Source organism: Silurus meridionalis, chromosome 6 (genome assembly GCF_014805685.1).
Source record: "Silurus meridionalis isolate SWU-2019-XX chromosome 6, ASM1480568v1, whole genome shotgun sequence".
NCBI lineage: Eukaryota > Metazoa > Chordata > Actinopteri > Siluriformes > Siluridae > Silurus > Silurus meridionalis.
Window position 1 is genome coordinate 21237176 of NC_060889.1, and position 72089 is coordinate 21309264.

The window sequence follows — 72089 nt, forward strand, 5'->3', positions numbered from 1 at the left end:
TTCAAAAACTACAAACTCCTGGTACATGTAGATGAACCTCACCTCACACCTCCACAGACCCCAATCCGAAGATCAAGTTACTATCTGGGGAGCGTTTCACATGTCCTCCAAGTGTCTATGGATTTTATTCTGGTTCTCTGGTTTCCTTCTGCTGGTAATTGGATTTGTGACTGTAAATTGACTCCATGTGTGTGTGTGTGTGTGTGTGTGTGTGTGTGTGTGTGTGTGTGTGTGTGATTGCTACATACCAGTTTTCTGTGTTAGCACTGTATTCTGTGTAATGTTAATGTTTAGAGAGGCAAATCATAGATGATGGTGGTTCCTTGGTATAATTGATGAGGTCAGTTGCAGACTGTTTCTGTGCCATGAGGTTTTGTTCCTGATGGAGTGGAGTGACTCGAAAAGTTTGTGTTTAGAGTGAGATGGGTCAGCCACAATCCTAGCTGCCTTCTTCAGTGTCCTGGAAGTGTCCCGGTTTTCTAAAGGTGGAGGATTGCAGCCAATCACCTTCTCAACAGAGTGGATGACATGCTGCAGTCTGCCTTAGTCAGCATACCAAATGGTAATGGAGGAGGTATGTATGAATTCAAAGATGGAGGTGTAGAAGTGCATTATAGTTGAACTTCTTCAGCTGTTAAAAAAAGGACAGCCTCTGGTGTGCTTTTTTAGTCAGCTGATGTTCAGCTTTCACTTAAGGTCCTGAGTGATGATGGTTCCCAGCAAGCTGAAGGAGTCTACAGTGTCCACAGTGGAGTCACACAGTACAACAGGGGAGGGTGGGGCAGAGTTCTTCCTGAAGTCTATCACCATCTGGACTGTTTTGACAGCATTAAACACCAGATTGTTCTGACTGCAGCAGGCCAGCAGATGTTTAATTTCCCACCTGTAGGCAGACTTATCCCCTTCAGAGATGAGCCCAATGAGGATGATGCCATCTTCAAACTTTAGTTGCTTTATAGATTGGTGACTACAGATGCAGCAGTGAGAAGAGTAAAGGAGAAAAGAACACAGAATTGTAGGGAGCCAGTGCTGATGGTCCAGGAGTCTTTCTATTTTCATGTGCTGTCTCCTGCCAGACAGGAAGCCTGTGATCCACCTGTAGTGAGCGTGTCCTGTAGCACAGTGGGGATGATTGTGTTAAAGGCAGATTTTGACAAATAGGATCCTAGCATAGGTTCCTGTGGAGTCCAGGTGCTAGAGGGTGAAGTGTAGGGATGTTAACTGCATCATCTACAGAACTGTTTGCTCTGCAGGAACACTGTAGAGGGTCCAGGAGTGGGTCTGTGATTAATTATATGTACGGCAGCACAAGGCGCTTAAAGGACTTCATTAATACAAATGTTCAAGCGACAGGTTTGTAGTAGTCCTGTAATCCTGGGCTTTTGGGAACAGGGATGATGCTGGAGGGTTTGAAGCAGGACTACACATGGCATATCTTTAGTGAAGTGTCTGTCTATAAACACTGGAGAAAGCTGATCAGCACAGTACTTTGGGGTAGATAGAAAGGATAGAAAGAGTAATTCTTGTGATGGGGAAGTAGGAGAGGTGGGTATTGAGGTATAGCTGTGCAGAAGCCCCAGTCCCTGCAGTGGTAGGAGTGGTGAAGCTGATGGCCTGTATCTGTTGTGTGATGTTTTGGGGGATGTTGCTGCTGCTGCTGCTGATGATGATGATCATCATAATCATCTTCATATCACTCCATCCTCTACATCTGCCTCTTTCATACCAACTACCTGCATGTCTTCCCTCTCCACATCCATAAAACTATTCCTTGGTCTTCCTCTTTTTTCCTTCTTCCTGGTGGCTCCATCTTCAGCATTCCTCTATCGATATACCCCATGTCCCTCCTCTGCACATGTCCAAACCATCTCAATCTCGCCTCTCTCACCTTGTCTCCAAAACGTCCTCTATCCTCTGTCCCTCTAATAAACTCATTTAAAATCCTTGTCACTCGCAATGAAATTATTATTATCGTCGTTGATAATTACCATTATGTAAAACACTTTGTAATATCCTCATATCTGTCCAACTAACTACATACAGTTTTGATTCATCTGTCTTTCCCAGTGCCCTATATTACAACTACAGGGCCTTTTATCCTGTAATTCAAAATATAGTCCAATACCACCACCTACCGTATTTTTTAAAATATAGCTTTAAACATATTTATATATAATTTTTCCCCTGAAATATACAGTTCAGTAGCATCAGCCTGCTCGTCTTGTGCTCCCCAATGTACAGCTGGGTGGTGGTCTGGCGCTTCAGTGCTGCGCATGCGCGAAGCAGTGTGCTCGGCTCGGGCAGAAGAGTCGACGCTGCCAAGGAAACACACACGCAGATAGACTCAGCATCACACACACACACACACACACACACTGTCAAATGCCTGCTATTCACATCAGCTTAATGCGAAAACCGTGCAGTCTTGGACTACAGGAAGCGATGTGAGGAAGAAGAAGAAGAAGAAGGAGAAGAAGAAGAAGAAGAAGAAGAAGGCGTAGTGAGAGATCGGTCAGTATAAAGTCTGCAGCGGGAAGGTAAATAAAAATGGCCATTTATTCGCTTTTATTTCTTTTCGGCTAAGCAGCTAATGCTAACCTCATACTCTACATGCTCCTCATGCCTGTCGAAATGTGTCTGCTATTTCCTTTCACTCCAAATGATCGCTATTATTATAGATTATTCTGCATTACTCTATAATTGAGCATTGCATTGATCAAGCATAAGGCGTAAGAACGTTACCTTTTTATTTGCTTATCATTCAAACAGTCCACTGACCTTAGATCCGGGTTTCAATATACGCCCTGATTATTCGTTCTGATGTATTTGAATTACATAAACATATTTATTTATTTTCTTTCGAAAGCTCCGGTGAACGCGCGTGATCGCTCCGCTTTTCTACTGTACGCCGAGCCGCTGTATCGCGCGCGCACGCACGCACGCACCCCCCGCGCGCACGCGCGCCCGTAGTAAATATTGTCACCTGCGCGCGCGATCGCAGCTCGTGAGCGCGCGGCGGCGGCTCCTGCTTCCTCAGCTGCTGAAGCCAAGGTGTGGACTGCGTCTTCGAGTCACATCCACACATCCACAAATCATACACACTTTATGTACTGTGCAAAAGCTTTGAAGGCAGTTGTGGGGAAAATGCTGATAAGTGAGAATGCTTTCAAAAAACAATTCATTCATTTTGATCCGTTAACAAACATGGGAAAATAATAAAAAATGCAAACCCAAATCTAATCAATATGTGCCGTTGCTTTCAGCTTTAGCTTTCATTTCTTACCTTTGCACCCAAAGTCAGGAGTTTTGTAGGATAGGGGTGTATGATTAATGAATGATACCAAGCAGGTGATAATTGTCATCAATTTTATATAAAGGGTTTACATTTACAGTTCAACAGTTGACAGACCCTCATCCAGAGCGACACATTTATTTCACTCATAGCAGCTATGTGGTTAAGGCCCTGCACAGGAGTGGCATCTTGGGATTTGAGATGTGTGGCTGGTATTTCACCTCGCAACCTTCAGATCCAAAGTCTAAATGCCTTAACCACTAAGTTACAACCTCCCCAGATGGTTGAAACATTTCCTGAAACAGAAACAGCTGTGTAGGAGGGTTAAACCTGCGTGAAGAACAGCCAAACTCTGCTACTAAGGTGAGGTTGAGGAAGACAGTTTCATGTCCCATGTCCCAGGTCATTGCATCAGCAAGGTCTCTCCCAAGCAAAGATTTCGAAGCAGACTTTGTGTTTAAGATGTTCTGAAAGAACAATGGGAGATGAGATGAAAGACACATCATGCTTACTTCCCTTCAACCTCGGCAGATGTCCAGCAGTGACATCAGCAAAAAACTGGCGGAAACCAGTGAAACTCAAGTACACTCATCTACTGTCTGGAGAAGTCTGGCCAGACGTGGACTTTACTGTAAGAATTGCAGCCAAAAAAAACATTCGCTTGACATGGAAACAATGCTCAGTGACTCAAATATCATTGAAAACATAGGAACTGGTGAGCAGAAAGATGGCAGCAGGTGCTCTTGTTTGCCGAAGAACTGAAAAGCGGTACAATAATGAGTGTAGGCAACAGTGAAGCATGGTGGAGGTTTCTTGCAAGTTTGGGGCTAAATTTCTGCTAATGGAGTTGGTCAGGATTAATGGTGTCCTCAATGCTGAGAAATACAAGAAAATTCATTGTGCAGTACCAACAGGGAGGCGTCTGATTGGCCTCACTGCAGCCTGACAATGATCTCAAACATACAGCAAATGCCAATTTGAACTATCTTTAGCGTTGAGAAAACAGAGTCCTGGAAGTATTAGTTCCAGGAAGTATGATTCGAAGAGACAGAAGGATTTGAAGCAGCCCACATCCAAAGAGGTTTGCTGAGTTCCTTCAAAAACTGTGTACCTAGAAGAATCGATGCTGTTTTGCAGGCAAAGGGTGGTCACACCAATATTGATCTGATTTCGATTTTTCTTCTGTTTAATATGTTCACTGCTAAAAATAAACTATTAACACTTTTCTTTTAGAAAACATTCTCATTATGTTACAGCTCATGAATGATTTGTTACGCATTGCAATTGAACCTTGTCCTTGTCCAAATCCTTGCTCTTCACTTAACATGAAATACTTTGTCCATTGGGACTTAATCAGGACAAGAGGACCTTTCGACTACTTTCTTAAAGCGTTTTAAAACCGAGATGTTTTAATAGAAAGGAAGGCCATATGGTACAACTATCATCTCACAGTATCATGTTTGAATTGTTTAAACGGTTTAACAGTGTATGTGGGCAGCACCTGTCAATTACATATTTCAGTATTTGAAAAATGGATGGGTTGAAATAAAAGATATTATGTTATAACTAGATGTGAAGATCAGAAAGGTGAAATTTGAATCTATCTGTTTTTGAGCGTGTCTCAGTCAGCTGTTAACTAGTTCGGTAGTCAGGATACTGATCAGGAAATCGGATGTTGTAAGAGCTGTTTCAATCACAAAACTCCTTGTGTTTAATTATTTAAAAACAAAAATCTATTACTAGCCTATAAGTTTGAAATTAGAAGTTAGTTAGTCATGCTGGGAGAAACTTCTTTAGGTCTTTAGGGTCCCATTGTGTACTAAACCAGGCTCCTTACCAATGCCTGAACTCGTGTACTCTGTATGATTATTCATGACCTAGAGAGATGATTCAATCTCACCTATATTCATTTTTTGATCTGTAACTGGAATCTTTGTATAGCAGAAACAAAATGAGCTGACCTTGCTGTTCCAATACTTTCTAATAGGAAAGTATGTGCTTGTTTAGAAGTGAAAAAAAAAAATTGTACAGTTCATTGTAAAAGTATTCATACCCCTTGAATATTTTTACATTTTGTGAAACACAAAGTATCGCATAATTGTGAAGTGGAAGGAAAATGATACATGGTGTTAAAGTTTTTTTTTTACAAATAAAAATCGGAAAAGTTCGGTGTGCGTATGTATTCATTCCCTTTTTTCTCTGATACCCCTAAATTAAAATCCAGTGCAATCAACTGCCTTCAGAAGTCACCTAATTAGTAATTAGAGTCTACCTGTGTGTACTTAAATCCCAGCATAATTACAGCTGTTCTGTGAAGGCCTCAGAGGTTTGTTAGGGAACATTAGTAAGCAAACTGCATCATGAAGACTAAAAAACACACCAGACAAGTCAGGGATAAAGTTGTGGAGACGTTTAAAGTAGGGTTAAGTTATAAAAATGTATCCCAAGCTTTGAACATCTCACGTAGCACTGTTCAATCCATCATCGGAAAATGGAGAGTATGGCACAACTCCTAACCTACAAAGACATGGCCGTCCACCTTAACCGTCATGCTAGTCAAGGCGATCATTGATCCAAGAAGCAGCCAGAAGCCCCATGGTAACTCTGGAGGAGCTGCAGAGATCCACAGTTCAGGTCTTTCCACAGGACAACGATTAGTCGTGCTGCACTCCACCAATCTGGCTATTATGGAAGAGTGGCAAGAAGAAAGCCATTGTTGCCAAAAAAAATAAATAAGAAGTCCCATGCCATGTAGGGGACACAGCAAACATGTGGAAGAAGGTGCTGTGGTCAGATGAGACCAAAATTTTACTTTTTGGCCAAAACGTTATGTGTGGCAGAAACCTAACACATGATCCACATCGTTAAACATGGTGGTGGCAGCGTTCTGCTGTGGGGATGCTTTTCTTCAGCAGGGACATGGAAGCTGGTCAGAGTTAATAGGAAGATGGATGAAGCCAAATACAGGGCAATCCTGGAGAAAAAACCTATTAGAGGCTGCAAAAGATTTGAGACTCTGGCAGAGGTTCACCTTTCAGCAGGACAATGACCCTAAACATACAGCCAAAGCTACAATGGAATGGTTGAGATCAAAGCATATTCATGTGTTAGAATAGTCCAAGTCCAGACCTAAATCCTATTAAGAATCTTTGGTAAGATTTGAAAATTGCTGTTCACAGATGTTCTCTATCCAATCTGATTCAACCGGAGCTGTTTTGAAAAGAAGAATGGGTTTTGCAGTAGATGTGCAAAGCTGGTAGAGACATACCCAAAAAGACTGGTGGTTCGACAAAAAATTGACTTTTATCTAGAACAATTATTTTTCTTCCACTTCACAATTATGCGATACGTTGTGTTGGTCTCTAACATAAAATCCCAATAAAATACATTCAAGTTTGTGGTTATACCGTGAATCTATGTGAATCTATTCAAGGGGTATAAACACTTCTGCAATGCAATGTATATATGCATATCGAGGTACAATTGATGAACTTTTGAGAAACAAGGAAAGGGTTTAGTTTAATTTAGCGAGTGTAACGATGGGATAATGATAATGATGATGATGATGCTGATGATGATGATGATGATGGCATCATATTGCTGCTCCAATGTCTGTTTCTCTTGAGAAATTTTGAACCAGGATGACTGTGTTTTCTGGAGTGTTGCTTTGGGGGGGCATCTCTGGAAAAATGATCTAGTGCTCATTTATATGACAGGAAGAGAAAGCAGCATGTGGATCTTTCCAGGAATTCTGTTTTGTCCTTTGAGAGAATGTTACTGAGAACTGGTCTTCTTTCTGAGCCTTACATTCTTATAAAATAGGTCAATGTAGAACTCCGGCGTTTTCATTTGTCAACCCAAGCTTGTAATTTCACAGCATGTGATAAAGGGCAAAAACATGCCTAATTTTGGCTCATCAAACGTCCTTAATTTTTTACCCATTTTTTTTTTTATTGCCGTTTGAGCACCAGACGCTGTTATTAATGTGCCTTTGACCACCTCTGCCCCATATTGTCATCGCATGTGGCTGTACGGTGACACAACCTGCTGTCTCTGTATGAGATAAACAGCATTGTCTTTTAGCTTTTGCGTTTGCTGTGAGCAGCCTAAAAAGCAACGTGCTACAGTGAAATAACATGGTGTCGAGTCAGCATGGTGCAGAACAGGAATATCCCATTGTTATCCCTTAACTAGCTGTTTGTCTTTCACCCACAGATGCACATACACTGTTTTCACAGTGTCATGAGGATTATAACATCCTCCAAAAATCACTATTAGTTCATGAAACAGAGAGTTTGCTACTAGAATGAAGGTGTGCATATAGGGATTGTAATGTCACAGGGTTTTTTTTTTTGTAGGTTGCTGGTTTTTGGATGCTTTTCTTGTTTATTTCTTACATACCCACACATTCATTTATATCCAGGCATGCTGAGTCAGCAACCCTGGGCAGCAGCACGTGATCAATACCACTTTGCCGTGGGAAGGAGTCTAAGCACTAGATCATTGGTGATCATGGATGGTGTCAGTCGACCGATTCATGTCGTCAGTTTCGGCTCAGAGCTTGTAACAATTCCATCTGTGCTTGAACACTTAACAGACCAAAAAAAAAAAGTTAAGTTTGACAGCTGACCCGTTCTTCTGCCTCAGCTATTAATTATAGACGTGTGGGTTTGGGATGATTAACGCCACAGCCACGTGTGAAGCTTTTTCAGAGTTTATAATTAGGTCAGGTTTATGCAGAGGCTTGTGATTTTAGCACATCCATGTGGCTCTCACACCACTGACATAAACTGTGCTGTACTTGGGGACAACATGAGCAGTCGGAGAAATAAAAGTTCTTTTTCCTATTTTTGCTTTTCATAGGATTTAAGGTATTCATACAGATTTTGCTTGATCAGGTACAACAGTTAGAGGCCTGAAGTGTATCTATTATTAGATATATCTTTTTATTTAAACACTTTTATTTCAATTGGCTTACAAATGAGCAATATCACATGAACAAGAGTGAGATTGTGGCGAATATCAGCACAGCTGTGTTTCAACCGTGATTCTGATTCCTGTAGAAGCGTAGATGATTTGGCCCAGCACTCATTATGGCATAACATGATGACTTTCTAACATTATGAACGGAGAAGTGAAAAACACTGATTATCTCTTCATCATGGCACCTGTTTTTGTTGGGATTTATTAAGCAGCAAGTTAACATTCTGTCCTCAAAGTCGATATGTTTAATGGTGAAGTTTAACTGATTCACTGTCTCATATATCTACAGTATATATGGGGATATAAATCAAGTGAACATTTTGTCCTCAAAACTGATGTGTTCGAAGCAGGAAAAATGGGTAAGAATTTGAGTTTGACCAGGGCCAAATTGTGATTGCTAGAGTCAGAGCATCTCCAAAACTGCAGTTCTTTTGTGATGTTCCTGGTCTGCAGTGCTCAGTATCTATCAAAAGTGGTCCAAGGAAGGAACATTGATGAACCGGTGCGATGGGCGGCCGAGGCTCATTGATACACGTTTGGAGCGAAGGAATGTAATTTTTTAAATAGTTGTTTTATTTTATTCTTCTGTAACTATGTTGTGAACTATACATGCATATATATACACATGTGATACATCTTCAGGAGACAAATGAAGTAACAGCATAAATTACATGATGATGTAAAAGGAAGTGCTGGATGGAGGTTTGCAAGCTCCTACACTGCTGTGTATGAAACTAAGTGGCAAGGTATCGCCTCTGCATCCGGCTGTGTTGGTGATTATTTGCTCATGATTTAACCAAAGATCTGAGAGAATGCCAAAGCTGTGTGAACCTTTCGGTATTTCTATGATAATGAAGTGGTCTGAGAGAAAGAGTTATCTGAGGCAAGACAGCTACTTCCCTTGCTTTGTTCTCCTTTAGAGGGACCCCCCACCACCACCTCCCCCAAAATGTGTATGGAACCACAATACTAAGTTCTTAAAGTTGGACTTAATGACTGCAGATCCAACAGATGAGCTACTGTAGCTCAAATTGCTGAAGAAGTTCATGCTGGTAATGATGGGTAACGAATGGTCAGGACTGTTTGGGCAGGACAAACACGATATTAGGCAGATGGTCATAATGTTATGCCTGATCGGTGGCTGTAACGTTGCGTCAGATCGGTGTATATCAGGTTTGTACGATCATTCACGCCTAAATTCATTTTGACATTGAAATATCCACATGATGTTATTTTTTGAGAGAAAACAAGGCACCCAGGACACAAGGGGGAAAAAATCCACACGGACAGCATGCTGAGGTCAGCACTGATAATGATGAACATTAAATAAAGAGTTGTTAAGACCAAACATATGAGTCCAAAGCCACAGACCTGGTCTGTATTACTGAAAAGAGAGCAGGCATGGATTCATCCTTGTTTGGTCTTAGTGTCATTTTTGGCTTGTCTGTGTCTTTCACTGTCCTCAGCCGTGCCCTCATTTCTGTTTTTCCCCCCTTTTATCAGATCTACTTTCCACCCAGGCTTCTCTTTTCCATCACTCTGATGCAATACTGCTGGAAGACATATGATTCTGTCATGCAGGAAAGCGAATTGATGTTGATGTTCCTTTTCCTAGTGACAACAGTGGTTTTGTATTTTAGCAGATATTGCATTGCTCATTTGAGCTGATCCAGGATCAGGCTTAGCCACTGTCCCACTGACCTCAGGGGAGTTATGGCACTGTAAACCGTGTCATGTGAGGCAGGTGTGATCCTGATTAACCGGAGTGAAAAATCGAAACTAAGAAAATGGCATCGTTTGTAATGCTTACTCATATATCCAACTATTTTACCAGACTGATTTTAATATTACAGCTAAATCCAGTACAAGCAAATATAGTCCATACTGGTGAGTATTGCGTTTTGCCATTGCTAAACTAAATTTTATGTAGGATTGATTTCAGAACACTGTGTATTTGTAAGCACGTATAAATCATGCACATACTTTTTCTCTGACACTGCTGAAAGCCCTGCAGGGTAAAGTGGATGTAGATGCAGATCTGACTCTAAGCTGGAGCTCAACCAGGACGGTGCACAGAGGGGAATGGGGACATCGGCGCTCACGTGGGCCTCTGCTAGCTTGGAATTGTGCTGAGGCCACCACATTTGATTGTGTTTGACAGGAGGGCAAAGGAGTAGGAGGGATAGAGGGAATGTTAGTTTTATAGCAATGTTTAGATGTTTTTGTGTTGTATAGAAGTTCAACTCATAGTTATATGAGTCAAAATGAGATGAAATCATAGGTAAAATCATATGAATAACGTTCCAATACATACAATAACACAATATTATGCCAAATATACTTGGGCTGCAGCTATTGGTTCTTTTAGTAATCGAGTATTCTACTGATTATTCCATCGATTTATGGAGTAATCGGACAAGAAGTACTTTTTCTTTATTAAACACCAGTACTAAATATATGAGAGCCTTGTCTTTCCTTTTTAGAAAAAAAAAACAAATAAAAATATAAAAATCAATTCCAAATTACTTTAAAAGAAAGGGTAAACACACTGTATGTATTTTAGTTTGAAATGATCCAAAACCTTGGAGACTTTCTGCCCTTTGGCCCTGAATCGTCTCTGCTGTTTCTCCCCATTTCTCCATTTTTCATTCTGCAGTGTTTTCTGTGTTTACCTGTCCAGAGCGCCCTAGAATTTAGCAGGTGGTGCATCAGTAATAAATGTCCGTGGAGAAACACAATGCTCTGTGCGTAGTTAAACGAACTAAACGAAGCAACAAGGCAAAATAATTGTTTTATATATAAATATATATTATATATATTGAATTAATGGAGCTCCTCAAGGAATCGTTCCAAGCCCCAAAATATATATTTCAACCCTCTGATTAATTTGAAAACATGCAGTAAAAGGTGACAATCCAGTAAGAGGCCATTTGCAATCCTTTGTTCACAAAAGAAAGACTAGGTAAGACAAGGCAAGTTGTGTTTTAGAGATTTAGTTAATCTCTTATGAGCTTGTAATGACTGCTGTTGTTTTCACTTGTGAAAGTATACTGTTCTGTTCTGCAGTGAGAAATTAAAGTAGACATGATAGTATAGCCTACTGCTCTTTATATGATTTATACACACCATTGTTTTAGTTATACTGTATATTAAATAGGGTTGTCAAAATTAACGTGTTAATAGCACGTTAACGCAAATTAATTAGCACGCATTTCTGTTTGATCATTTTTATAATTTATATAATATATAATATATTTGTTGGACTGACGTCTCAAATCAAGCACCAAAATCTGCCATGGTGTACATATGCGCCAATTAAAACCGTCCGTGTGGAAACATAGTTTCATAGTTCTGTTTGGTGTCGATTTGTGTCATTTAAAACACCATAATTACTTAAAAACATTTACAAGAGTATTTAATCTATAAATGTTAACAGGCCTGTCTGTTTGAGCAACTGGCTTATCGCAAAGAAAAGAGAAGTAATGGGAACCTGGTATTTCTGTGTTTTTTTAAGTGTCTAATAGATATTCACAAGTTCTTCGAAAAACATCTATGATCTTTGAAACATGTCTAGTCTTCAGGCTCTATGTTGAGTCTGGTTCCACTAATAATAAACATACATTTGCATGAAGCATCCATACTTGTCCATGGGCATGTTGATCAGAGTATTAAAAACTTGAAAAGTATTCATTTGAGGTTCATTTAGAACAGATAAAGATCTGCGATTAATTTGTGATTAATCATGATTTAATTAATGACAATCATGCAAACAATTGCAATTAAATATTTTAAATGATTGACAGCCCTAATACTGAAGATTTAATGTTAGAATTCATGCTTAGTTCATTGGCAGATTAACAAAGCAAACTAACCAGATGTTCCAGAGATCCCTGCTGTTTCCAGGGCTGCAACAACTAATCAATAAAATCATGCATAATAAAATTCATTGTCAATAAATGCCATTATCGATTAGTTGGGCTGCTCAAATTATGGGAAGATTACATAGCCACTTGCGAAAATGGCAGACAGTACAGGGTCAACTGGCAGCAGGAATAAGTGTGCGTCCCAAGTCATCCAAGGCATGAGCGCATTTTATATTAAACGCAACAAAGAAAACTGTAACCTGGAAGTTATGCAAAGCGGCGCTCGAGTGGCATTGAAGTACCACACTGGTGTCCCGGATGAAGGTGAAACATCAGCACGGTGAGCAAAAACCTGTATAATCCTCATCATGTGAAAATGGTACAGTTTAATGAAGTGCGATTGTGTAAACTGTTTGTTTGTTAACTTCTGGACAGTCGCACTGGATCTGTTCTGTTGTGACTCGCAAGCATCAGGTTGCATCAGCTCACTCGTGACATTCAATTAAACCGGTGCGAACAAACATTAAATCTGAAAGCAGCAAATAACTGCAGCAGTAAACGATTACATTTTTAGTCACTGTTGTGGTTTTCAGAGAATAATTATGCATTTGTACACCAATGCACATTTTGTTCTTTTAAAAAAAAAATTAATCAAGCCTTTTCGCTTGCTGCGTTTCCATTCTATTCTCTTTTATAGCATTTTCTGCTACAACAGTAATTTATCTGTTTTCAAACATGATTAACTGCAGCTTTACTACATTCAAACGCTGGTTTTCAATGTTTGTATATTTAACTTGTGCATTTATCATTTAATTATTATACAACATTTTAATTAATTTAAATGCTTATATCTTCACAACTGAACAAATTGTCTGTATTTTTTTCACAAACATTTTCAAACTTGTTGTATTATATTTTATATTAATTATTTTAAGCCTGGTTGTCAACTTGCCATCTGCAAAATACAATACAAATGTTGATTTACACAAATTGTTTTACATTGCTTATGCAAATGCTTATGCAAATTATTTATATATTTTTTTCAGAAAGAAACAAGCATGAGTGAATTTGTTAAAGGAGAAATCCCTCTTGCATCCCTCAACAAGCAGCTACTATAAGCTTTAAAATGTCTACATTAAAGATGGTTAAACTCAATATGTCGTTTTTTCTATTTTTTTAAGTACACTTTTATACATGAATACCTTGAATTTGGGTTTTATATAGTTATAATTAAAACATCTCATAAAAAATCGTCCGATTTATCAAAATAATCGTTAGTTGCAGCCCTAGCTGTTTCTTTCCCAGCTTTATTTCTTTGTTGTGTTTGTACAGTCAGGAACTAAAGAAACCACAGGTTGAACCACACGTTCCACAGGAGCAGCCTGATTCGTATTTGCCACTTTATTGCATTATAACTTATTTGTGAAGAATTGATAAAATCGTAATTTATGTCACTGTTGATAGCTAGTCTGCCACTAGTTAGTGTGAACGTAGCTTAAGACAAACTGAATATGACATATTAATACACAGATGCTCTATGCTCAAATAGATTCATTGACCTTAGTGATTGTGTCTGCCAGTGAGTCTTTATTCAGAATGGTTTAATTTGATAGTAGCTTATCATACAATGGTTAAAAAAAAAAAAAACGTATCAAATTGTGGTGCAGTGCAGTTCTGGGAACCACCACACTGAGGACCTTAATGAAGCTTGTGAACGTATAGAGTCAAAGTTCAAAAATTTAAACTGAACACGTTTTTATATTCTTCAAATTCAAGAGCGTTAGTTCAGACTTCAGTCCTGATCCTTGAGAAAAGATGATGTGTCTTATTTGGTCATTTGTAGGCAGCGTGTGTTCTCATGCAGTCTCCTGTCTGTCCGAGTTTGTGTGTGTTTAGGATAACCAATCTGTGTTTTCCCCCTTCTGTATGAAGCTGCTTCACACTCACCATGTTTTATTCATAATCTCTCACCTTCTTATAATTTCCTCCAATTGCTGCTCTGTAAGAATCCCTCTTCTGCTCCCTGTCTCTTACTGTCTCTCCACCTTTTTCTGTTCCGTCTCTCTCTTGCTCTTGGTCTCTGTCGCTTTCTGTCACTCTTATTATGCCTCTCTCTCTCTCTCTCTCGCTCTCTCTCTATCTCTCTCTCTCTCTCTCTCTCTATCCACTCTGTTTTCTCTCTCAGTTTTTTTTGTAAGTCTCACTTTGTTCTCTCTGTCTATGTGACTACCTTTCTGTACATTGTGGTCACTGTCCTGTATCTCTCTCTCTCTCATCTATATTCCAGATCTTTCTCTCTCTGTCTTTCTGTCCCTCTTTCTCTGTCAGTACTTTTGTCACCCTATTTTTGATTAAGCAAAAGAAAAAAAAGGCATGAAAAGAAACCATGGTAACATTTTCTTCCTTGTCTCTTGGGGCAGTTTTATGCGTATTTGATTAGAAGCCGGAAAAAGCCATCACATTTTGCTTGCATTTTGGCTGAGCTAGAAGAGAGAAGAAAGAGAGCAAGAGAGAGAGAGAGAGGGGAGATTCACACATCAAAGAGCCTTTGCAGAAGCCATGGAAAAAGGGGATCAGGGAAAGGCGGGGGTTTGGGAATGGTGCCATTCAAATCCATTCGTCTATTCTTTGCTGTTTTGCTCCAGTCGCTTCTACATGCCACACGGTGCACAGAGTTACAGGCTACTTGCTGTGTCGAAACACAGAAAAACACATGCATGTTGCACAGGAAATGTACTAATTGGTAACTCATGATCTTTAATGTCAATTGTTTTTTTTGTGTTTAATGAATAAAGGTGTGCATTTGTTTAAGATACTGTTGTTTAAGACTTTTCTGTTTTGTAAATCTAAATGTATTATATTTGGAACATGGCACCTTTTGGTTTATTCAATGTACTGTACATGTGAGCAAAAATATTGGAACTGATTTTTTTGAAAGGAAATAAAACCTAATATTTGTTTGCATTTGGTTACCTCCTTCAAGCTTGAAACCCAATGACATCACTACTCTGTTGCATTCTTCTCCTAATATTCTTTTCTGCAGATTCTTTTTGTTGTTTTTTTTGTATGGGGGTGTATATCTATTTTTCAGGAGGTGAAATGCTGCTCAATTAAGTTAAAGCCAATTGATTTATCCAGTCTTTCACTTTTCCCCCTGTTGAAGCACTTTGTTTGTCATGAGTTACACCAGTAATGAAGATTAGTAAACCTGTCCCAGAAGAGTCATGCAAGCCCAAGCCGTTATCCCACCACCACCTTTTACAACTGATGAGTACTGTATGTTGTGGATCATAAAGAGATCCTTTCCTTCTCCACATTTTGAACAATTTCTTCTTCTTTTCCTAGCTTCAAAATGGTTTGCTTTTCTCTAATATACATCTCTCTATTATCTTCTTTTTGGTTTATTATTTTTTTCACAGTTGAAACCAGGGGTTTAAACTATAATTTGACATTAAGTAGTATTTATGGTTTAAAGAATCAATTTGACAGCCCACACTTGGGCAGCAGGAAACATCTTGCATATTTTATTACTTTCACTTGGTAAATGGGTGAGGTCAATATGTAAAAGGATGTAAATATCAAGAAATTAAAGCTGAAATTTTGCTAATTTTTATCTTTTGATCTCAAATGAATTTAGTGTATAGCAAGAACAATAGAACTGGCATTTCAAGATGACTTTGGTGGGCTCAAGATAAAGAAAACAAGCGCAGCAACAATTTGCCCCCCCTCTTAATTAACCCATCCTTCTGTTACTTATAATACAGCTCTCTAATCTCAAGGCAGTCTCTCCAGCAAGTCATGATTACACAGCTCAGGCTCAGTGCTGTAGTGCTCACATACACAACCTAGCTGTTTTATTAATGAATCAACACAGTGAAATAAAGAGAAGAAAGAACAGGAAGCAAAGGAGAACTGACAGAACAAAGAAACCCAGTGTAAATATTTTATCCTAGGTGACTTGAATTAGTTATAACGCATTGTTGTTGAGGAACAGTGAGGTCAAATCAGTCACTTTTCTTTTTAGTGATGCTTTTATATTGAAGTGTGTATAAATCTAAAGTGGATGTGGCCTAAAAACTATTACCTCAGAAATACTGGAAGGTTCTGGAGAAAAAAAAACGTTAGAAATGCCAAAATTGCTGTGAATTATGGCTCCAATTCCTCATCTGTTTCTTGTGTACTTTGTTTGTACCTGTTAATGATATTTTCTAACTTACTTATTCGGTTCTGACTCCCAAAACATAAACAAACTGCTAGCCTAATTAAAATTACTGTGGCCCTGACAGGGCACTTACTAAGGATATGTAGTGCAGAGCCTTTCAACCTACTTTATTTGTCCTGAAAGCTGATTATCTCGCTAAATCTTTGCTTACACTTACAGCTTTTTTGTTGCACCCTGTCTAGTCTATGCCAGATGCTTCAAAAACCTCTCTGGCACTGCTTTATTCTGTATACTAAGCCAAATTTGGATCCATGTCCCACATGACCACCAACCAGGCATAACATTATGACCACCTGCCTTTTGCTGCCAAAACAGTCCTGACCCATCGAGCATTAACTTCATCAATTTAAGTTACAGGAGCTTGTCTGTTGGATCGGACCAGCCTTTTTTGCTCTCCACGTGTATCAATGAGCCTCGGCCGCTCATGACCCTGTCGCCCGTTCAACACTGTTCCTTTCTGGGACCACTTTTGATAGATACTGACCACTGCAGACCGGGAACATCACACAAGAGCTGCAGTTTTGGAGATGCTCTGACCCAGTTGTCTAGCCATCATAAATTGTGTCTTCTAAAACTCGCTCAAATCCTTACGCTCGCCCATTTTTCCTGCTTCTAACACATCGACTTTGAGGACAAAATGTTGACTTGCTGCTTAATATATCCCACCCAATAACAGGTGCAATGATGAAGAGATAATCAGTGTTATTTAGTCACCAGTCATAATAATGTCATAATGTTATTTCTGATCGGTGTATATAAGAACTGGGCAAAGTACAAATAAAAAAGTAGAAAAATCCAGAAAGTCTAGATTTTACAGATGTCATTGATTTGTCTAAGATGCTATGGCGGTGAAGTGTCACCAGCAGCGGCCAATTTTAATGATCCACAACTATGAGGTTACACTCTTCAGCATCTTGACATCTCATATTAAACACCTCAAAACAGCACTAGGATGAAATCTGAATCTAAAGCATGGAGGTGACTAGTGCAGGTTTTTTTTATTGTGCAGTGTACATACAGGGGCACACACACACACACACACACACACACACACACACACACACACACACACACACAGCTTTCCAAAATGCCAGAGTCGTTTTTATTTGTCATTGGTAACTGGGTATCGACCTGTTCTGGTTGCTATGCAGTGCAGCTTGTGTCCAGGTTAATGTACTGCCTCTGTGTGTGTATGTGAGCGACATGTATACTTGTGCTACACCTATCCTTCTTTCTTACACTGAAACGTGGATTATTATTCAATATTGATCATTTTATTCCGCCAAGTACTTTAGGTGAGATTACAGGAAAAAAATACATATTTAAGCTTCTTTGTTTGTTCAGTATATTATGTTGAAGGATGATGTTTGTGTGTGTGTGTGTGTGTGTGTGTGTGTGTGTGGACCAGAATCCCTAAGCAATTACTATGACAGTACAGTGGACGTCTTTGAAGACTGTCAGACCGAAGAAGGATAAAGCCAAAGGTCCCTTGTGCACAATTTCCTTTACCTTATTACACTTGAAAGAACTAATCAGTTATTATACTGTATATTATCAGATGTGCTTCAGACCACTAGGAATACATTGAGCTGAACACATTTACATTTACCCTTGTCCAGAGCGACTTACAAAAGTGCTAAAGAACACATACAGTACTATGCTTATGGAAAACGTTACTATATTAAATATGTTAATAGAACAGGCTTTTGCCATTTATTACCACATTCGCAGCGTTTTAACTACCCATGTACAGTCTGAATGACGTGTTGTCTGTGGTTGTCCCCTGTGTATGAGGTTTAATGTATGTGTGGTCGGGTATCTGTGACTCATTAGATATTTTTTCTGCGTTGTCTGGCACAGTGAAAACAGCCTGAGATTAAAATTGGCCCCAGGGGTAATTATACAAACACACACACACACACACACACACACACACACACACACACACACACACACACACACACAGATCAGGCTCATACTGGGAATGCTTGCCTTTAATGTGATGATGCCATCATTATACCTCAGCAGAAGGTCCAGTATACAGAGGTCAGTCTGTCTTTAGAGCGCACATCAAATGGCTGGATTATCATTCATATGAGAATCGCAAATTAAACAAAAATCTGAAAATCAATGTAATTATTTTTTTTCCAGAACAGCGGGTTCCGTCTAGGTGGAATTTTAAATCAAGTGGTCTGTAGTCTTCTTTCAGGAACTGTTTGGTATCATGTCAGTTTTTCAGTCACAATTGCAGTGATACCGCTACATACATCACTGGATGTGTTTACCGTAATTTCCGGACTATAAAGCGCACTCATATATAAGACGCACCAACTGAATTTTACAAATATTTTTATTTTAAACATAAATAAGCTGCACCTGTCTATAAGCCCCACACTGAAACTAATAAACTTTACACAGGCTTTAACGAAAGACAGTGTCTGTAACACGGTGTAACGGGTGAAATATGTTGCGCTTTCTTTAAGAGCAGAGCGCCATTTTGGGAATAGCCTGGCACTGCATTTTTCCGCTATTACTGCGTGTGTGCAAGACTGAGGATTATGTCCTTATTATTTTCTGATGCTCATTTCTAAGTTTCTTTGACTAACCCGTAACGCTGTTGCCAAGAAAAATAAAAAAGCACGAGTTTTGGAAACATATCTGTGCTTATATGATTTCTGTTGCAACTGGAGTTAGTGCGCTCTCCCTTCACCCAGACTCAACGTGCTACAACGGCTTGTATCTAAACAGTAGCCTACCAAGAAAGTCATTGTTCACTGTCTTCCTCCTTCCTTTCACAAATATTTCTCTCGGGAGTTTATCTTTTGGCATCGTCGTGCGTTTAAAAAAACTTTTTTTCTGCCGATGCCGTGCAGCTCAGAACACAGGTGAGGTGCGTTTTTTCGTTTCCATTCGGAAATTTCATTGGTCCAATGTTATGGGGTTCAGTTTTTTGGCTTGAAGTTTGTGAAACCGGGAAAAACCCAGGAAAAATTCATAAATAAGCCGCTTCGTTGTTTAAGCTGCGGGGTTCAAAACGTGGGAAAAAAGTAGTGGCTTATAGTCCCGAAAAATACGGTAATATGGAGGGTGACTTTTTTTTTTTATTATTCTGTCTTAATTATCATGATGTCATTGACCATGAATGATGATTCTCACAATCTCTTTTTCCTTCTTCTCTTTCTCCTTCTTTCTCTGTGCAGTATATCGCCATGCCACTGGTAAAGAGGAGCATCGAGCCCAGGCACCTGTGCAGGGGAGCTCTGCCTGACCGAGTCTCAAGTGAGCTTGAGTGTGTCACCAACAGCACTCTAGCGGCTGTCATCAAGCAGCTCGGTAGCCTCAGTAAGTCAGTCCCTTTCACCAGTCCCTTTGTGGTAATACTGAAAACAGAGAGGAGTGCGGAGTGAAAGTTTAATGACAGAAGGGAGTCTATATTCATTGACTAAAGCAATTTTGACACTGGTGAACATTTAGCCCCAAAGTGAGAAAAAACAGTGAAATTCATATATTTCATAAAAGAATGACTCTTTAGAGCCGTTTGCTTAGTGAGGGACCAAGGCAGAGTTTCTTTCATGGTTATTTAAAGCTAAAGCGAATTTAATGTGCAAATGGTGTTTATTAGGTTCAGTGAGTCCTACATGACCGTGACAAGCATGTAAGAGCAATTCACAGTCATAGGGATTGTTGTGATATGAATAATAAGTATGTAATTGATAACTTATAATACTGTTGTAACTAACAGAATGTGTTTTGTGTTCCTCTTCTCATTTTTGCGTTAAACTTTCTGTACCGGACAAGAGCGAGTCACCTAGGGATGCCGTATATCTTTGTTGCTCTTTTATTACTTCAGATATCAGGCTCACCCCTTACATTCTGTGGAGAACAGAAATGCACAGATTTACAGAGCGCATTTCGAATAATAAAAATCCCCACATCGCAAAGCGACCAAGGATGATAGTTCTGTTCTCTATGCTGTATTTTTAACAGTTAGATAGAGTTAGTGGGTTAGTTATGTCTAGTAGGCTTCAGAGATTGCTGTCAAAAGGCGTAGCCGAGAGATATGTCTTCTTCACCTAGTATTCAGTAAGTATGACAAATAGGTTCTGCAATATTAAGGAAATTGGGGCAGATATTTATATCCTCAGAGTCACCAGAACTTGTGGTGTGTTCAAGACTGCATGCTACTTTTGTTATGCAGTATGCCGTCTGCAGAGGTGGACAGTGTAATAAAATGTTCTGTACTGAAGTACTGTTACTTCAATGAAATTTTACTTAAGTACAAGTAAAGTTTTTCTTCTTCTTTCGGCTGCTCCCATTACGGGTCACACATCAATCTGTCTCCATGCTACTCTGTCCTCTACATCTGCCTCTTTCAAACCATCTAATCCTGTCCATCCTCATCAATGAAAATCTCAACATCTTTAGCTCTGCTACCTCCAGCTCCACCTCGTGTCTTTTACTCAATGCCACTGTATCTAAACCATACAACATCGCAGGTCTCACCACAGTCCTATAAACTTTCCCTTTCACTCTTGCAGATACTCTTCTATCACAAATCACTCCTGTCACTATTCTCCACCCACTCCACCCTGCCTGCACTCTTTTCTTCACTTCTCTAACACAATACTTTGCACCGTTGATCCCAGGTACCTGAACTCCTCCACGTTCACCACCTCTTCTCCCTTCAACTGCACCACTTTACTGCCCTCCCTCTCATTCACACACATGTACTCTGTCTTACTCCTACTGACTTTCATTCCCCTTCTTTCTAGCACGTACCTCCACCTCTCCAGGCTCTTCTCAACCTGCTCCCTACTCTCACCACAAATCACAATATCATCCGCAAACATCATGGTCCACGGAGGCTCCTGTCTGACCTCGTCCGTCAACCTTTCCATCACCACTGCAAACAAGAAAGGGCTCAGAGCCGATCCTTGATGCAGTCCAGCCTCCACCTTAAACCAGTTTGTCGTTCCTACTGCACTGCTGTCACACCTCATACATGTCCTACACCACCCTCACATACTTCTTTGACACACCTGACTTACTTATAAAATACCACAACTCCTCTCTTGTACGCTTTCTCTAAATCCACAAACACACAATGCTACTCCTTCTGACCTTCTCTATACTTCTCCATCAACATTCTCAAAGCAAATAATGCGTCTGTGGTGCTCTTCCTCGGCATGAAACCATACTGTTGCTCACAAATGGTTACCTCTTTACTCAGCCTGGCTTCCACTACTCTTTCCAATAACTTCATGGTGTGACTGAGCAACTTTATTTCCCTGTAGTTACTGCAGTTCTGCACATCTACATTATTCTTAAAGATCGGTACTAGCACACTCCTTATCCATTCCTCAGGCATCCTCTCACTTTCCAAAATTTTGGTGAACAACCTGGTAAAAAACTCCACTGCCATCTCTCTAAACATCTCCATGCCTCTACTATGTTATCTAGTCCAAACGACTTTCTACTCTTCATCCTCTCTGCTGCTCTCACTTCCTCCTTAATAATCCTATTCACTTCCTGCTTCACCATCTCCACACCTTCCAACCTTCTCTCTCTCTCTCTCTCTCTCTCTCTCTATCTCTCTCTCTCTCTCTCTCTCTTATTTTCCTCGTTCAGCAGCTGCTCAAAATACTCCCTCCACCTTTTCAACACACTCTCCTCACTAATCAAAGGTACAAGTAAAGTTACCAGTCAAAAAATCTACTTAAGTAAAATTAAGTTTAAGCAGTGGTTTTTGTGGCACATTTTTTTTTTTTCCAGCTTGCTACTTCAAACAAAACATACTTAAAAAAACAAAATAATAGATTTTTGAAAAAGTAGCACACAAAAAAAATACAATTACAGTAACACGAGTAAATTTGTTACTTTTCACCTCTGACAGTCATTATTTTATACTACTGTATTATGCAGGACAGCAGTGACGGGCCGTGCATTTAGTACCTGGGCCTTCAGTGGGGACTTACCCGACTTAACCCACCTCTTAATACCACCACTATCACGCTGCAATTATAGAACCCATTAATACTATACAAAAACGCAATATAACAACGTGTGGCTTTACAAAGAGAGAGGAATTCCACATATGGAAGGTGAACACGGAAAAATGCAGACGCTATTCTGAGCCAGGTAGCTGCCCTGTGAGGCGAATATGAACTCTGATTGTTTAATGAAACAGACTCATTGATAATATTCTATATGGTAAAACGGCCAGCAGTACTGACTTTGAAGGCCCTGGGCAGATTAGATTGACATGGCAGCACATAGAGGCTGAAATCTGATTGGACATAAAATCTAACATCCACATACACGTACTGGAAGCAGTGCAGCCAAGAGAAACACTACAAAATTAAGAGAATAAACTGTTGGGAATAAATTCATAAAATATTCTGGAACAAATATTAGAATTTATGTTGTAAATGTAGGTCAGTGCTTCTGGTAGTGGTCAGGCCAGCAGAGAAGGCTTTGCTGGCCCTGACCGCCCGCCACTGCAGGACAGTATAGTCACCATTAAGGGATAATATGTAGTGTGCATTATATGGGATTTGGTCTGTGCTAGTCTGTATATTGCCTGGGCACTCTATGATGTCAGTGCATTCGGTGATCAAAATAAAAATGCTGATTTTTAAATACATTTAAATACATTTCACTTAAAGTTTTCAATGTCCACAATACTAGACTACAAAATGACTTCAAATTCATATTACTAACATCCATTAGTCTATCATTGTTGCTTCCATTCTTCTGATTCTTCTTATTATGCTAGTGTAGACAGATGAACTACTTTTTAACACATCAGACCCTTTTTCAGGTCGCCATGCAGAAGACATCTTCGGCGAGCTGTTTAAAGAAGCGAACAGTTTCTGCTTACGCATGAGCCACCTGCAGGAGCGCGTGGACCTGCTGGCTGTTAAAGTCACCCAGTTGGATTCCACTGTGGAAGAAGGTATGCGGCGATCCAGAGTTCCTATAAAACTGCGTCGTAAAGTTCACGCGATCAGTGTGAGACGGAGACGGTTCTGTCCCCTATTAAAATCTCTGTTAAGACTATAGTTAATGAAGTGACCAAGCTTTTGAATAAGCACAAGGAGAGAGAGAAAATGTCTTATTGACAGAAGTACTTTCCCTCCACTCGCTCTTGCTGTGTTCCTGCTCTCGCTCGTGCCTGTATCCCCAACCGGGTTATAGAAATCTATCAGTGTGGAAACAAGCCTCCACCACTCATCATCCTCACTCCATACAGCGTTTCATGTCCTCAATCTGGGCAGCTCGCTTTCAGTGTGTCTGTGGGTGAATCCAGTTACCCTCCCTGTGTTTACCCCCCTCACCCCCACCAACTCTATTTTCAGTGCATTAATGCCCCAGTTTTTCACTGCGAGAGATGGAGCTGAAGCACTTCTATCTGCACTGGTTTGTGTTTGTATTATTTCAGACATATCTTCAAGCTCTTTAGGTTTCTTTACCAGGCAGTTTTGTTTATTATTTTATTTGATAGAATCAACAGTAACAATCGTCCATTACATTTACAAAAATAAAATGCAGACTGTTGGATTTGTTTCCTATTCTTATGTTACAATAAGATTAGAAGCAGCTATAGTTATGTTTGACACATGGAGAACATGTACCAGATAGCAGTATTAGCTGTTGGAACATTGTGTCACTGTTTTTTTTAATACTGAATTTCACTGATAAATGTTTCATTAGGCTGAAACCAATTGAATGTTGTCTGGGAGAAAGATAGAGGTGGGGGATTTACTATCCAGACAAACAATGCTGTCTTTTTTACAGAAACCATTGGAATTTTCCCTGATACATATTTCAGATCTGAAGCGTAAACATCCTTCCATACAATATTTTGACTATTCATAATAGGATTAATCTTTTTTTATTCATCATTGATTAAACCTGACTTGACGCTCCTGTGGGGTGAAACTCACACATGCTTCACGCACACTTTCGATGTCTGCACTGCAAAAAGTCCACAGGGAATCCATTATGTGAGGTTTTGTGTATGTGCCAGACCTGCAAATGACCCTGTGACTGTATGCAGCATGGAGAAAATCCGAGTGGAAATACAGCAGGATGGGGGAGAACAGCCCCTGAATATTGATAAACCAGATGTGCGTGCACCCTAATGTGCATGGCCATCTTGTATGGGGGGGTAAGAAGGGGTTTATTGCAGCCCCTTCCCCCATTATATGTGCTGTGATTATTCATTCATTTCTGTCGTTCTTTTATTTCATTATGTATGTGTGCACACATAAAAGAGAGGAAGAGAGCGATAAATGTTGCAGATTAAAAGAGAGAAAGAAGCTTCGGATGAATTGTAGGGAGACTGGTGTCAATGACAGTGAGTCCTGCTGCATACCGATCAGTCTGAGCACTGCACAGGCACAGCCATGTTCAGATCAATAACATCTGCAGCCTGATTGCGAGATAAGTGCTTGTACTGAAACTGCGTTTCTGTTCACCTGATGGTAACGCCAAATATTAACACTTTTCTGGTAGCCTTTTAACACTTATTTCTTGACCTGAATGCAAATGCATTGGTGCAGTACACATATATACATACACACACACACACTGCCTGTCCAAAACAACTAATTCACACACCCTAATATTCCGCATTTAGCTTTGATTATGACACACATTTGCCATGGTATCGTTTCGACAAGCTTCTGCAATGTCACAAAATTTATTCCTATCGATAGTTGCAGTAATTTTTTCACCAAGATCTTGTCTTTAAGATGGGCGAGTCGAACCGCTGCTCAATGTCTGCTCCAGAGCATACCAAAGATTCTCAATGGGGTCGTTGCTGAACCGAGACTTGATCAGCTGCAGCAACCCCAGATCATTGCACTGCCCCCACAGGCTTGTAAGGTAAGCACTAAGCATGATGGGTGAATCAGTTCCTCTCTTCTTACCCTGATGTATCCGTCACTCTGGAACAGGGTAAATCTGGACCACATGACCTTCTTCCATTGTTTCAGAGTCCAATCTTTTTTGCTCCCTAGCAAATTAAAGCCTTTTTTCCGATTAGCCTCACTAATGAGTGGTTTTCTTAAGGCTACACAGCTCTTTAGTCCCAATCCCTTGAGATCCCTTCGCATTGTGTGTGTGGAAATGCTCTTAATTTCACCACCAAACATAGCTGTGAGTTCTTCTGTTGTTTTCTAATGATTTGATTTCACCAAACGTTTAAGTGATCGCCAATCACGATCATTAAGATTTTTTTTTCCAACCACATTTCTTCCTCGAAGATGATGGCTCCCCAGTATCCTTCCAGTTTTTAATAATGAATTGGACAGTTCTTAACCCAATTTAAGTCGTTTCAGCGATCTAATTAGATCTTTTCTTTGCTTGATGCATGCCAATACATTTACCCTTCTGAAACAGATTAACATCCTTTCCATAACCACAGGATGCGTTTACCGACATGGTTGTTTAAAAAATGAGAAGCTACTCACCACATCAGTTAGGGTTAAATAACTTGTTGCCAGCTGAGGCTCTTACCTATTTGCTTAGTTAAATCCAGGTGGTGACTTTTTTTTTTTTGGACAGTCAGTGTACATTTACATGCATGTCATTCGGCAGATGACCTTATCCAACTTACATTTATCACATTCATACTGAGCAGCTAGTAGGATAAGGACCTTGCCCAGTACTGGCAGCTTGGTGTGCCTGGGATTCGAACTCATGACCTTCATATCCAAAATGCAATGCCTTATTCTAATGCCCACTGAACGACCACATTCTGACAGATATGGAAATGCTATGACTGATTGGCTGCTTGCTTAGTGTTATTCCCTTCAGGCAGGTCTGGATCTTTAGTGACTGGAAATACGGTATTGAAAATTCAGACCAGATAATGAAATCCGTCTCCTGTCTACCTGTGACAAATATGGCAAATTCACTACCAACCTTTTAAATATCATTCATTATTTATTATAGCACATTTATGTAGTATAAACCTACTTATAGGGTTTTTTTTCTAGGTTTTTTATTTTTATTTAATTTGACTGTTAAAAATCGCATATGTTCAAGACTGAATTAAAAAAATAATAATTTCCAGATAATTCAAATGGGTAAACCTAGATTTGTACACACCTATAGAATATTTTTTTTCTTCTGCTTCAGCTGATATGATACAGAAGGTTGTAGACTGAGATTTAATGTGACACAGATTTATTAGAAAGAGTGTCTCTGTCCATCACACTTTTAGATGGACCCACAAAAACGACTTGCAAATTTATTACAATTTTCTCTCCTGTGTACAAAATTGCATCTTGTTCAATCTTGAATGATCAGTCAGGCGATGCCATGGCCCTTAAGACCTAATCACTGTTTCATTATGCCTCATTTCTTTGTAGCAGCTCATGAATAATTAACAAGCCGCTGCATTTCCATTGGTCTGCAGTTTCACTGTGCTTACAGAATAATTATATCTTGTGTTCAATCTGCAGTCGGTATTCACTCTGTGTGCATAGTAAAGACACAGGTAAGCTTGTTTTAACATTACAATATTTTGCATTGTAAAATATGGCCTACAGTGTGGGGCTGCTATCGATTATTACTCTAATGATTATTCCAATGATTAATCGAGTAATCGGAATAAAAAATACTTTTTCTTTATTAATGAGTAATACTAAATACTAAAATAAGTAAAAAAAAAATAAGACCGACAATTTTTCTTTTATTTGTTTAATAAAACACACTGTAAATATCCTCAGTATTTTTATTTTATTTAATCTCGCACAGTATCGTGATGTGGTTTTCTTGTCTACGGAAAAGCTGCTTGAAATTTTCCATGCACTAGATCATGTATTTATCGCTGGATTTCAATACGTGCTCCACTACCTGCTTTACATGGCCACTGCAGAGAGACCTTTTGAACTCTTTGTGTATATAAAAAAAAATATATGAAAATCAATTTAAAATTACTTGAAAAAATTTAAAAACTTTGGACAGTTTCTGGCGTTTTCTTTAGCCTGAATCTTCTCCTCACTCCTCGCTGTTTTCTCCCCATTCCTCCATTTTGAAACATTTTTTTAGAGCCTCCTATGTGTTGCTACCCGTCCAGAGCGCTCCATGGGTTCGGGCGGTAAAATACTGATGTTTGTGGGTTGCGGACGAATAAAATAATTCACGGGAATCCCGGATAATGGTCATAAAAAAAATATATATATATAAAAAAACCAAATAATAAATTACTATAGCAACTAAAATAAAATAAAACGATTTACAGGCACAAGGTTTTTCTTTTTTATTCTTATTCAAAAGGGAAGCAGGTGAGAAAAAAAAACAAAGCAGAGTAGCGGGAAGAAGCAGTCAGTGCATTGAAACTTTTTTTTTGCAGACGGGGTCTGATCCTGGATAATCAACGCATAACCTGTTGTGAAATTGCACAAGAGACGAATCGTTCTGTGGGAACGATGAACGGCTGTCTTTGGATGGTTGACAAATCTTTCTATGCCGAATCTCTTTAGGCAGTAGGTCAATGCTGGGAACAAGTGTTTCCACTCCTTGAAATTTGTACCTAAATTTTGTAAACCCCAAGATCTTGGTTTGACTTGAACGCCCCTTCATACATACAGCATATTATTGTAATATTCCAGCATTTTTAAACGTAATCTCTATGTAAGGCATCTGTACAGTATGAACTTTTCCTACATATTTCCCTGTTCTGAGGAAAAAGCCACCTAGAATAGTGTAAGGGCAGTTATTAGGTTCTTCTACTAAACATTTAAAATGCACATGTATATTAAACTACTGTATAACAGTTTAAGAACATTCAGGCCTCAAAAGAACAGGAAGTAACCACCAAAGCTGTTTTCACCTTGAGTTTTATCCAGCAGTAAAATGCCCTTCTACTTCCTCACGCTGTTTGTTTATTTTTATTATTTTTTTGTGAACTCTTAGACCCACACTGACTTTTCATACACACAATCACAATTTCTTTCATCTGGAAAAGCTCTCAGTTCAGGGAAACGTGTCAGATTTGTTAAATACCGTTTGTGTGGGTTTTCGCATGTTACAGTATCACAGTGCGCATGCTGGCTTCTCCGGTTTCCTCCCACTTCCCAGAACCCGGTAGGCGAATTGGTCTAGGTGTAAATGAGTATGTAAATGTGTGAGTGCGCGATGCGCTGCGATTAACTGGTATCCCATCTGGGGTGTATTCCCGTCTCACACTCACAGCTTCTCATATAGAGTTTACAGTGAACCTGACCAGGATACAGCAGTTGATAAAGAAGAGGTATGGATTGTTTCCTGTAACGTGCAAAATCCATCCTTCTGTAATTGTACAGATTTTTTATGTGCAGTCATTATCAGATGGACATTATGCTGCGTGAAGCTGATGGTGTTGTTTAAAGCAGCAGTAGCCCATATGGAGCTGAAGAACTCTGCCCACATGCTGCAGAGCCGCAAATGTGGTGCCATTTCATTTGTTTGTAACAGAATCTGCTCAGCTGTATTTTATTTTCTGTGTGTGTGTGTATCATTGCTCTATCCAGGCAGGCTGTGCACCCTTTTCTGCAGACAGAATGCGAGAAAGAGTCCATCTGTTAGGGTGGGGGTATGTTTTGTTCAGTCTGTGTAGGGGAAAATCCTTCTGCTGTAAAGAGCTTTAGGAGGGATTTGACCAGAGGAGCTCCTGCACACTGATTTCGGGTTTGCCCATCCATGTATCATGCCTGTACACTAAATCCAACAGGCTGCACATGAGCACTATAATGATGCCCATGAGCTGCTGTATCTCCACACTGTTGTAGTGCAGGGCCAATGTTACACTTTCTGACTGCTGTCATACATTCTCGGCGAATGAAGGTAAGCGTAATTATTACTCCCTCCGTTTTTTTTTTTTCTTCAGTCTCACTGCAGGACATCAACATGAGGAAGGCTTTTAAGAGCTCCACCATTCAGGATCAGCAGGTGGTGTCTCGTGCATCTATCCCCAACCCGGTTATAGAGATCTATCAGTGTGGAGACAAGCCTCCACCACTCAACATCCTCACTCCATACAGGTCAAGTACCGTTCCTAATTCTCTGTGTAACCAGTCTACGACAATTTAGTGTCTTTGCTTATAACCAGTGCTCGAATTGAGGTAGGCATTAGGGATCCGCATGACAAGTAAAAAATAGACTTAGGGGGTCCCCAAGATTAGTCAAAAATATATGAATTACACAACAACAGGGGACCCTCCATAAGACATGACTCAATTCAAGCACTGCTTATATCTTCCTCATTTTCTAATGACTAATCATTATATTTTATCTAACTAATCATTATATTTTATCTAACTGGTAAATGAATGATCCATTGGTTTTTAATTTAATCTCTGTCTACTGCATCAGTAGTGTTTGTGATCAGCACTACCAAGAGAATTTCCATTCCTTCTACTTGTAAGGCAATATTCTAATCTCAGTTGATGTGACCAGGACCGCTTTTTCACATGAAATTTATGTGATGTTTTTTTTTTCTTCAGGATGAATTTAGTTCTGATTATGCACATAGAACCATCAGGAAACTGTATGTTTTATGATATAGTTTTATGATATTACACTATCAGAGCAAACGCCAGTAGGAACAGTACAGTTCAAACTTTCTCTCCCATCTTAAAACCCTAACTGTCTACAGGGTTGTAGATTAAGAATTTTCTCATAACATGAACTGAATTTAGACTTAGCACTCTGAAGTATTTAGTTTATTTTAATGTATTTGCATTTACATGTTATATACATTTATCATCAGAATCTAAATACTTTATTGATCCCCCAGGTTGAAATTGTTGGGTTGCAGTTGCAAAAGTAATTTTAAAGTAAAGAATAAAGTAATATTAAAAATAAGATGTAAATAAATATACATATTGTTATATATTAAGTGAAATGAAATATGTAGCATCAGTGAAAAACAATGATAGTTATACAAGTTATGATCAATCGATACTGGAAAAAATGGACACTCCATGTAAAATAGTACTTAATCATGAAAATGTGCTAAATAAAATGTTCAAATAATCATTAATAAATATAATTATATAATTAATAAATTATCAATTATAATGTAATGCTCTTCATGCAGCATGCAGTCTCACATGTAAAAAAAACAAACACGTGGCTTCAGTGATTCGCCTGTAGAGGCTGCTCTCGTAACGACAGCGGACCGAAAACCGGAAAAACTATCAATATGGATTTTTGCCGGTAGCTGTTTTTTTAATTATTTAAAATAATTTAATTATTATTAAAGTTATGTACATGTGCTGACCAAAGAGGAAAGTAGAGGGTAATATACTAATGTGATACCACATGAATATGAGTCCAGAACATGGGTTCAGTGACTACAGATGGACCTTCTGTAACAAAGACATTCAAGCCTTTTTTTTTTTTAAAACAGCACGACAATACAAAGTGAATAAATTATGTAATTTCTTTCTCTGTTTTTTAAATTCTGCTCTTTAGAGATGATAAGAAGGACGCTCTGAAGTTTTACACAGACCCGTCTTATTTCTTCAACCTCTGGAAGGAGAAAATGTTGCAAGCCACAGAGGACAAGAGGAAAGAGAAGAGACGCCAGAAGGTGTGTGTGTGTGTGTGTTTGTGTGTATATGTGTGTGTGACCAAGAGTTTAAAAGAAATCTTTGATGACTGTCAGTGTTTATCTTCAGTTGCTGCTTCCGTTACTAATAATCATTACCATCCATTTGGCACACACATACACACAGCATTAGTTTGACCTATACACCATTTACCAGTTTCAACCGTTTGGATTCAGGTTGCTATACAGCACCACTGATATCCATATATCAACTCCAGACACATTGGAAATGTACACACATTGCTGTCTTGCATGTATCAGGGGATTGTGTTAGCTATCTACATAACCTCCTTACCATCTTCTCTGCTATGATCTAAACCACAGTGCTTGGAATATACAGTAATTCATTTGCATTCAGATTTTGAATTCAGAAATTTCTCAGAAACCAAACACAAGATTAGGGAAGAGTAGCGAGCAGAGTGAATTGGCTAACGCCGGGTATAAGTAATGCATAAGAGAAATCCGGCGAGAACTCAATGCAGACTATAGCCTTCAACTTGATTTAAAGCAAATACTGCATCCTAGTAGTTTGCCATAGTTTATTAATATTGTTATTCATACAGAGAGCGATATCCATCCATTTTTTGTTAGTTTTATCTACTATACATATATTGTTTCATAGTAATCCTTCAGCGATGAGGGTCGTGTATTTCTTTCCGGGATAAAATATAACAAATACCACTAAAACAAAGTTGTAATAGTAATGTTTATTATCACATATCACAGCACCAGCACTTGCAAATTTGCTTTATAGACAAGTCTTTTCCAATGAGCCTAAAACAATCAGTCTGCCAACAACATCAGCACCATTTTCCACCCACATCATCACTCTGTCAGGCATTATTCCACTCTGCGTGTGTGTCTGTAAATGTGTGCATGTGTCATTGCTCTAACCAGAGAGACTATGCACCCTCTCTCCAGACGAGCGGTCCGGCCCAGGCTCATGCGGCCCAGTCTAAGTCCCTGTCCAGGCAGGCCGCTCCCAGAAGCCCTCTCTTCTGCTCTGTAAGAGACCCGCTTTATTGCCGCTCTCGTTCCTCCCTCCTCTTCTTTGTTTCTTTCAACATCCATCTTTCAGTCCAGATAGCCAGCCCTTTATGTGCCCTCATGATTTTTCACCAGCTTCTCTGATTTCTCAGCTGCTGAAATATTTTCATTTGTGTGTGTCTGTGTGTGTGTGTGTGTGTAATAGCAAAACTATGTGGGTAGAATAGCAACTAATAAACCACTTTGGAAATTGTGTTTTATGTTTTGTTTTTATTTAATGTGTGTGCCTCACTCAGGAGCAGCAAAAGCAGGTGGAGGAACCAGGTCGTGAAGTGAAGAAGGTCCGGAAAGCTCGGAACCGCAGACAGGAATGGAACGTGCTGGCCTATGACAAAGAATTTCGCCCCGATGCGCGCTTTACACCCTCCCCATACCACGGCATGTCTTCAGAGGGCTCACTGTCACCTGACAACAGGTAAGAAGCAGCTTTTATTCAGTGTAAACTCAATACTAACTCATGAAGAGGCTTTATTTAATGCGTTCTCTTTGTCGCCCTCTAGTGGTAATTTATTATTTACAGCGGTCGAGACATTGTACATCTACTCAAAAAATGCTCCACTCTAAACCATAGTGCTAACTGAATGGTTTAATGAATATGAAAATTATGTTCTATGTCCTTTGGTTTTAAAATCTCAGCCCATCCTGTGTTTTTGCACTGACCAAAATCAAGACATTGATTGAGAGAATATAAGAAATAATAACTATGAATTGAAGAGTTACACATAGATGAGGTGGATTTTTGTGAATCCGAGTCTCCGCTTGTCTTCTCAGGTCAGTGTTATCAGACGTGGGTGAGCACTCGTATCCTGGTAGCCCAAACCGGCCCGCCCAGCAAACACCACCCTGCAGCGCTTACTCCACCACAGACGGCAAGGAGCTCATCCTCAGTCCCTCCCAGACCCAGACGCTGCAGCGTGGCTACCGGCCCACAGGCACCCTGTCTGCCCCGGCTGGGAGAGACACGCTGGGTAGAATCCAGCCCTCACACACAACCCCAGCCACTGACCCCACACTTAACGGCCCTCGGCCAACTCAGGCTAAAGACTACAGGTGTGTGTGTTACTGTGAAATCACATTAATATTACTTAAATATATTTTATGAATTTTGGATTTTTATAAGACTAAATATGTTTTCTGCATTTCTTTTAGCCAACAGTCCCAACACTCTGAGTTCTTCATCCCTCCTGCTCCTCCTCCTCCACCTCCTCCAGTCATCCCCTCAGCTCAGACAGCCTTTGACAGCCCGACTGCTCAATCCTCCGCCTCTCCCTCATCCATTCCCGCCAGCACCATGGCCTCCCTGTCCCGCCCCTACGGCTCTTCTCCTCCTGCAGCTCCTCCACCACCTCCATCCGGACCCCCGACACACACACACCCACTCACACACGGCCTGCCTCCCATGTCTGCTGAGACAGCTGCCTCCAGGAAGGTGCCGCTGGTCCCCATGAGCGATGCCAGGAGTGACCTGCTAGCTGCCATACGCCGAGGTGAGACACAGGCTTAAATGTCAAAAGGGGTGAAATAAAAGCTTTGAGTCAATTGCGCTGGTTTTGTCAGTCCCAGGAGTCATGCTCTTTTCAGCTTGGTTTTTAAAATGCCAGCAAATGATCAAATACAGCCAAGATGTTCTCCATGGTTTGGAATCTTTTTTCATTATAGCTTTTTCTTTGTATTTTTTTCTCCAACTTGGAAAATGAAATGGATAAAAGTACAAGGCAGGAAGCCACTTACACACCTTATCAAAGTACTGTGTGCTCATGCTGCATCACAGGGCAACGTACTGTATCACACTCAAAGAACAATGTAATCAGCCCTTATATACACTATATGGGAAAAGCGTTCACTTAAACATCATGGCAATGCCCCCCTGTGCACAAATCGAACTCCATGAAGATATAGTTCACATGGTTTGGAGAGGAAGATCTTGAGTGGCCTGCTATAGAGCTCTGATCTCATCCCTACTGAACACATTTGGGTTGAATTGGAACGCTGACTGCACCCCAGACCTCCTCACCTACATCAGTACCTGACTGTACTAACACCCTTGTGACTGATAAACACAAATATCCACAAAATCTAGTTTAACAGAAGAGTGGATGGAAGTATAAGAGCAAATTGGGACTAAATGTGGAATGTGGTGCTCAAAAGCACATACCGTACTCATGACCAGTCAATATAGTGTACATACATGAGCTAATAGTTTCCCCTGATCGACTGGTTTTGCTGTGATTGACAGGAAAAATAATATTTCAGTCCTTTTCACCCAGAGTGTGACGTCTTGTTTTCTTGACTCCCAGCCAGAAAATAGTGAGTGATGATGAGTATATGTCTAACTGGTTTATCTAAATCCCTTTTTTTCCCTCCATCTTCAGGAATCCAGTTGAGGAAAGTGCAGGAGCAGAGGGAGCTGGAGGCCAAGAAGGAGCCTGTGGGCAATGATGTAGCCACAATTCTGTCACGCCGCATTGCTGTGGAGTACAGCGAATCAGACGAAGACTCTGAGTTGGATGAAAACGAGTGGTCAGATTGAAGGAGAGAGCAGGATGCCAGATGAGAGGACAGAATAAGGCAAACAGAGATGAGATGTTCAGGAGAGCACAAATAATTCTGCTGAGGGCTACTTTTCTAAAAGCCTGACTGAAGCCCTGTTTCTGTGTCCCCAGAGACCAGAGAGAGGAAGAGCTTATATCTGCATATGAAAACACTAACAGTAAGAAATAGTCCAGGTTTTGCATGTTTATACGTTTATAAATCTCAAATGAACTTCAATTTCATATACCGTATGCAGGTGTTCCGAGAGTTGGCTAGACATAGGGCTTAGGACGTGTGATATATAAATATAAGCACAAAATTGCAGCACAGGCTAGATTAAATGTGTTGGGTCCTTTGAGGGAATCCATAACAACAAGCTGCAGAAATCAAGTTTGAGGTCAAGTAAATCAATCAAACAATATTGTTAACAACGTTTGAACCATCAATAGTCTTTAGAGTTGCATTTGCTCGTGTGAGATGACATTTCCGTAGTCGATTCTACTGAGGTTGCATCATTTCTAGGTCAAATAGTCACAGCAACATAAAGCCTCAAGATGCTAAAACCAGACCGTAAGCCTCCTATTGGCTATGTACATTATTATATCCAGCCCTTATGAACTAATCTGTCCTGGAGTCCGTTATAAACCTAATTTGCAAATATTAAGCACAAATAATTTTTTCTTGTTTACAGCATTTGTGGCTAAATGATCATGTGGTGTAGTGTACAGGTGTGTAACTTGTGATCCCATGGGCACCAGCAAGAAAAAATTCAACAGACTGACAGGCAGTCAGATATGAAGCTTACAGAACTAAGTCGGGGGATGTATTAGACATCGCACGTTGCTTGTGCTGCAATGTGTAGCACGTTCATTCATCTTCTGTAAATGCTTTATTCTGTTTGTAATTAATATTTTTTTCTTTTTTAAGAAATAGTTCCAAGCTCATTAGAAGGCATTAAGGCAGGGACAATTGACAGTAACATTGACAGTGGTCAGGACTCCTTCCTGAAGTGTGAATAAAAATAATCCAACACCTCTTTCTTTCTTTCTTTCTTTCGGCTGCTCCCATTAGGGGTCGCCACTGCGGATCATCCGTACTCATGATCCGCACGTTCGATTTGGCACATGTTTTTACGCTGGATGCCCTTCCTAACACAACCCTCCCCGTTTATTCGGGCTTGGGACCGGCACTAAGAGTGGATGGGGTTAATTCCCTGACCGGGGATCGAACCCGGGCCGCAGCGGTGAGCGTGCCGTGTCCTAACCACTAGACTAACACCTCTAATAGCTGTTTTTAAGAACAAAATCTGAAAGGATTTAACCGATTTGTTTTTTAATTATTTAATTTTTAATAAATTGAAAAAATTTTTTATTAAGGTTTGAGGTTTCACCCACTGAAAACCAGTCCCTACTCTGTTTGGAAAGCGATCATTCAAGTGATCTTTTTTTTTCCCCACCAGTTTAAATTACTACAGCAGGATGAAGCCCACACACTATGACTCTTTCACTATAAATCACGCTCCATGTGTCCCTGCCATGTGCCAAATTCATAACTTCTCAGCCTCACTTACTTTCTCATCCTCATTTTCTCATTTTTTTTAATAACGTTCTCATTTGTCATGTTTGCCAAAAGAGCAGTTGTTTGTCTTTTTAATCATCTGAAGTCCACAGATGCTTTAAAAGCTCAAACCTGCACTCATTCAAGAAGCGAGTTATTAAAATCACAGCTATTTCCACTATGTACAGTGCTGGTTGAGCAATATTAAGGATATAAATGTATATATGGTATATTTTACTGTGTTGATTTAGTAAGATGTAATAATATAATTATCTTTCTTTATGCCAGAAGAGGAAAAGGATATGATCTACTGTATCATAAAGACGATCGTCTGGATTACGCGTTACTTGCCGCCTTTAAAACGTTGCTTATTTTCTGTAAGAAGGTAATGTATTGGATATTGGAATTATAATTAATTACAGTGCGTCTGGAGTGTTTTGTGTGTTTTGGTTTATTCAGAATAACTTCAGTAGATTTGTGGTAGATAGTGTGGGGTTACAATTTCTCTTCACACACAAACATACAGAGTTTAATACAGAGTTTTTTCCTGAAAGGTGTTACAGGTCCCTCAGTCACTAGCAACATAAGAAGAAAAAAGGATATGCCTGATTTATGTCTCCACCCACAATTATATAAATAGGCATATGTCAGAAATTGTGCCATAACATTTATTTGTCTTTTTTCCCTTTTGTGTCCCCTTTGATTTTTACCACTTTTATTTTAGGCACTAATATTGTATGTCCAAAGTGAAGGTACTTAAATATTATTTTTTCTGTTGATGTGTATATATAAACGTCTTATAGACTTTTGCTAAGCCTGCTTGTAAAGTAATGTGAGAACTCAGAGTGTCTAAGAAAGCAAGCATTCAGTGTGTGTTGAAGAAGAAGCTGTAGGCCAGTACATGCATGTTCCAATAAAAGCCCACTGATAAAAACACCATTGTGGTCTGTGTTGCATGTACACTGTCGTGTGCTTTAAATGACATTTAAAGCCACTATTCTAATAACCAGCAGCATTCGTGTGTCTCTTGAAAGTGTAAGTGTGACAGCGAAAGCTTATTTGCAATTATTGTTTGTTTAAGGTTGTGATAAGATGAGATAAGATAAGATAAGATAAGATATAGCTTTATTTATTCCACAGTGGGGAAATTTCTGTGTTACAGCAGCAAAGAAAAAGAAATGTGCAAATATATAACAGTAGAGACATAATACAAGTATATACATTACAGTGTATAAATGCAAAAGAAAAAGAGACCACCAATAAGTAGTTACGCTTTCAAACATATTGCACATAGGTAATATTGCACGGTTTTAAATTAGTGTTATTGTACATTTATTGCATAAAATCTTTGTTATTGTTATTATCGCACCGGTGAAAACACTATTACAGTGTGTATCGTGGTGGGTTTTGCCTGCATTGTAAAATACTTAAAAGATGAGATTATTCACTGAAAAAAGCTTAAAATTGTGATTTTAAAATGATTAGAACTTATATTTACATTTTACCAGGTTGCTAAAACACACACACACACACACACACACACACACACACACTGCATGTACCTCTGAACAGAAATCTTACATTTCCACCAGTGAATGAGCTCTCTTTCATCTGAATGGGGTTTGTTTATTTAAGCTGAGTTACATTTAGATGCAAGTTCGTTCTTCTCCTTCCTCTTTATCTCCCACCCCTGAGACAGTACTTTTCAAGCTGACAAAGGACGTACTGTGACTCAGCTCAAAAAGAGGTTTTGACAGTTCTTATCCTCATGTGCAAACATTGATGAGAAGGAGAAAAAAAAACATTTTGAGCCATTTTGTTCCATATGGACTGCTGTTAGGAACAGTACACCAATTAAAAATATACATTATGTAGCTGAAGTATGTGAAAACCAGACCATATGTTCTCTTTCCAAAACAGTGGGTTTCCCTTTTTCTGTTGTAATAAGCACCAATCTTCTGCCACTAGATTTTGGTGTGAGGATTTGTGCTCATTCATCCACACGAGCCTTAGTGAGATCAGACAGTGGCGTAGGGTCAGGAGGTCTTGGGTGAAGTCAGTGATCCAGTTCATCCCAAAGGTAAGAAGTGGCATCTCTTTGGCTTGCTTTCTATTTCCAGGTCACACCAAGTACTTTTCTAGCTGTCTCCCTTATCACTTCTGCAGTAGTTGCCCAATCATCCTGCACCTCCTCACCACCACCGAGCCCCTGTCTGACCTCTTCCCTGAATCTCACACTACAATCTTCCTCCTTTAGTTTCCACCATCTTATTCTTATTTCAGTTCTCACTCACCTACACTTATTCTTCACCTCCAAAACCATCCTACAGACCACCATCCGATGCTGTCTAGCTACACTGTCCCCTGCCAACACCTTACAGTCCCCAATCTTCTTCAGGTTGCATCTCCTACATAAAACATAGTCCACCTGTGTGCACCTTCCTCCACTCTTATACGTCAACCTATGCTCTTCCTTCTTCTTAAAATACTTATTCACCACTGCCATTTCCATCCTTTTAGCAAAATCTACCACCATCTGCCCTTCCACATTCCTCTCCTTAAGGCCATACCTACCCATCACCTTCTCACCTCTGTTCCCTTCACCTACATGCCCTTCAAAATCTGCCCCAATCACCAATCGTTCATTCCTAGGTACACTTTCCATCACTTCATCTAACTCACTCCAGAATTTGGGATTGGGATGTTTAAAAAGCACATACAACTCTTATTGTCAGTTGTCCACAAACCTTTGTCTATATAGTGAATCTGTTGTCTTGTGGTTTTTCCTGTGCATTGATGAATGTGTTAGAAGACTGAAAAACTGTGCATAGAAACAGACTAAATAGCACTTAGTTGAGTAGTTAAAATCACAGCTGTCTCAGCACAAGGCAATTATATATGTTGCCTATGGCAGGGATGAGTAGTTCTCCCTGGTTTCATGATTCTCTCCTTCAGTGTCTGTCCTGAATGATCCTCTGACGCATGTCGCACTGCTAGGATCGTCACACACTGCTGTCATTCTCCTAACATTCTGTTTCTCTCCCTCCTTCAGATGGCTGATTAGAGATGCAGGTGCTCTCCCTGGCTGCTGGAGGGCTGACGGGATGTGCTTCTGTAGGACTTCCCAGTGGCATATGGCATAATTAGAGTTGAAACACACGGAAGTGGCACCAGCATAAACAGACAGCAGAACTGATTAAATCCAGATGTAAATATCTGGATTTACCGACAGCACTGAGTCAGCTAATTAGGAATCGACAACATGTGACGTTATACCTGAAGAAAACAACAAATGGTCGAAATCACAATCTAACCTTCTATATCTAAAATCACTTTGTCATCCATAACCATGGCAAGCAGTAACAATTATTTTTGTAAAATGGAGTGTAATGATCAGAAAATCTAAAAGTATGAATCAAGGCAATAATCAGAAAACTTTTTATTTTTTTTTATTTTTTAAATGATCTACCCAAGGATCCATTCTATAAAATGTTTTTTTTTTGCTACATTATCATGATGTCATAGGCCTATATGAGGCCTATATTAGATACAGAACGAAGCCGGTTGTAAATGAATCCGAAGCTATGAAACTGAATCATATCACAGTAGCCTACTATGATTCAATATGTTCAATATTCAAATTATTGCCTTGAATATTAAAATCATATTGCATTTATACCATTTAAACACCACCAGAAGAAGCCCAAAAGCCCTTGAGCTTATTATATATAATAAATATCATTAACATGGTTCAGGGAAAACAGTCAGAAGTTTAGTAGTTTTCACAGATGGAGCCACAGAAAAAGAATCAAAATGAAGATTTAGATCAATACACAATATTAATAATACAAAATCAATGTTTTGCCATTTATTAGGATTTGAAAAGTTCATTTATATATTTCACGTTAAAAGGACACCCAGAGGGGAATATAAAATGGTTGAAAAGTTGTGCATGGAGAGCAGCTACAAAGCAAAATGATCTTCAGCCTTGTTAAGCACTGTTCTTCTCTTCACAGCTGATTTCAACAAATATTTATTATAGGCAGTGGTGGAGAGTCATGAAGTAAATGTTAACCGTTACTGCACTTTTATAGTAAGTACAGTAAACTGTAGCTTTTTTGTGTATCTGTACGTTACTGAAGTATTTCTATTTGGGAAGGCTTTTACTTTAACTTCACTACATTTTAAAGTCAAATATCTAAACTTGTTATTGCTGCTTGGTGGTATCTACTTAGCATGAAACATACAGTTCTGCATCAGTTCAACAGCAGGCAGAATATTTTGAGTCAAGTCAAGAAGCTTTTATTGTCATTTCAACCATATATAGCTGACGCAGTACACAGTAAGATGAAACAACGTTTCTCCAGAACCCTGATGCTACATAAAAACAACAATCACAGAAACAGAAAACACAGGGCTAAGGACTCGTAGGTGTCCTTGCCACATAAAGTCTATGTGTGCAACCTGGTGCAAACAGTGCAAAAAGACAACACAGGACAGTGCAAGACAATACACAATACACAATACACAAAACACAAAATAGCTCCGCCAGTAAACCTGTCGTAACGAGATAAAGTGAACAGTAGCAAAAATGTAAACAGAATATTGTGCAAAAGAGCAAATAGCAGCAATCCCGGAAGAGTAATAGATGATGGAAGAAACTCCTGACTCTATCTATCTAAAGGTTTTAGGATCATGATAATTTTAATGGATATCAATCAGTGTTTGACTTCTTAATATCATTCTATTAATAGATTGGTGTGTTAAGAGTAACATTAGAGTCTTTTCCAATAGACTGAGATGGGTCCTGTAACAAAAATGAACATTACAGCCATAATAAATCATAGTACATTGGATACCTAAGTACATTTAAAGGCAAATAATATTTACTTTTTCTCAAGTGTAAGTTTAAAGGGACACTTTTACTGGAGTAATATTTTATCTAATTTATCTCTACTTTTACTCAAGTACATGGTTTGTGTACTTCATCCACCACTGTGAATAGGAGTGATAATTTACTGGTTATAAAAAGAAAAGAACATATAAAACCCTTTTTTAAGCTCCAAATCTAGTTAATAACACACTCCTGGGACAAAAAGAAAATGTGCCAAACCCAAAATGGCGTCGACCCAGTGCCCAAAAACTGATCAACAATAGCTGGTTAGTGCATGGAGGCTTTTCCTTTCGATTCCTATAAACGTGTGAGTCTGTGATTTGACAAATGTTGTGAACTCGGACTTGTGTTTATTGAACCCTTATCCTGATAGCTTTTGCACGCAAGAGGTGTAAGTTTCCCTGCAGCAAAAGTGAACAAGAAACTGTGGCACGTGAGCTCTCAGGAGTGCACTGGTTTCATTCTGGGTCATTTTCTCACCACGGTTTGTTGTTTAGAGCGTTAAAAGCTTTATAGCATTCACTTCGCTCTGTGTCTTTATTCATTGTGCCGGTTGATATATGTATCGGGAGCGGAAATAAACCGAGTATCGAGCCGACGGTGCAGCTCTTTCCGGGCCAATCTCCTCACAGTGCGTTTTAGACTATTAGCACGCGCTCTGGCACGGACCGAATTGTCGCCTCGCGCGCGCTCTCGTCTCTTCACCGCGTGTAGGAGGATCTCGCGCCTGGTGAGTCATCAATACTGCGCGTGCGTGGGCGCTCGAGAGAGATTGTGTGTGTACGTGCGTGCGTGTGTCTGTTTACTGATTTTCAGTCTTGTGGTTAAGAAATGTGTCCTATAATTTGTAATTATGCTTATGGATGATATTCATGACCTTGACTAAGAAATGCTTTCTGAATAAATGAATGAATGAATGAGCAAAACTGTAAAAAGTCCAAAGTTGTGTATCCGTGTCAGTAGGTGGCGCTCTCTCCATCAGTCTGTCTTTCTCTCTCAGTTTGTCTGTCTGTCGGTCAGTTGGTTTATCTATCTCTTATCTGTCCGACTCTCTCTTAGTCTGTCTATCTCTCAATCTTTTCTCTCTCTCTCTCTCTCTCTCTCTCTCTCTCTCTCTCTGTGTGTGTGTGTGTGTGTGTGTGTGTGTGTGTCAGTACTCAGTGCAGGTCCCTCTGAAGTCATGATTCCTTCACAGTTAAGTTGAACAGTGATGAGAAGCATTTAGCTTAAAGGGCCATTTAAAACAGGTCGTTACTACAAAGTAAAAACCAGATTAACATTTTACTGAGATTCTTTGCACTGATCTTCTGTAAAGAAGTCAAATAAAGATGGCTGTGGCTACCAGCTGACATATTGGAGAAGGTCGAGTTCAAGTCAGGTGGATGTGTGGGGGACTGTGGTGTCCCTGACCTTGTCTCGCCCAGGAGTGTTTAGTAGTCCACTAAGCAGAACAAAACAGTTTATACATGAGTTTGATCATAGTAGTCAAAATGTATGATGTCTATAAACTTTCTTTCAGCTTCTCCCGTTAGGCGTCGCCACAGCAGATCACTTGCATGTTTGATTTGGCACATGTTTTTACACTGGATGCCCTTCCTAACACAACCCTCCCCATTTATCCGGGCTTGGGACCGGCACTAAGAGTGGCTGGGGTTGGTTCCCTAACCGGGGATCGAACCCGGACCGCAGCGGTGAGAGCGACGAAACCTAACCACTAGACCAGATGTCTATAACTTCTTGAATCCTCTTCTTCTTTGCAAATGGGAAATAGTGTTTTAGTGAACGAGTACATTTAGGTGTGGCATTTGTCTTTGCAATTATATAAACTCTGGCTAAATGAACCACTTAGATGAAACTGGTGGAAGAGTATGAGTCGTTTAATGCTTATCTCACTTGGATGTGTGTAATTTTGTGACAAATGGCTTTGAATTTTTTACTCATGGTTTAGAGTTGTGTAGTGTGGAATCCATTGAGGAAGTAGTGCACAGTCATGATCACTTCAGAATAGAAGTAGTGTGTATGAGTGAGTGTGTGTGAGTCAGTCGCATCTAAAGGTGAAGCAATGTCGTAGGTGAGGTTTGGGGCCTGTGTGTCAGAGACGGCAAAAGTACACACATCTTTCACTATAGTAGAAGTACAGATACTCATGTTTTAAAATACTCAGATACAAGTTGAAGTACTGACTAAACTTTTTTACTCAAGTTTAAGTAAAGAAATTTGGGCTCTGATATGTACTTAAGTAAAAAGTAATTATAACCACTACCAGTTTTAGTGTCACGCAGGTAACTGGACCTCACATCATATTAATATATTAATACAAAAGAATTTCAGATTGTGTTACCTAATGAATGTATCCAGGCTGAACATCGACTATATAGAACAAAAGCAGAGAAAAAATGATGATCAGGAATGTCTCTGTTCTCAGTCATGTTTACATCGCTAACTCCCTCTGTCTCATCCACGTCTGCCATACTTCTTGCTGTCTTCTGCTGTGCTTGTTGTTAGCTTCGTAAACTAGCCTACGTCTGTTGTGCATGAGAGCCAGGAAATGATACACCAGTGGTGTATGACAAGGAATGGGCAGAAAATGGCGTGCAGTGAAAAGAATAAATATTGATTTTGTATAGCTGATATGTGATTTTGTATAGCTGATGCAGTACACAGTGAAAATGAGACAATGTTCCTCCAGAACTCTGGTGCTACACTAAACAACATAGAGCTACAACACACAGCATAAAACTATATAAATTGCAAACAGTGCTAGTGCAAACGTTACTAAAGTAACAAGTCTGGGTTAAAAATGTAAGAAATAGAAAGTACAGATATTTGTGTAAAAGATTTAAGTGAAAGTTAAAAGTTGTCCGAAAAATAAATATTGAAGTAACGACATTAGAAAATCTTCTTATGTACTGTCGTCTTCTTCTTTCGGCTGCTCCCGTTAGGGGTCGCCACAGCGAATCATCTGTCTCCATACGACCTTGTCCTCCACATCTGCCCCTTTTAAACCAAACACCTGTATGTCTTCACTTAAATAAACTAATGAAAACACGCAAGAACGTCCTCATCATTCTCAGGGTGGGGTCTGTGAGGCACCACGAGGCTGTGTGTTCTTAAATATTTTCACAACTCACATGATAATATTTAGGGTTTCAACACCAATATAGGTGGAGAGCTCAGGAATCGTAAGCTCAATGGAATCATTCAAACGCCATTTGGCAAACGTTAATGCTGTTCATGAAACATCTATATTAAGGGGAAATTTATTTTACGGTTGTACAGGAATCACTTGGGACTCACAGACTGTGTCTCTGCTATAAAACTTGTCATATGCATTTCATAAGTGAAGCAGTGGTGTGAGGTGTCTCCAGGGTTTAAAAGCACATTTTGGCCCAGGGCTGTGGATTTGGTAGAGGCTGCGGTCGTGAGCACTGAAGATGGAGTGTGTAGGAGTTTTGGTGAATTGCTACCCACAGAGCAGGTTATGTAAAACCGGAACACTTCAATTATTCATGTATGGACCTTTTAAGATCAACCTGAGCTTGGGTGTGGAAACATCTCACTCTCTCATGCTCCCTCTATTTTTCTCTCTCTTACACACACAAACACACCACACACACAGTTTTATGATTAACGTAAACCACAGTGCTGCAATTTCTATATCCAATAACTGTAGTTTTAGCAATATTTTCAGCTCTACTTCAAATAACAGATTTATAGAATTGCACTCTTTTATCATTTCTATATCAGCTCATTCACAGGGACATGTATGCAGGCAAACTACATAATCTAAGCCTAAACATAACCAGTTAACAGAAAACATCTTGTTTAACAAGTCAAGAGGTTTAACACCATTGAAAAATCTATGAAACAGTGATGATTCTGTCAAAGAGAGAAAAAAGATATGTTGTTTTTAATTGAAGAAACACTTTTAAAAACAAAAGTGCAATAATAACATAAAAAAGGTGTCCATGACTTGAGTCTAATGTGAGTTATGTACTTTCACAGCAAAAGAAAAAAATCTCCTGTTATAATGTCATTTATATTAGTGAGTTATAAATGACATTGATGACAGCCCACTGTCTAAATAGAATTCAGACAGTGGGCCCACTCATTAAACAACTTTTGATTCAACAGCATTTCGCTTTCAGCTGGGTCTGCATCACTGGCATCTGTCCTTCTTCTCCTTCTTATATATATATATATATATATATATATATATATATATATATATATATATATACAGTGGAACCCGGTTATCTCGACCTCAGTTAACTCGACAACCCTATTAAGTCGACGTTTTTGAAGTGGAACCGCCAAATTCTCTCGCTTTGTCTAAGCATTTTTTATCGGTTATTTCGATAGCAGGGTAAGGAGCACGGCTCTCTCGGTAAGGAGCACAGCTCTCTCGGTAAGGAGTTGAAGCCGGGAGCTTCAGAGAAAGCGGCCGAGAAAGCACCTGCCACGCCCCCTTCGGCGGGTTCGGTTTTGGATCTTCCGGGTTTTTTTTCCGGCTTCGCGCCGTGCCGCCGGTCGCGGTATTTTTTAATTTCCCTATTTTTCCATTTACAAACTCTCTCTCTCTCTCTCTCTCTCTCTCTCTCTCTCTCTCTCTCTCTCGCTCGGCTTATCTCCCCCTCGGCATCGAGGACGTAAGTTTTTTCGGACACTTTGCTTTGTGTGTTTGTGCGGATTACTTCAGCCTGATGGTAATAAGTTTTCAGACACTTAGTTACTGTTTTTTTTCCTTTTTTTTCCACATGTGGACTAAATGTGAGACGGCACTGTGCAGCCGCTGTGTTTTTTTTTTTTCCACATGTGGACTAAATGTGAGACGGCACTGTGCAGCCGCTGTGTTTTTTTTTTGAGCGATCTGTGTGTTTATAATGTTGGAGAATATAATAAAGGTTTGTATGGAGAATGGACGGTGGTTTGTATTGTATACTGGTAAATCTCTGCTGTTAGTTGGTGCACTTATGCCTTTTGTTGTTAACAAACGTATGTACATCAAACAAATCGCGGCAACGCTGTTGTGTAAAAAAAACCTTCAAAAACACGTGCATGCACATTCTCATTTATTAACGCACATCATGTACATAAAGAAATTTCAAGCACGTTAATATACTGCCGCCATTTTGATTTTTGTTTATCTCGATCATCGGTTACCTCGATGCTTTTTGGCGACCCCCTAGGACATCGACATAACCGGGTTCCACTGTGTGTATATATATATATATATATATATATATATATATATATATATATATATATATAGTACAGACCAAAAGTTTGGACACACCTTTTCATTCAAAGAGTTCTCTTTATTTTCATGACTATGAAAATTTTAGAGTCACACTGAAGGCATCAAAACTATGAATTAACACATGTGGAATTATATACATAACAAAAAAGTGTGAAACAACTAAAAATATGTCATATTGTAGGTTCTTTAAAGTAGCCACCTTTTGCTTAGATTACTGCTTTGCACACTCTTGGCATTCTCTTGATGCCTACTTTGAAGAACCTACAATATGACATATTTTCAGTTCACTTTTTGTTATGTATATAATTCCACGTGTTAATTCATAGTTTTGATGCATTCAGTGTGACTACAATTTTCATAGTCATGAAAATAAAGAAAACTCTTGGTGTGTCCAAACTTTTGGTCTGTACTGTATGTATAATATATATAAACTTTTGGTCTGTACTGTATATATACATACAGTGAGGAAAATAAGTATTTGAACACCCTGCTATTTTGCAAGTTCTCCCACTTAGAAATCATGGAGGGGTCTCAAATTGTCATTGTAGGTGCATGTCCACTGTGAGAGACATAATAAAAAAAAAAAATCCAGAAATTACAATATATGATTTTTAAACTACATATTTGTATGATACAGCTGCAAATAAGTATTTGAACACCTGTCTATCAGCTAGAATTCTGACCCTCAAAGACCTGTTAGTCTGCCTTTAAAATGTCCACCTCCACTACATTTATTATCCTAAATTAGATGCACCTGTTTGAGGTCGTTATCTGCATAAAGACACCTGTCCACCCCATACAATCAGTAAGAATCCAACTACTAACATGGCCAAGACCAAAGAGCTGTCCAAAGACACTAGAGACAAAATTGTACACATCCACAAGGCTGGAAAGGGCTACGGGGAAATTGCCAAGCAGCTTGGTGAAAAAAGGTCCACTGTTGGAGCAATCATATATATATAGTACAGACCAAAAGTCTGGACACACCTTCTCATTCAAAGAGTTCTCTTTATTTTCATGACTATGAAAATTGTAGAGTCACACTGAAGGCATCAAAACTATGAATTAACATGTGGAATTATATACATAACAAAAAAGTGTGAAACAACTGAAAATATGTCATATTGTAGGTTCTTCAAAGTAGCCACCTTTTGCTTAGATTACTGCTTTGCACACTCTTAGCATTCTTTTGATGCCTACTTTGAAGAACCTACAATATGACATATTTTCAGTTCACTTTTTTGTTATGTATATAATGCATGGCACGGAAGGTTCCCCTGCTTAAACCAGCACATGTCCAGGCACGTCTTAAGTTTGCCAATGACCATTTGGATGATCCAGAGGAGTCATGGTAGAAAGTCATGTGGTCAGATGAGACCAAAATAGAACTTTTGGGTCATAATTCCACTAAACGTGTTTGGAGGAAGAAGAATGATGAGTACCATCCCAAGAACACTATCCCTACTGTGAAGCATGGGGGTGGTAGCATCATGCTTTGGGGGTGTTTTTCTGCACATGGGACAGGGGACTGCACTGTATTAAGGAGAGGATGACCGGGGCCATGTATTGCAAGATTTTGGGGGAACAACCTCCTTCCCTCAGTTAGAGCATTGAAGATGGGTCAAGGCTGGGTCTTCCGAAATGACAATGACCCGAAGCACACAGCCAGGATAACCAAGGAGTGGCTCTGTAAGAAGCATATCAAGGTTCTGGCATGGCCTAGCCAGTCTCCAGACCTAAACCCAATAGAGAATCTTTGGAGGGAGCTCAAACTCCGTGTTTCTCAGCGACAGGCCAGAAACCTGACTGATCTAGACCTGGTGAAAAACTATAGGAAACGTTTGACCTCTGTAATTGCAAACAAAGGCTACTGTACCAAATATTAACATTGACTTTCTCAGGTGTTCAAATACTTATTTGCAGCTGTATCATACAAATCAGTAGTTAAAAAATCAATTTTTTAGATTATGTCTCTCACAGTGGACATGCACCTACGCTGACAATTTCAGACCCCTCCATGATTTCTAAGTGGGAGAACTTGCAAAAAAGCAGAGTGTTCATACTTATTTTATATATATATTTTATATATGATATATGGCATGATTTAAAATGTAGTACTGTACAAGTACAATACTTAAAAAAATGATTTTAAAAGCTATTTACAAAATAGAGGTACACAAAAAAACTATTTACAGTAACGTGAGTAAATGTCATTTGTTACTTTCCACCTCTGCCCTTTACACGTAACAGTAATGTTTGTAATGTTGAACTGTACACTACCATGCATATAAATCTAGCTGTATAAATAATACATCTCACACAACTTTCAACACCTTCTCTGACACCAAAGATGCAACAAAACACAGAGCCTGCAGGTGGCTGTTGTGATTTATTTCACAAAGTACTTTGTTTTGTTCGCTTTCTTAAATCATATATGTACAGTATTAAAAAATAAATCATTTTCATTCTGGGATAGTTATCCACATGTACAGTGCAATGTGGAGCATGTCCCGCTAATAAAGTGCATGGTACTTGTTATCAGATCAGAATTTACAATACAAAGAGAGAAACGAACAAAAGTAATAATACAGACACAAACCAATAGTTTATATCACAGTATTGTAACCTTCTCAGATGGCCACGTGTTTATCCTGTACGACATACAATATCTAACCAAAACAGACCTACAGTAGGATTTGTGCTGATATTCTTTTGCCTTTACAAGATTTCTATTTTCACCTCATGCATGTGGAAGAGTGAAAAAGTAAAAGGTTGCTGGCTATAAATGGACATCAGTCACTAACGGGACTAATGTGTGTATCTATGAAAGTAATAGTCACATTGGATCTATGTTTATTTCGAGTAGACTAATGATTAAGTGCTTTCTAGAAGTCGTCTTCCTGTAATGTTGCTTTCTGAATAAAGAAGACCAGCTCTGTTTAATGGCCCAGAAAAGCGATTTCAAGTGTTCTGGGATAAATTTAACATTTCATGCCTCACATTTTTAGACCCTATTTATAGGAAGGCCAGATTCAGCCATTATAATGCATCCGTGTGGTTTAGGCATTGCCATTCAAACGTCCTCTCTACTTAGAAATGCAAGAAGCAGCAGCAGTCCACAAACCACAAGTCTGAGGTATCAAAAACTCTTGCTATTTCTTTCCCTGTCTGTCTCCAGGAGAGACCGTAGAGCCTCAAATTTGCACCGCCATGTGAGGTTGTAATGCAATCACGCAGTGATTAGACAGGTCAGTGCTGAGCATGTGGCAGGAGGTGGACATCCATCTGTCCCCTGTCTGAATCATAGAGGACATTCCATAGTGAGAGATGGAGCCAGTAGGACGCCATGTGGAAAGAAGGCGGCCAAGCCATGCACAAAACTCTAGGGTTCCAAATACAGATACTGACACAGAGTTAGCAAGCAATCCATTATAGAAATTAATCATAATGATGACAGCTTTGCTACTGCACTGACAAATGATTTGGGATCGATGGGAAGATGATGGAAGATCATCACAGTCAAGGAAGTCTTTAAAATCTTGGGTTTTATATTACTTACATTCTTCAGGCTAATTTGGGACCCGTAAAGTTTCACCACTCAACATGACCAACAATCTTACTTTCACAGTAAGACACAAATTGACACAAAAATGTCCAACATCTTTAATCTCTAATATTCACTCTCTATATAAGTTCATTACTGGATCTCTGTAGAACCCAATTAACCTTTCAAGATTTTTAGGATCCAAATAGAAAACAATAAGTAGGGGTTCTCATTTTCTAAAAGTATACTTTCACTAAGTTGACTAACGTCCCATTCTTGGTAAGATCCATCAAAGTTTGTCCATTATGTCACATTCTAGTTGAGGTGATAATAGAAATTGTAATCCTTGTTTGTTTTGTTTTCTTTTCTTTTTTTTTAACAAATACATGAAATCAATAAGTAAGTATGTAAATAAGACTACTAAAATTATGGCACTTTTTGCATCAGCAACACTCATTTTGCTTGTTTTTTTTTTTCTTTTTTTAAGAAACCACTTACAAGAATACGGATATTATATACATAAACACACACAATGACACCACCATGTTGTAAAACACATGCCCTGACGCGTATAAAAATAGAATGTATCTATACAGCATTGCATATGAAAAATAACCATAGTCCCCCTGAAGAAACAGAATCGATGGCGTCCCATTAGGTTCTGTGGAAAGATGTTACCCTACAATACATACTGGAATCAAAACATTAAGATTTGAAGCGGGCACATGTGACTGGCCCACTTAACATACAAGTGATAGTTAGCTCTTATAATTAGCTCTTTTTCTTTCTCATTCACACACACACACACACACACACAATTAAAAAAAAAATCCATCAGATAAAGTGTAGGTCACTATTGTGGCTGAGGTTAGTCTCTATGTGTGTGTGTGTGTGTGTGTGTGTGTGTGTGTGTGTGTGTGTGTGTGCGCTCAGGGCCTCCACCTCGCTTCAGACCCCTAAACTTTTATAGCTCTAATTTTAAGAGCAGAACTTGTTCTTTGACCTGCTTGGCTTGTTCAAGTGTCAAGGTGAAATTAGCTCTGGTTCAGTTCAAGGTTTGATTTGTTCTGCTCAATGGTTTAATTAGCTCTATTCATGGTCAGTTCAATGTTGGATTAGCTCTAGCAATGGCCTCCATGAGATTAGCGTTATCAACGGACAGCGTACATTAATAGATTATTGCAGTGAATAATAAAATAAGGCCCAAAACTCGATTATACATTTTAGACAAAGGAGTAACACCCCCACTCTTTCCAAAATGAAATGTTGTTACACCTATTTTCATGCAATTGGTTCGACAACAAAATGTACACACTATAAAAAAAACCACATTAAACCAGTTCAAATGCACAATACAAACGGGTATGTTCTATTAATAATTTGTACATATGAATGACTGTTGAAGAAGAAGAGTTTGCGACTCAACCTTCTTCATTTTTTTCCTATGTTCAGTATCTGAGATTGGTTGGCGCAGACATTAGTGCTATATATTTTGAAGGACATGTGATGCTTGAGGGGACAAATATTCCAATACCCTATTTCTTTTTTTTTTTTTTTTGCTTTTTTTTTTTGGGACACCATTTTAAATGGCTGAATTTCCAGTTAGTCTACTATGTTTGCAGTTATGGGTGGATTAAAGACACAGCCACAGTTTTGAAAGACAGCACATGGTCCACTTTCATTAACCTCAATTCAGGAACATTCAGTCCAGTGCCTGCTGCCCCAGTTACCTGATACCCATATAAGCTATTAATATATTTATATCTACACTATGCTCATGTTTTGTGTGCATCATTTTTATAGTAAAACTTATTAATTGATGATCTATACTTGGCATTACACTGGAGATGAAAATAAATTCGGGGGGGCAGATTCGTTCTAATGCATCAATTGTAAACTCATAATGAGAAACAAATTTAGGTTAAAAAGACAGGGAAGATTTTTATGTGTAGCTTCTTACTGTTGAGTAGAAATCCAAAAACGTTGTTCACTGTAACACCTTTTGTGCCTGTTTGGATTAAACTAAAGGACATGAGATGGTATTTGCAGGGTTTTTTTCATCTAATTAAATTTTTGTATTCCCATTCTTTAAAGAATACTGAGCTAAATTAAGCAGCTTATTAAGTCTTCTCTGATTTTATCTTCTAGGGTTTGTCGAATTTGCAGTTCAACATTTTATTCAGTAACATGCTCTGCACTCTTGGAAAATAGATTAAGTCTGGAATCCTTAAAGATGCCTCGCATTGTCCCTCTGGGGGAAACTCTTAAAGATTTCGGGTAAAACACTGCAGCATACACTTTTCTTTTTTCAGACAAGGTTCTAAATTGGGGAATTTATGGCTCAGTGTTTTAAGTTTTGGGCTACTGATCATATAGTTGTGAGTTTAAATCAGCAACATTAAATGCCATTTTTGGTGGGTCTTTGAGCAAGATTTTTTAACTCTCAATTGCTTAGCTGTATCCTGTATCTGGTGTTAAAAAGATAAAAAGCTTCAGCCAAATGAGCAAAGTGTAAATGTGAAAGTGTCACTTAAAAAAAAAAAAAAAGCATCAACTATCCTGAGAACCCGTGAGGATGCAGCTTGGCATGCCCTGTCTTTGTATGTGCTTAATAAAGTTATAAAATGAACTTGGATGAAATCTGGATTGCACAGTGCCTGTGGATTTTGCTCCAAGAGCCTTGCTTTTACGTGATTCCTACAATATAAGGAAACATGGGGCTTCAGTGCAATGGCTGCTGTCCATGGTGCTTAAAAAAAGCATGTGAATGTACTTGCATCTATGGCAATATAGTAATACTAAATCTTAAAGACATTTCTGTGGATTCTAGACTAACTATCAAGGTGACAACACAAATATGTGATTTCTGTCAAGACATTTGCGAAGTTGGTCACAATTGGCAATATATTTTCTCGTTTAGAGCCTCTCATTTCTCTAAAAGCTGTTCTTTCTGTAATGGCCGTTTGAAGGATCAGTGACTAGCATTGATGTCAACCAGTAAAGAATGATTTTCAATTTCCTTGGCACCATACTTAATTGATATATATATATATATATATATATATATATATATATATATATATATATATATATATATATATATATATATATATATATGGCTAGGTGTGTTTAAGGTGCCAAAATGTAGGCCTTTGATTTACTATAGAAAGGATTAGTCCTTTTTAAACTTTGCAGTTTTGCTTTTCTATTCGTATTGTGCGCATTTGTTAACTACTGTCTAGATATAAAGAAATACAATGCACTAAAAACAATGCTTTATACTACATTAGACATTGAGCCCCAAATGTAGTAAAGTTCTTTGATATATTTTACCCCAGTTTTAACCACAACATGATCAAATATGTACTTTTTGTTTTCTTGTTTTTTTTCCTTGATTTATTTTTGGGGGGTGGGGTGCAAATTCCATCACCTGCTATGAAAGTGAAAGAGGATATGATCATATGATCTGACCTATACGTCACTTGATGTCCTTGGCCTTTGGGAGAAATTGGCAGGGACACATCCACAGCAGGCTAGCCACAGGGATTTCTGAATGTCTGGGTTTCTGAAGGCATAAATGATGGGGTTTATGACTGAGTTGCATGTTGCTGGCAGTACTGTGGCGTATGTGTAGATCATTGGGTAGCTAGAATCCGCAACAATTGAATACATGGCAAAGGGCATCCAGCATGCGGCGAAAGTGCACAGAATGGCAGAAAGTGTCGAGACCCCTTTAGTGGTGGAAATAGCCATGAACTGGTGCTGCACAGCAATCTGTTGTGCGTGACGGAAGGCGATCTTACAGATCTGCAGGTAGAGCTGCATCATGAGCGCGAACACGAGCAGAAAAGTCACTGCAAGGACCACAGCATTGTTCTTGGTGACCGGGCGACAAACACTGCAATGGACCTCGTCCTGGAGACAGTTCCACCCAAGCAGGGGCAGCAGCCCGAGCGTGATGCACACAAGCCATATGAACACCACCATCACGTAGGTGAAAGTCACCGTGCGTTCTGTGTTGTAGGTTAGCGCGTTGTAGAGAGACAGGTAGCGGTCCACCGTGATAGCCAGGATGTTTAGTACGGAGGCAGAGAAAGCAGCAATAAGCAGCCCGACTGACACCAGTGTCACAAACTCGGTGTTGAACATGTAGATGAAGATAAAGTTCAAAATCAAGCCGAGGCCCGCGAGCAGGTCCGCAAAAGCTAGGCTCCCTATTAGAACGAACATGGGTGCCCGCAGGGTGGGAGTGTAGAACAGGATGGCGATCACAATCGCATTCTCGCAGGAAATGAGAGTCCCAGTCACACACAGTGCAATGTCCCAAGGGCTAACGGCGAGGGGCTGCAGGTCTGCAGTGTGGACAGACGACGAGTTGTGTGCGTCCTGGAAATTCCACACGCCGGCCGTGTTCAGAGAGGAGGTGTTTTGAAGTTGGTTGCTCATTGCTGCTGCAAGAGAGTGAATCATAGCTGAGAGCGAGAGAGAGAGATTGAGAGAGAGAGAGAGAGAGAGAGAGAGAGAAAGAAAGAAAGGAAGTGGGAGAAAGAAAGATACAATTGTAAGGAAATTAGAGGAAAAAAGGAACATATCAGAATGACTTGTTAAGGGCAACCTTCAAATATCACCAAAATGATGGGGTACATCCCACAGATATAGAAAGACTAGAACTCATATAAATATCATCATCACTATCATTATTATGGACTGTAATTATATATTTATATATGCATATATATTGTGAATCATCCCATCATGACCTATCAGTGGCACACAAAGCGACCTCCACCCTTCTGCAAGCAACCACCTCGTTTCTCCCGGTATTGAAATGACATCATTTTAGAGGTCAAGATCGTTTTTTTTTTTTTTTGTGTCGTGCTCATTTGTCTTAAATGTGCGTCAAGACCTTGAGCAGGTCTTTCAGATATGCTCTGTTCGCTTGCCTCCTATTTTTAGAAATCGTCTAAAAATAAACCGGGTCTCCTGTGCAGGCGTCGTGCATTGCGCCTCCACAATCTGAAATCGCGCGCAGCCCAGAACTCGCTTCATTCATAAATTTTGATTCCCCAGTCTCACGCGCGGTGTGGATCTAAACCCAAAAAAAACAAAATCGCCAATAAAAGAGAGACAAGCAAAGACTGTCCGGAGGTCAAACCTCGATTTAAAGCATTAAGCTTTTAAATGAGATAAAGGAGAGTCTTTGGGGCGCAGTGAAAAGCATGCAAAGGTGAAGCATCACATCACATCACATCGCATCACATATCATCCCATCACGTCGTACCTTAGTGCCATGAAGCTGCAGTGTGTTTCCCTCTCAGCACGCACTTCTCCTCATACGACACAGATACGGAGGTAGAGGACACAGGACAGAGAGGAGAGGCGTGAGGGAGGACAAAAAAATCATCAGGTCCTTATCCTGTTCTTTCCATATTGTTCCAGTGCAATCGTGGCACTTCTCAGGAGGAACCCTGGGCAGAGGTGCAGCAGCCGCTCCTCACTCAGCATCGCTATCAAAGCGTGAAGCTGAGCCGCGCCGCTGCCTGGCTTTGATATGGCCCCGCCCCCTTCCTCCGCACGCCCCACCCACGATTCTCCCGCTTTGACGTCAAGCGGCTTCACTACAGTCATGATCGAGTTTTGTGAATCACACGCACACCAAAATATTCATCATAAAAACCCCACCAGAAGCTCAACAGCAGGCAAATCCTTTGCATTTACACACACAGGATGTTTTTTTTTTTAAAAACATTAACATATGGGACCTGTTCACATCCAACATTATTGTCTATGTATTATTTTATATAATAATATATACAGGTCATACACACAAACACACCCTGATGCCAAGATGCCCTCTCATAGCCATATTTAACACCTCCACATGCTGTGCCTTATGTTTCAATAATTGCACATACCGATGGTCCATTGACGCTTGTCTCACTTTTTTCAATCCCAGATGTCTACGCTTCCTGTGACATTTCATTAATGACTGCTCCATTCTGCTACAGTGCCAGCTAGTTGGCGTCGTGCCTTAAATGTTGTCTTTCCCCATCTGTTTTTGTCTCGGTGACTCCATGTTTTATGACGCAACAGCTTGGCTCTCATGTGTTTATATGAGAACTGAATTGTTCTGGCTGAAAAGTGGCAGGTGTGAGTTTTTTGTATGTTTTCTTTGCACTTGTGATGTTTTTTTATGTTTAGTCTGGAACTTTTAATTAGAACAGTGGAGGTAGTGCTCCAATTATGTCCCTTAAGACATTTCTAAAGGTACAATACATACACATTTCCAGGAGATATTAAAGATATATACCACCAGTGGCCTCATATACCGGATTCCACAGTAAGTAGGCTTACTGCCGGTGTGATAGACCCGATTGGTGATATTAAATTGCTACTGAAAGCAAACTGGCATGCAATTTACAGAGTACTTTCACCTCAGACTCGAGTATTCCCAGAAAAGAAGATCCTGACTTATATAAAACAATCACTTCTAATGAACGGATGAGTTTATGAATGCGTATGTCGGAATAAAGATTTTCATCTCAGCAGTATCACAAGGTTTTCGATTCAATTCAGTTTTATTTGTGAAACACTTTTAACAATGGTCATTGTCCCAATGCAGCTTTACAAAGACACTGTAAAGAGGTTATACATTTTGAATGTACAAGTTTAGTGCCTATAAATTTATGAGTAAGCCAGTGTCAACAGTGGCATGTAAAAGCTCCCTGAGATTGTATAAGGAAGAAGCCTTAAGAGGAACCAGACCTCATCTAGGTGATACGTATTTTGATTTTATTTTGGAATACTTTATGGAGCCAATAGGGGAATTGTTATTTTGTCACATTTCCCACCAAAAATCCCACAGGAAGCTGAGGGCCGAGTCAGCCATGTTACAGCAGCACAGAGGATCGCGGGCCCTAAGAAGAGCGGCTTGGCCCCTACTGAGACTTGAACCGCAACCTTCCGATTAGTAGCCCAGAGCCTTAACTACTGAGCTATCATCTCTCCTCACCAACTTTTTCATGTTCATTCATTTAATGTCAATTCATCATAGTTTTATAGTTTGTTGAGGTTTCTATAAATAATGCAAATTGTGAAAATATTGAGAAATCATTGGAGTCCCAGGTTGTTACTTACTTACTGAATAGAATACTGATGAACTTTGTTGTGAAACCTTATAGGAAACACATAAGAAGGAAAGTGAAAATAAGAGGCAGAGAGAAAGTGGGGGAGAAAATGCAGATGGAAGAAAGAGTGAAGGATAGATGAAAGAGAGAAGAAAAAACGAGTAGATAAGGCAGGAAAAATGGTGAGAGAAGGAAGGAAAAGATGAGCAAGTGAGAGTGAGAGAAAATAGAGGAAGACAGGGACAGTGAGACATTGCATTGAGCTGTCTACAGGAATGCTGTTTTATTGCTTTCTCCCTGGCGGCTGCTGTTATGAATCACACAACCTGATCAGAATGACAATGAGCCTGGGCGCCGGTTCATTGATGAAGCTCCCGCCAATCCCCCTCGCTCAAACTCCTCCATTCATCTTCCCCGCACGGCACTGTGGGTAAACCTATTACATCACCTCCTGCGCTGTACATTCAAATATGCATGTGACACCACAGTTACACAACACTAAAGCTACACACACACACACACACACACACACACACACACACATGGCACTATGAGCTGCAGGAGCATATGCTGGATGTAAATCTAACTAAAAGATGTAGGCATGCATACCCATATTGCACCTTGTGCTTGCTTATATCTAAAAAAACCTTCTCTTTATGTGTAGTCTGTATGTCATGCCCAGTATTTTGTTATTTTACTTGGTATCTTACGTGGTCTACTTCAGTGGGCACAGACTCTGTATTCAAAGACTTACACAGTCAAGGACTCCGTTTACTGTGAAGGAATTCCACAGACTGTTCAATTCAGATTTATTTTAGGATCCTACATCAATGATTTACAAAACAGATTTACTATATCAATGTTCAAAATATATGTCTGTTTTTAAAGCGTTTTATTTTAAAACACCCCTGTTTTTATTCAAATGGTCACTATGTTGTAAAAACATTAAATACTATTCCTTTTTATGAGTTATTATGACTTGAATTTGTCATTTTATTAAAATAATATGGTAAATCATTGTAATGATGGATTGGGATTTCGATTAAAAAAAACTCTGGTTATGATTCATAGACCCCTGTGGGCACCAAGACCCATGAGATCTGTGGGTCTGTTGTGTAATACCATAATCTTGGAGACATCATTTCATCCCACTGTATTAGAAGTTATGGATAAGAAGTCAATGGAAATCTATTTCACTTTGTTTAGTCAATAAATTGTCATTTAAACTTTAGTTTTTAATTTCTAGGTGGAAAAATTGGTATAGATTTTTGTTTACTATTATAATGTTATATTTCATGAATGTGTTCCTAGACTTATTTTAATGTTCTATTCAAAGTTATTTCATTGTCATATTATTCATTGTGCTCATTATTCATCGGAATTTGCTCCAAATTCACCACAACCCTGATCAGCATGAAGCAGTTATTAAAAGAAATTGTGTAAGTAAACTTGTTAAGTGGTAGCTTAATGGTCAAGGTTTTGAACTTTGGTGCTAAAGGCTGTGCGTTCAAATCCTGGCTACACCAAACTGCCACTCCTGGGCCCCTGAGCAAGGCCCTTAATCCCATAGCTGCTCAGTTTTATGAATGAGATAAATGCAACTTGCTCTGGATAATGACAAAAATGTATACATTAATCATGAGTAGATGCTGGTTAAAGCTCAAGTGATGTAGTGATTTATTGAAAGGTAAATGGTTAAGATATTGGACTTCTGCTCAAAGGTTGTGAATTCAAATCCCAACCCGGCCAAGCTGCCAATACTCAGTCCCTAAGCGAGGTATATGTCCTCTCCCCCTGTGAGAGATCCTGCATGGCGCCTGATGTCGAAGTCTTGTGAGGTGACAGATCTGGGGACTGTGATCCTCAACAGGAAGGCTTCGACAAAAAGGTCCTGACATGGGACTTTCTCATGAAAATGTTCTTGTACAGTTTACATTGCACAACGTAAAGCACCTTACAAACTGGGCCTTTAAACCATAAGGAAGGGTTTTTTTTGTTGAAAACCTGAGGTTTTAAGTGCATATAGTAGTGCATATTCTCCACTCCAATCTCTATAAATAAGTTCAATTACAGGCTGACTCGTCTTACTGAATGCTTAGTTTCACTCTCAGATGGTTGTTACTTCCTCAGACACTCTGACGTCATGCTTCAGTGCGTGAATGAAGGCTGCAGTAAACAAAAACAAACCCCCACTGGGTTTTATAATATATACATTTTGAATAATGCATGCAGTTACATTCTTATATAAATACATTAATGCAGGAACTTAGCACTAAAATGTTGCACTATTTCGCTTACAGAGGCAGTACAGCTTTTACACACTCATTATTATGCACTTGTTGATCTATTGGCATTTAAGCTTCTCATGTGGAATTAAATATTTGATGTCTGCATTAACTTGCTTTATACAAACTTCTTTGTACAGCAATTGCTTTATATCTTTAAAAACATTACAATCTTTACATTTGAAGATTGGAATAAGAGCAGGTAATAATGTAATCCTTATCTTTCCAGCTTTCATGAGCCTAAACACAGTGTAGCCTCAGAATTCATTTTTTAAGCTAATAGGAGTGCAGCTCATTGTGGTCCTCTGCTGTTGTAGACCACCTGCCTAAAGGTTTGATGTGTTGTGCATTCTGAGATGTGTTTCTGCTAACCACAGGTTTAAGAGTGGTTATATGAGTTATAGAAGCCTTCCTGGCAGCTTAAATTCTTGAATATTTTCCAGTAAGTGTCTCCACCACCACTCACTGGATATTTTTTAATTGTTTTTTTGGGGGTTTTTTGTTTTCGTTATTTCTCGCACCATTTCTGAATGATAATAGAATAGTATTAAATAGATATTAGAATAGTAACAGGCTGCTCCTGTTAGGGGTCGCCACAGCAGACCATCCGTCTCCATCCTACTCTGACTCTGAACCAACTGCCTGCATGTCCTCCCTCACCACATCCATAAACCTTCCTCTTTTCCTCCTTCCTGGTGTTTCCATATACAGCATTCTTCTACCGAGAATACACACACACACACACACACACACACACACACACACACACACACACACATATATATATATATATATATATATATATATATATATATAGCGGGTAAAATAACTATTGAACACGTCACCATTTTTCTCAGTAAATATATTTCTAAAGGCGCTATTGACATGAAATTTTTACCAGATGTTAGTACAAAGGAATCAAACCACACATGCCCATAAATGAAACAATGTGTAATAATTCTGGAATGACACAGGGGAAAGTATTAAACACATGAAGAAAAGAAAGTGAAAAAAGGCATGGAAAGCCAAGACACCAGCTGAAATCTATCAGTAATTACAAAGCAATCCTGCCCCTCGACAGTGCAAATTAATATCAGCTGGTTCAGTCCCAACTGATGGCCTGTATAAAGGTGTCCCATTACCAAGGTGTCACACAAGAAACATCTCATGATGGGTAAAAGCAAAGAGCTCTCTCAAGACCTTCGTAACCTTATTGTTGCAAAAATACTGATAGCATTGGTTATAAAAGGATTTCTAAACTTCTGAATGTTCCAGTAAGCACTGATGGGGCCATAACCCAGAAGAGGAAAGAACATAATTTCACCATAAACTGGCCATGACCAGGTGCTGCTCGCAATATGGACAGAGGAGTCAAAAGAATAGCAGAAGAGTTGTCCAAGAGCCAAGAACCACTTGTGGAGAGCTTCAGAAAGCAGGTACAAATGTTTAAAAGAAAACAAGAAGTAATGCATTCAACCTCCATGGCCTGTGTGCACGCTCACCATGTAAGACTCCATTTCTGAAGAAAAAGCATGTTAAAGCACGTTTAAAGTTTGCTGCACAAAATTTGCTCAAACCTGTGAAATACTGGGAGAATAAAGTCTGGTCAGATGAGACCAAACTGTAACAAATTAAATGCCATAATACACACCATGTTTGGAGGACAAATGGCACTGCACATCACCCCAAAAACACCATACAAAGAGTGAACTCTGAAAGGAAAAATGGACTGAGACATTCTTGATAAAAATCTGCTGCCATCTACCAGGATGATGAAGATGAAACGAGGGTGGACATTTCAGCAAGACAATGATCCCAAACACACAGCCAAGGAAACTCGATTGGTTTCAGAGAAAGAAAATAAAGCTGCTGGAATGGTCCAGCCAATCACCTGACTTGAATCGCATTAAGATCAGAGCTCATAGAAGAAGCTCACAAAACCTTCAAGATTTGATGACTGTTTGTGTGTAAGAATGGGCCAAAAAACCTGAGCAATGCATGCAACCTCTTCTTCTTCCACAGTGTATCATCCGTCTCTATACCCCCCCTGTCCTGTACATCTGCCTCCTTCACCCCAACCACCTGCATGTCGTCCCTCACCACATCCATAAACCTACTCTTTGGCCTTCCTCTTTTCCTCTCTCCTGGTAGCTCAATCCTCAGCATTCTCCCACTGATATAACCCTTGTCTCTTCTCTGCACATGTCCAAACCATCTCAATCTCATCTCCCTCACTTGTCTCCAAAACGTCCTACATGCGCAGTCCCTCTAATAAACTCGTTTCTAATCCTGTCCATCCTCGTCACTCCCAACGGAAACTTCAACATCTTCAGCTCTGCTACCTCCAGCTCCACATCCTGTCTTTTACTCAATGCCACTGTCTCTAAACCATACAACATCGCAGGATTTACCACATTCCTATAAACTTTCCCTCTCACTCTTGCAGATACTCTTCTATCACAAATCACTCCTGCTACTCTTCTCCACCCACTCCACCCTTCCTGCACTCTTTTATTCACTTCTCTAACATTCTCCATTACTTTGCACCATTGATCCCAGGTACCTGAACTCCTCCACTTCTCCACCTCTTTTCCCTGCAACCGCACCACTCCACTGCCCTCCCTCTCATTCACACACATGTACTCTGTCTTACTCCTACTGACTTTCATTCCCCTTCTCTCCAGTGCATATCTCCACCTCTCCAGGCTCTTCTCAACCTGCTCTTCACTCTTACCACAAATAACAATATCATCCGCAAACATCATGGTCCACGGAGACTCCTCTCTGACCTCGTCCGTCAACCTGTCCATCACCACTGCAAACAGGAAAGGGCTCAGAGCCGATCCTTGATGCAATCCAACCTCCACCTAAAACCAGTCTTTCGTTCCTACTGCACACTTCACTGCTGTCCTGCACCACCCTCACATACTTCTATGACACACCTGACTTCCTCATACAATACCACAACTCCTCTCTCGGCACCCTGTCGTACGCTTTCCCTAACTCCACCAACACACAATGCAACTCCTTCTGTCCTTCTCTATACTTCTCTATCAACATTCTCAAAGCAAATAATGCATCTGTAGTGCTCTTCCTCTGCATTAAACCATACTGTAGCTCACATATGGTCACCTCTTCTCTCATCCACTACTCTTTCCCATAACTTCATGCTGTGACTGATCAACTTTATTCCCCTGTGGTTACTGCAGGTCTGCACATCTCCCTTATTCTTAAAGATCGGTACCAGCACACTCCTTCTTTATTTCTTAGGCATCCTCTCACCTTCCAAAGTCCTGTTAAACAATCTTGTTAAAAACTCCACTGCCATCTCTGCTAAACATCTCTACCAGTATGTCATCGGGTCCTACTGACTTTCCACTCTTCATCCTCTTAATTGCTGCACTCACTTCCTCCTTACTAATCCTATCCACTTCCTGCTTCACTATCTCGACACCATCCAATCTTCTCTCTCTCTCTCATTTTCCTCATTCATCAGCTGCTCAAAATATTCCTCCATCCTCTCAACACACTCTCCTCACTAGTCAACACATTTCCATCTCCATCCTTTATTGCTCTAACTTGCAGCACATCCTTCCCAGCTCGGTCCCTCTGCCTGGCCAATCGGTACGAATCCTTTTCTCCTTCCTTAGTGTCCAACCTCTCATACAGCTCCTCATATGCCTTTTCCTTGGCTTTCGCCACATCCCTCTTTACCTGCTGCCGCATCTCTTTGTACTCCTGCCTACCTTTCTCACCACTCTGTCGATCCCAATTCTGTTTTGCCAACCTCTTTCTCCTTATGCTCTCCTGCACTTCCTCATTCCACCACCATGTGTCTTTGTCTTCCTTTCTATTTTCAGATGTCACACCAAGTACTTTTCTAGCTGTCTCCGTAATTACTTCTGAAGTAGTTGCCCAATCATCCTGCACCTCTTCACCACCACCGAGCCCCTGTCTGACCTCTTCCCTGAATCTCATACTACAGTCTTCCTCCTTCAGTTTCCACCATCTTCTTCTTCTTTCAGTCCTCACTCTCCTCTTCTTCTTCTTCACCTCTAAAACCATCCTACAGATCACCATTCGATGCTGTCTAGCTACACTGTCCCCTGCCAACACCTTACAGTCTCCAAACTTTTTTAGGTTGCATCTCCTGCATAAAACATAGTCCACCTGTGTGCACCTTCCCCCACTCTTATACATCACCCTATGCTTATGTTACCTACTGTATATATATTAGGTTTGAAAATGTACAATTTTCTGGTACTGGGTTTTAGGTGTAGAACAGATTTTTTTAAGGAACCTATAAATGATAAAAAAAATTATTATTTTTTTACTTGAAAACATACACAAACATGCCAGGGGTATAAAAAAGAAACTAGATTTTATAGAGCACAGTGTTCATTTGGTGATTTACTCCATACCGGAAATAAAATTTGTTTTGCCAATGCATGAAAAAGCTAAACAAATCTCTAGCATTAACCGCTTTCTGGCTAGCATGATAAATTCAAAAAGTAAGATCACAAGCATAGTTATATAGAGGATATAACTTGAAGTAAAAAGAAAAGCAAAAAAATGAAAGAAAGAAAAATCTTGAATCTTGAATCCATAGCACTAGTGTTAGCCACTAGCCACGTCTTGGTTAGCAGCTAATGCCAGCGCTATAGATTATTTATTGTTTTATTTTCAGCTTCAAGAATTTCTCTTAAAAGGGGAAAATCCTGACAATTCTGCATATCGAGGGAGTGAATGAAAGAAGGATGGAAGGAATGAACACATTTGTTAAAATATTCTGAAATAAGTAGAACAGTTAAGTAAAATAAAACACACACATCTGTATTACCCACTTGGGGACTAACAAATGTAAACTTCTTAAAAAATTATTTTTTCTTTTATTTAAAATTGTTTTGAAAATGTAAACTGTTTCTTGCAGAAATAAGGATTCCTCCTATCCTCATGTGCCTATATGAACCACTTGTCTATCTTAATAGAATAAGGCTCAAATCTGATAAGGAGGCAGCTGTTGTGTGTGGTGTGTGGTCACATGTTCTGGCTAATGAAGCGCTTGTCAGTTTAACTCTTTGATTGTCTGCATTGATGAATACACTGCAATTGTGCTTTCAGCCAAGAGAGCTTATTTCCTTCCATAAATTCAACAGGCAAATCCTACTGACACTCTGCCAGCAGAGGAACTCTCTTGTCAGCAGTGTGTGTAACTGTGCAGAGGCTTTCCTATGTGTGTGTGTGTAGAATAAGAATATGTATGTATATCAACCAGTTGCTTGACTATGCTAGCTAGGGTGAGGATAATAGGACTATATAATGAGGCAGGTCTATCTGTACATTGCTTCATGTCTTCCTGATATCCCCGAGCATCAATTGAAAGCAAGTTCATAGTAAGGACACACGATGACTGTCTAAACTGTTATTGATTATCAGTGACATTTATGGTTATGGGTTTGTAAAATGTTGCATGCACATGCTCAGCTCAAAGGATGTAATGATTTTAACCTTTTCTATCTCACACACATTGAAGCTGTCAGTAACAATGATATAATCCTCAAGCTTTATAAAAGCTGAATCCCTCAAACCTATACTGAAAATCAGTAAGACATACAGTAAGCCTTGTATTAGTGACAGCCTAGAGATTTACACAACTTTTCTGCTCTTTATCTGTCCGTCAGTGCTTTTTCACTATATGCCTTTATTTTGGTCTATCGTTTATCACATAAGCTGTCATTTATCCAATTTTTTTTTTCATACCACTCAGAAATGGCAAAGTGGACATTATCACAATAGTAGGTGTTTTTCTAACTCGTTTCTTTTCCTCTTGCCAGAACACAATTTGCTGTTTTTTCTTCTATGTGATATGAAGTTGCCTTTAGGCAATTCCTGAGCAACCTAACAACAAATTAGGTTTAAAGAGAAAAAAGAAACCATGCTAGCTAGGATAAATTGACCATTTTTACAGATATATAAAAAACATTTATACATGCTATAGACAAAAGTATTGGGACACCTGACTTTTGTAACCATATGTGGTTCTTCTCCAAACTGCACATAATTGTATAAGATGTGTGGTAACATTAAATGTTTTAAGCAAAAATGCTAAAATAAAAAAAATCAAGCTAAACAAAAGCTAAACCAGACAAATTGTTTTATTTGATAATGTGAAGCATCTGTCATTCACGCCCCTGTGCAACTTGTTACTATAGAGACAATGAGTGCATTAATACACACTAAGTGTTAATATGCATGTGCTGCAGCAGGAGCTTATGCACATGCAGTGCTTTTGTGGAAAACAATTTTAAAGAATCAACAGTGTCAGTGTTGTTAAACTCTGTGTTGATTAGATCTTTACTTAGCATATATTATAGAGATATATTTAACCCTCATTTTCTCATATTAGTCATCAGTGGACCTCTAGGCTTTGATACTGATAGCACTCCAGTATGATGTGCTGTGGTTCCGGCTACTTATCTGTTTTAGCCCAGACTCAGTAGGACGTATCGTTTGCTCAGCAGGAACCTTGGTATGGCAGAGAAAGCCTTGAGGGGTTTCTATTAGTTTTAGCTAAAGATTGCGACATGGCCATGCTACTTTAGCACGAAGGTCCTCCAAATGACAGGAGCACATCATATCATATTAGCCATCCGTGGGCGACAACAGGGCCACAGAGGGTAAAAATAGATCTGGTGTATTTGTGGAACAAGCATTGCTTAGATAGCAATGTGGAAATATAATAGGTAGAAAAGGTGAGTGATGGGAAAAGGGGAAAAAACAACAACAATGTTAGTCAGTTTAGCTTCTTAGGATTTGAAGATTTAGTTGTGGATGATAATAATGATTACAAGAGGAAGAGAAGATAAGAAGAGGTTTGTGTGTGTGATGGTTTTAAGTCCACTGGTCATGAAAGGCTCCTTTTCATTCTCAATCATGCTACTCTAAAAGGCATCAATCCAGCTCCACAATGCCCAGCAGCTTCAAGCCAAACCTTTAATCTGAGGTAAAGTCATACTTTCTGCAGAGCAAAATATGGCTTGTGGAAAATTTTATGAGCGCATAATCAGATGAGAAGCTAAACTCCATCTTGAAGTCGAATTAATTCCACCTTTCCAGAGGTGCACAGAATCAAGAATGTATCTGATTCTTTTATATATAACTACTTTCACATTTCCCTTTGGGCTGTTGCACCTGCCAGCATCCTCAAGGTGTAGTCAATGATTTATTACTCGAAGTTAGCCGAGGCTATTTTAAAATCTAAAATACAAAGAACTGCAGTTTAGTCCTTCATCTCATTCTCCAAAGCCATGTGCCTGGGCAAGACAACCAACTTCTCTTCTTTTCCACTTTCCATTTATCTGCCATATTTTTTCTCCTCCAAACGCCAGGGCAAATTAAATGAAATGGCTTTTGACTTCTTCATAGGCTAGAGCTTAAATGTCTTGTTACGCTTCCCACAATTCTGCTTCATATACTCTGAGATGAGCAGTATTTATGATACATTATTTCGAATACGTATTTCAAATATAAAAGAGGATTTTTGTCATTTGTATTTGATAGGGTCGAAAATGGCTTCATATTTTGTATTAAAATACTTTAGTGTTTTGTATTTTTGTAGTTTCAAAATACTTTAAAGTACATTTTCAGAAGTCTAAATGATGACATAAAAATGCAACCTCTAATTGGTGCCTGCTCAGACTTGTTGAGATCAGAACAGAAAATGTATCCATATGGATGAAAGTGGTGAAGGTAAGAAATTTGCAGGGTGCCATCTTTCAAATAGGCTTCCAATGATTGATAAATACATTTTATTTTGCCGAATAATGTACACTAATTGAAGTAGCTGTTTAGTAGGATCATGATTTTGCATACCATTGCATAAATGACTGCCTGACACGCAATATATTCCTATATTTATGATTAACAAGTAAATGATTGATAAGTTATTAACTAGTTGCTATGAATAAAGGTACCATCAGTTGTCTTCTTATAAATGATTTGTTTGTCATTGAGTCAGTGTTTCTGATGCAAAATAGCCCTTCATTACCAAACACCTAGTAACTAAATTACGACACAATTGATTCATTCACAAACTATTAAACATTAAACTGTTGGTTACTTTAAAACTAACCTTGGTTCTGGGAGATCACAGGAACAAGGATGTGAACATTTTATCTGTTAACTGGTTGCATATGTCAGATTTATTGTGTGACTTGGCCAGAGAAATGCTGTTGCTATCATACATTGATTACTTAATCAACTGAGTCAGTGTAATGGTGAAGGCAGAGATCCAATGGGCCGATTGATGGAAGGTTTGTAAAGAAATTGCACGCTCCCTTGTAAAAGTATTTTTTACTTTTAAAATACAAAAATACACCAGTTTATTTTAGTTTAGATACATAGTGTGGCTGATGTATTTTGTAGTTTATTTTAATACACTTAAAATTTATGTATTTGGTATTTTATTTTTTTTAAAAATTTTATCCCCAGCCCTGCATATACTCTATATAAAATATACTCCAACAGGTACAGCTTATTTAAAAGCCTCAGTAGAAAATACAGTATGTTACTACATGCCACCAGACATTGCCTACACAATGGCAGTTTTCCAAGCCCAATAGCTTCCTTATATCTGTTCTGACAGAAATGGTATGTGCGCCACATTGTTAATTTGTTTTCATCAGATCAGAAGCACGGGTGTTCTTGTAGACAGATTTTAGATCTACCCCTGCAGTTTTATATATATATATATATATATATATATATATATATATATATATATATATATATATATATATATATACTGTCCCATTGCTTGAAATTTTCTACATTAAATACAATGGGCAATGAAACAGTATACAGTATAACAAAAGCAATAACTTGAGTAAAATGTAATATTTTATAGAATAATTTATATCTAAAACTTTCTTGTATTTCATAGGTCTTCCATTATGCATGCCTTAAGAAAAATCATATCTTTTGTGCAAAGCACTTCACATGGTCAATATTACAAATTAGTATGCAATCACATGCTATGCTAAGCTGCTAGGCTATAAATATGTAAAGTATGACTATTTGGGTGACTGTATGTTGTTGACTACCTTTCAAAAGATTACGGTAAAAAAAATCACTAGCCTGTAGTGAAAGTTCAATGAGACAGTCTATCGATTTCAATTTATTTGAGGCGATGTTGTTATTAATGTCTTCCCGATCCACCGAAATCTATGGTCATGAGGCTCTGCTGATTGGCTCAATACTGTCTTTCTCCTGCTTGCCTTACTGCTCCTCAGAGAGTCACAGGGGGAAGGGTTGAGTAGTGGGAGAAAGATTTGGTGTATGTTTGATCACATATATGTATGTCATTAACTGGATAAAGCAGTGCATGGAAACTAGTTATAGTTGGCAGTTGTTTGCTAATGCAATGATTTATCATATTAATGTTTTATCAATACACTCTACAGGACTTCCAATCTTTCTCATTTCTACAGCAGAAAACTACTGTTTTGATGCTGGGTGATTTAAAACAGCCTTCAGTTAAAGAAAAAATGCATTGTGTTCATGTTTACATGCATTTCATAGGCCTCCCTAGTGCTTTCCGAAACGTCCCCATGACTTTGAAATGAATCACTAGTCATTCAACAGATGAGTGTCTCAGCACAGCAAGCATGTTCTCATGGTAACCAGCATCTCAATAGCAGAATTATTCTTCTGCATATATCATCTGATTGTGGATTGTGGGTGAAAAGTGAATGATTATACAGCTACATGATCAGATATAATAAGGAGGCAACCGTAAAACGCTTTGTTACATGCAGTAAATAGACTATATACAGTAGGGGAAATAATTCTTAACAAAGAGATCTAGAATTGTTAAGGTAGGTTTATTTTATTTTAACAGAGAGAGACAGAATATCAACAAAAAGGTTATAAATTAATTTTCATTTGATTGAGTGACTTAGTACTTGGTAGAGAAAGCACAGAGGTGACACATTTCTTGTTGTTGGTCACCAGGTTTGCACACATCTAAGGGGGGTCTTTTTTTGGTCCACTCTTGTTTACAGATACTCTCCAAATCCTGAAGGTTTCAAGGCCTTTACTTGGCAACTCAAATTTTTAACTCCTTCCTCAGATTTTCTATAGGATTATGGTCCATAGACTGGCTAGGCAAGTCCAGGATCTTAATGTGCTTTCTCTTGAGCCACTCCTTTGTTACCTTGGCCTTATGTTTTGGATCATTGTCATGCTGGAAGACCCATCCATGATCCATATTTATTGTTCTGGCTGAGATCAGGAGGTTTTCAAACAATATTCCAGGGTACATGACCTTGTTCATCAGTGCTATTTGGCCATACACATGCATATGTTTCTGACTGGAAACAGGAGTGTTTATTTTTGCCTTTATATTCTATGATATACTATCCTCAGATTAAGTTACCACGGGCCACTTGATCAGTCCAGACTTGCATTTATCATTCTCATAATTACACTGTGTTTGTTAGAGGGGATTGATGTTTTTTTGGGAACTGGTCACCCACGACTGTCTTTGGACTTGAGTACCACATATAGGTAAATCTCACACAGATGACTTGTCACATCAGAATTCAAAAGACTGAAGGCATGTCATGACACTGTGAAGACTTGTACAGCCAATCGTCTCCTGCCACTAAACTCAGAAATGGTGTATAATCTCAATACATTTTTGTGTACAAATTTACGAGGTTAATTTGTGGTTTTAGGTCCTAGTTACATATTTCAAACACAAACCAAAATGCTGTGTGTGATTGCATCATGGCCCTGTTTGATTTCATCCTGGTTGACTTGCCCTAATTCTTCTAACTTAAGGGAATACCTGATGCCAATTAGCCCATTTTATATTCATGAGTCTCGGAGTATTAGAAACTATAGAGCGACTATGGAGCGAACTCATTAATGTTATTTCGTGGCCCCTTATTCCGTAGTCTGATGTTCTGATGACACTTTGTGTACAGTATATACATGCATACCTGCTTTTAAATATCCACATCTGGGTCTGGATTTCCAACTAAAGTGGGTGTGGCCTAAAGGTATGTGAGTTATGGTTCCTCTATTAATAATTCATGGTAATTTCAAATACAGATGTGCTTGGGACTGTTTTCAATCCTGTCCCTCAGGTTACTGCTTCTGTTTGTTACTGCCAATGATATTCCTCATCATCTTCTATATTTACATACTTGCCTTTTTATAACTATAAGCAATCTTTCCCCCTATTATATAACAACTACCAACCAGCGAGAGTGAAAAGTAGCACATGACCTCACCGAAACATTTAGAGCCAGGAGATCTCACTTCATGTGGAAGAAGGAAATGCTATCGCCCCTCTTCTGAACTTCACAATCAATTATATGGTGAGCACATTTCTTTTAAACCACATTGAGGTAAATATGTTTAATGTATGAATTAGCACCTTTTTTTTGTTTTCTATAAACACAAACAAACATATGGTGTAATTCTTAGTATTTAACACAATTGCCTCATACCTCCAGGAGTTTCAGGGGTAAATCCTACCTCCGTTTTTTACATGTTCTCAACTTGCTTCAAGGGTTTAGTCTGGGTATGCAGGATTCCCCACCCAATCCGAAGACAGGAGATTGGCATTTCCAAATTGTTTGTACACTGTGAATGGGTGTGTGAGTATGTGATTCTGTTCAGGGTGTTCATCACTTTGTTCCCTAAATTCTCTGGAATAAATTCCAAGTTCATCGTCACCTGGTGTAGGATAGGTGGTGTAGAAATGGATGGATATAGCATAATTTAAATTACTAGAACTTTTTTTGATGTGCCCAGTGGGACCCTAGTAAACCCACTCGTCTCAACCATATTTCATAGCAACTTTTCAGTTCTTCTTATTAGTATCTATTTAGAACAGGTTGTTCAATTCAGAATAATGTATTCTTATCCTGTAACATCAATATTCACTAAACGTAGCTTTGTCCTCTTTATAATTGGTGTGGCGTCATTACTCGGTGGACTCTTGTCCAGCTTTTGCTCTCCCACTGGGCTTCCCCTCATTTTTCACACAGATAACTACTTAGTGCATCTAACCAGGACATTATTATGCTGTTTGGGAATTGATTTCTGCTTGTTCCAAGTGAATTCCTAACTCTGCAGCTCCGTGCCTCTGCATATGCGCGTGCACTATAGGGAGCAGCAGCGTGGGCTGAAGGGTGATGCTTTCGGTGACGTCATCGCCCAGTGACGTCTGCACTCCTGCGACAGCCGGACAGCACGTTGATGACTTATTCATCACTTTATGCGTCCCAGACGTGCATGAATAGTCATAAACACGTTATTGGCGCGCGTTCTCGTTGTAATGCAGTCATCGGTAATCCAATGCGCTGAACGGTGCAGCTCGTGCTCGTGCTCGTGCGTGAAAATTACGACGGGCACCAGCGGCGATTTCGTTGCTGACGCGTTTTGCGGATCGCGGCGTCATGAGACAATAGGAGGAGCGCACGGCCGCTGGGAGGCAGCAGAGAGCTGCAGTCCCTCCGCTCAGACTCTGCGGATGTACAAGTGAGGAGGCCGAAAATCCCGCCATGCTTTTCACCAGCCACAGGTGGTCCATGTTATACAACCGATGAATGAGTCACACACTCAAAAGTACAGTGAGGCGCTGATTTTCCTGAAATCTCACACTCAATCTAATGACACCTGCTTCATCATCTCGTTATGGAACCTTTCAAATAAACGTGTGTGTTAGAACAGGTGCAGGAAACACGCAGAGTTAAACCGAGGACCACTACATTACTTTTACGAACTCTTCTTTTGTCTATATATATGTGTGTGTATGTGTGTAAGTGTATGTTTATGTTTATATGGGTACCAATTGTTCACATATT

General features: G+C 39.3%; 2 protein-coding genes across 5 annotated transcripts; one reads left to right on the forward strand and one right to left on the reverse strand.

Annotated features, from left to right (window-relative positions):
- Positions 1-2310: 2310 nt before the first annotated feature.
- On the forward strand, positions 2311-37037 carry zgc:109889 (uncharacterized protein LOC553542 homolog). 4 transcript variants are annotated; one of them, XM_046852440.1, is made up of 10 exons: positions 2311-2537; positions 19561-19702; positions 23181-23315; positions 29241-29394; positions 30830-30947; positions 31863-31970; positions 32249-32427; positions 32784-33062; positions 33162-33499; positions 34385-37037. In XM_046852440.1, the coding sequence occupies exons 2-10, from the start codon at positions 19570-19572 to the stop codon at positions 34540-34542; spliced, it is 1602 nt and encodes a 533-aa protein (XP_046708396.1). In that variant the 5' UTR covers positions 2311-2537; positions 19561-19569; the 3' UTR covers positions 34543-37037. The 4 variants fall into 4 exon arrangements, with proteins under 4 accessions (XP_046708396.1, XP_046708398.1, XP_046708397.1 ...); XM_046852442.1 differs by having other exon boundaries at positions 31887-31970; XM_046852441.1 differs by having other exon boundaries at positions 2311-2511.
- Positions 37038-52857: 15820 nt separating this feature from the next.
- Positions 52858-55729, reverse strand: gpr185b (G protein-coupled receptor 185 b). The gene is made up of 2 exons (XM_046850853.1): positions 55081-55729; positions 52858-54271 (listed from the first exon to the last, which is right to left on the reverse strand). Exon 2 carries the CDS (start codon positions 54267-54269, stop codon positions 53271-53273), a length of 999 nt encoding a protein of 332 aa, XP_046706809.1. The 5' UTR covers positions 54270-54271; positions 55081-55729; the 3' UTR covers positions 52858-53270.
- Positions 55730-72089: the final 16360 nt, after the last annotated feature.

What these genes read in the sequence shown, in the direction of transcription:
- gpr185b (XM_046850853.1), bottom strand. Translation starts at nt 54,269, where the DNA reads ATGATTCACTCTCTTGCAGCAGCAATGAGCAACCAACTTCAAAACACC.
- zgc:109889 (XM_046852440.1), top strand. Translation starts at nt 19,570, where the DNA reads ATGCCACTGGTAAAGAGGAGCATCGAGCCCAGGCACCTGTGCAGGGGA. An exon ending in GGATTCCACTGTGGAAGAAG is followed by an intron (nt 23,316 to 29,240) that starts GTATGCGGCGAT and finishes TTTTTTCTTCAG; the next exon opens with TCTCACTGCAGGACATCAAC. An exon ending in GCTAGCTGCCATACGCCGAG is followed by an intron (nt 33,500 to 34,384) that starts GTGAGACACAGG and finishes CTCCATCTTCAG; the next exon opens with GAATCCAGTTGAGGAAAGTG.